The following is a 66,534-nucleotide window of genomic DNA, read 5'->3' on the forward strand; positions in this document are numbered from 1 at the left end:
GATTACATCAGTACTTAGACACAGGATTGGGAAACAGTGGTTTGTTGCTTTAATTTTGGACACCATTGCAGTTGAAATTGGAAATTTGTGGTAAGGTCTTATGGGACCAAACTGCAGAGGTCATCGATCCCTAAGCTTACACACTACTTAATCTAACTTGAACTAACTTACGCTAATGACAAAATACACACCCATGCCCGAGGGAGGACCATGACAAGGCGCCGGAGACTGAGCGGCTACCCCACGTGGCATGCAGTTGAAGTTGTATTCCAAGAAGACCTGTCACTCAGGTAAACTATATAAAGTATGGTGTACCACATGGCTCCATTCTGGGACAAGTTTCGTTTTTGCTCTATGTTAAAGCTCAGGAACCTATCAGCCCACATCACAAATACAATAAATTTTCTGATGGCATAAATCTGTTAGTCAAAGGATTGACGAAACAAGAGCTGCAGAATTAAATCAAAATAAGCACCTATCTAATAATATATATTAAAGTTATTATGAAACTACGCACAGTACAGAATAAGCATCCATTAGTGGGTTAGGTTGTTTGCAGGAGGAGACCAAACAGCAAAGTCATCAGTCTCATCTGAGTAGGGAAGGATGGGAAAGGAAGTCGGCCATGCCCTTTCAAAGGAACCATCCCGGCATTTGCCTGTAGGGATTTAGGAAAATCACGAAACACCCAAATCAGGATGGCCGGACGCAGGATTGAACCGTCGTCCTCCCAAATGCGCATCCATTAGTGCCACCTGTAGAGTTAATCATCATAAACTTGGAAAATAAAAATGCTACAAAACTTTTTGAGTATGGATCCAGGAGGATTGAAGACGGGTCAACATATAAAATATGTAACCAATAAACTGAACATCTGTTAATGTATAAAGATTCTTTCCAGCTACTAATTAAAAGAAACAAAAAATGGAGGATTTCCATTATGTTACACACTGGTACAGCAACCAGTAAGCAGAAAATGGTGAATACAACAGTCTTGGCTGCAGAATTCCTATGCTATTGCCTACATACAAAATGAATGTTATCTAAAACAGCTTGAAAACAAGAACTGGAAAAGTATGAAATTTAACTAATGGTGTACCAACACCACTTACCATGTGAAATGGACACTAAGTTGGCAGCACAATGTCCGCAGCACTCCGTATAGTGTATCAGGCCAGAGAGCAAAGAATGGGGCCTACAGTGTGTTTACACCAAATGACAGGGTACACTCTTTCGTTTTCTTACCTATAAGGACCATAGCTATCGTATAGCCAACTCCAATAATTTTTTCCATATTTTTAACTAACATAATTCATCCATAGGTTATCTAGTGTTATGCTTTAACATATGGTGTGAGCACACACTTGTTTAATTTTATTTTACTATATTTGACAAGGGCAGTCTATTTTTGCCAATGCCCTAATGGCGGCACCCAAAATCCACTAGTAAAAAATATATATTTTTTAAATTTGTAATTTTTTCAGTTACAAGTTAGGATAAAGTCTTTCTCATAAAATTGTAACCAATGTAGATCAATCTGCAGATGCCTTGTATCAGGTGGAACCCACTTCATGAATAAGTAAAGCAACTAAATCAGTTTTGCAACAGAGACTTGTTTTCACCACAATAAAAAAATTTCTACTGCAATATGACGTCTTCTGAGGAAACTAGTGCTAGCAAAAGTTGTTTCACAGCTCAAGAGAGTTGTATGAGCCATGGAAAGGGCAGTTCTTAGAATCTCATACAAGCTTGTAGTTACGAACCAGCATATTCAATCATATATTATAAGATGGAACCAGGATATACATGTCCAATATATTACAACACAAACAAAAGGAACCACTCCGAGCAGGAAAGGAGCTGTACAACACTACCTTGCAACGTCGAAATGATCACAGATATTTGAGCATTTAAAACGGCTGTTCATGCCTACCTATTGCCTAAGTGTTACTACGGCATAGCTGGATATTTTAATACAGGTATAGGAGAAAATCTGTGTACATCTGGTTAAGTTTGAAGCAGTAAAACAGATTGCAAAATTCAAGTCAGCTATGCACACGTACCTCCTCAGTAAATGTTCTTAAGTATAAATATACAGCACATTTTCATCATATCATATAAATTGTATACACCTTTTCGTTTTCAAATTTATGTCTTATACAAATAAGCTCCAGACAAACTATGGTCACAAAGATATTGTAAAAACTGAACTTTTTTGTTTTAAACCAAATTGATAGTAAATTCTTAAGCAGACTACGATCATGTAAATTTTTTTGTCTCGTTTGTGCAAGAAATATGATGTAAACTATGAACAAGTGATGCTGTACGAATGGTGAACATCCTACTGCTTTTTTGCATTCTTATGAAGAGTAACCATGCAAAGTTTATAATCACGTGAACTCATTTTTTCTCATAACTGACTTGCCTATATAAATTTGTATCTCTGTCCAAAAATAATGACTTATCAATAAAACAATAGGTACCTACAATAAAATGCATAACCTGTAATTAATTACAAAGGAAAAATAAAGTTCTCATTTCAAGAATTTATTTATATCAAATCAAACCAATTAGCCACAAATATATTTACATGTGTGTATACAGTTTATATGCAAGCCTTCTGAAGAAATTCAATATACACAACCCTCTTACACATTTCAGAATTAATTAATATAATCTGCAACATCAAGCTAAATGTCAATAGTAAACACGGAGGTAACAAAAATCCATTTAACATGCATACATTTAATATTAAGATTTACTCTTTAGGTTATGTGTCTCTTCTGAATAGGCAGGGTGTGCAATTTACAGCTGTTGGTGTGACAGGTAGAAAAATGTCTAAGTGTGAATAGCATGTTTGGGTAGTGTATCACTGACAAATCAATATGCTGCTTTCAAAGACATAAAATTTGGACTGGAATACTTTGCCACTATTACAGATCAGGTGTTCTTGAAAGACAATGACTTTTAAACTTCAGAACTTACATTGTTAACTGTAAATTTTACAGAAAACCTTCAGTTTCCTCCTTCCATTTGGCCACACTAAGCAGTACTGAAGACAGTTGCATTATCTGTTAATCTGCACTAGATACATGTGTTGCTCTTTGATTTGTTTCTCAAGTGTGTGTCAAAATGGTAGGGATCTTCAAAATTTCTGAGTCACTTTTGGAACATGTAAAATATAAAAATGTAAAGATAGTGTACAGGTCCACTACAGTACAGCACATATAAATTATTCCCCCTGAACAAGTTAACATTTCAACTGGAGCTCTACTGAAACACATTGCATACCTGAACATATCTGACTTGTTTATACAACATTAAATAAAAATGTTGTTACAGCAGGAAATACACAGCACCCACTCTCCATCAGCTAAACTGCAAATGACATTTACACCTCAAAATCGACCTACAGAACAACGAAAATTCTAAAACTGATGTTTACTCCACAAGTTCTGCTGTTCTTACCCTTCAACACATGAATGTACTTTAATGCCATGTGTCACATTTTACTGCCTAATTTTCATTTATGTTGATTCATCTACTTTGGACTGATGGAAAGAAAGTAATTCTAAGTGGTCATTTCACTGCTGTAAAATCTGCCTCACTGTGGAGCTTCCAGTGCTAGACCAAGACTCCAACCTGGGACTTTTGCCCCCTGCAACCAACTGCTCTACCAACAGTTATTCGAGCACGACTCGTGAACTGCTCTCTCAGCTTCACTTCCACCAGTACCTCTTCTTTTCCTACCTTCCAAACTCCTGAATTCTCCTGTATACTTTGCAGGACTTATGCTCCTGGGAGGAAAGTTCAAGTTCCAGTATGTCAATCAATTGTAATACGTCAAGATGTTTCTAATCAGTGTACACACTGCTTCAGAGTCACATTTCATTCTGTCTCATTGTCTTTGTCACTAGCAGTAAGTCTGAATCATGAGTGCACACTGCACTCAACTGTTACAGCTATTACTGAGAAGGGACAAAGGTTCTGTTTTTTTTTCTTTTTTTTTTTAAAAAAAAGATGAAGTAAATGATTAAATAAGATTTATTTTAGTGCACCCAATACAGTAAATCATGCAGGACAATCAGATGCACAATTCTGTCTACATGTGAAACACACAGTTCAAAAAGGTAGTACAGATACCATTTTACCCAATTCTAAGGACACATTACACATACTTCTTTGATATACAAAGCCAGGACTGACAACAAAAATGCATCCCCATTAAAAACAAAATTTATGTGAGCATAAACATTACATTCAATATTCCTATGCTGTTCTCATAGAGCACTAAACAATTTGCTCACAGAACACACTACCATGTCAAATAAAAAAAATATGGACACAGCACAGATATTCAACAAGACTGATAAAAAATAAAAAACAATATTAATACAAAATGCACACAGAAAGAGATGCTTTAAAACTTCTAAAACAGTGTTGCAGTGATACAAAAACTGTATGCAACAGCTGCACATTTTGAAAATGCACATATATTAGGAATGGCATCATCACAGGCAGTTGAATATGTGCACTATCAATAAGCCCAGCGAACCGTCAGTCTCCCACATATGCCAAAAAATTTTAGTTTTTGACCCTTTCTCACATAGGTAATTTAGCACTATGTGATGCTTCCAGAGTGAATGTTTCATTCTGTAATCAAACTTCATTAAGTTTCAGTGCTATTATAATTAAAAAAGAAAAAATGAATTTCATGAAAATATATTTTTCCTAACACTGTGCCTAAATAAAAATCCCAGCCAGAAAGTACTGCACAATATGCAAAATTGCATTTAAAATATGTTCTGTTATTGACAAAAATGATGCTCTTCACAAGTCAGCAGTTATTCAAGTATAGCCTTTAGAAATTTCACAATTTATACATTTCTGTATGAAAATAATATGCATCACCACATCTAAATATTCAACACATTATGTAAAATGTTATCTCAAAGTTTCCCTATATTACCAATCATCTGATTTCAACTGAACTGATCATTTGCTTGATCCAATGAATCTATTTATTCAGTATCTAAGCTTATATACCAAGGTTCTCATTACATACAGTGCTGAAGATTTTCAAGAATTTTCATTCCAATGTAGGCATTAAACTGAAGGCCATGAAACAGCTGGACTCTACACAGAAAATATCTGCATACGTCATTTGCAAAGCACTTGGTATCTTTCAATCATTAACAAAATAGAGGCAGTATTTTACAACTGCACACCAGTGTGGAGTGTAAGAAACTATATTACATGAGAACTTTTGTATTTTTTTTATCACTTCTGAAGAGTATGTTGATGTACACACATTAGCAAGCTTCAAAAATGCATTAGTGAAAAATTGTGCCATTCAACTTTGTAGTTTCACAAGTACTAAGATATCAAATGTTTTGTTAAAAATGAGCATTTTAAATACAGCACTGAGTACAGTATCCTAGGAATGAGAAACACTGCAAGACTTGACTAGCTATTTAAATCTTTAGATAAATAAAATTGCTCCAGCAACAATACCACATAATACTGCAGTTGTGGGTGGTCAACAATGTATACAAGTGGTAATGTATCTTTCAGAACTGTTTCAGACTTTCACATTTGTACTACACTTCAGAATTTGAAGTATTTAAAAATATGTGATAATCTTAACAGAAAAATAAATATGAATAGGATGTCTTAAGATATGAGCACCACAATTTTGAAGTGAAGCATGTAGAGATCAAAAGCCTTCCAACAAATTACAACCAAAATGTATAAGCTAAGCATTATTTCCACTGAAGACGGTAAAACAAATCTAAACGTTAAACCAAAATTAATATTTCAGCATTGCAGTTACATAGGCCTAGTCTAGGAAGACAATATCACAAAATATTAAATACTGATGCACAATATACAATAAAGGGCTAATCCCTTAACCTTGCAGGATATAAGTAGCAAGTTTTGCATGAAATTTAATTAAACATTAAAAATATCACCACATAATTAAACATAGCAAGAAACTACAAAACATAAAAAAGTAAGTACTTCACTTCCATAATATTTTGTCCTTTGGACTTATAAAACTGGATGTTTATCTTAAAATTTCAATACTGAGATCAAGACTAGAAACTGTTCTGATAAAAGATATGGTGGCAATAAATTAAAAATTCTAAAACACACACACACACACACACACACACACACACACACACACACACACACACAGTCACTCACTCACCGTATTAACAAAAACCTACAGACATTGCCAAGAAACACAAAGATGACATAAAATTTCATAAGGATTAACAACGAAACTGTTCCCCTTATGGGAAACCCCCCTGAACAATAACTGCATGAACTTCAGAGCACAATAAGCATATAAAATTAGAGGAGGGCTTAAAATTTTAATACTGTAAAGCATGACACTGAATTAATGCCGTCATGGGAGAGTGTACCGAACATATGGTACCTCAATGTCATTACCCTCATCATCATTGCAGCACAACTCGAAAACCAAAGCCCTAACATGGGGTTCCAACTTCTTCTTCGACACCTTTTTAACAATTTCTGACATAGGAAGAGACATTCGCTCTAAAGCTTTTGCTTTTGGCATAAAGAATGAATACAACATACAGACTCCTTGAGATAGCATTGTAATTTCCAACTTATGGTTCTCTTTAAAGTAATTAAGAAATTCTTGAAGGGTTAGTTCACCGGAAACTTCAAAACGATCCCACAGACTCCATTCATTATCATAATATTTCATTGTTGGTGCAGCAATAGGCTCTGAAAATGCAAAGAGGGGCAAAGCCAAATTAATAAATCCATTTTTGTAGCGATTTAATACTTTGAAACCCTGGGTCAGTTTGTATAGTTCAAGACAAATAAAACCAGCCACAACTGAAGTAGTAGTGGCAATGGCAGGAATTATTTTGCCTGCTATGAGCTTGCTTTTATGGCGATCAGCAAGCGGAATTCTGTAGTTTAGAGCCCTAAGATTTGAAGCTGCCACAATAAAGTCCATGTGGAAATTGGTGTCATCATCCTTTTCAAACTCTAGTGGCTTTATAGTAAGTTCTTCAAGATTCTCCCAAGTTGGCAGTGCCTTCATCAAAGAGTTAACTCGATCATGATCAACAGCCCCATTACCAGAAGCCTCTGCTAACAGAACCTGAGAATCATTTACAGCTATTTTAACCCCAGACTTTGGAACAAATTCAGGTACCTCTACAGTCTCCACAATACTTGCTATAGCTCCACGATCTCTGTTTTGAGGTATACCATACACTTCAGCTTTCAGATTAGCGGCAGCAATAATATAATCCAAATGTAATGGATCATCAACAGAAAATTCTAAAGGTTCTGGCCGACGTTTAGGTCCAGACCAGAATGGTTGTCCAGTGGAGGTCAACTGATCTGGTGGAAAATTGAAGAGTAGCTGGCGTATTTGATTGTTGTACTGCTCCTGCCAATGGCATCTGGCCCACTTTACACAGTCTTCAAAACTAAAAGGGCGCTGATCAACAAGAGCTTGTTTTACCGACTCCAATACCTCTACTGGCTGAACACCTGGTAATTTCAGCATCTTTTCAGCAAATGATGGATCTTCCAAATACTTAGCAGCATTCTGAGCACTGTGGCAAAAGAGACCTTCAAATACATCACGAGCCCACTGTAATGTATGCTCAATTGCATTTGGAAAATTTTTTAGCGTACAAATTGGAATGCTCTTTTCTGGCGGATCTTGAGATGAACTGTATGATTCTGTCAGAAATGGCACAACCACTTGTGTATTACCCTTAGTACCTAATGTGCCCGATTCGAGCAGAGGCTTTCTGTAGTAAACACAACGGCGATCTACATAAATACGAGCATCAATATTATCCAGAGCATTTGCAACACCGTCCAATTCTTCAAAAAATTTGTCGTCGTATATTTTTTCAGTTTCAAGACCAACCCTTGTTTCATAAGCAATTATATTTAAAGCTGGATTCATGATCTTAACAGCACGTGCGGCTACCGCCGATTTTGGTTTTTGCACATCTGTAGATCTGAACAAGAATTGTCTATTCAGATTGGACTTTTCAATCAAATCCATATCTGTAACTATAAGTTTCCCATCATCCTTGGTGCCAACACCCATCATCGCGAAGTTTTTCAGCAGTTCGCACCCTATCGCTCCGGCACCGACTATGAAGTACTTCAATTTACCTAAACGATCTTGGAAATCTTTCCCGAACACCGCTATCTGTCTATCATGTCGACTGCCCAATGGAGCACAGCAGTCTTCAGTCATGTCAGACAAATCAAGAGGTAAACATTCCACAGCATCAAAATATAACCACTGAAAAATTGGGTTAAATTTTCCACTGCATGCTTTCATGACTTCCTGTGCAACAATGCCACCTATAGCAGCATCAAGTGGGGCTACATCTCCCCTGCAAATTTTTGAAAATAAGGAAAGGATGTCAACTTGCAATTCAGTGTCAATTGCATTATCTTCCCTTATTTTCTCTGCCAATGTTAAAAATTCTTCAGAATCCTCCGAGTTCCACGCTCGGGGAAACTTTTTGTGTTGTTTAACAAATTCATGGAGTGCCAAGAACGCCAAATGAATCTGCATTGCTCGATCAAATTTTGCCCAGTCTGTCACAACGAATTCTGGACTCTTCAGAGACTCATTCAACGGTTTAAAGTTCACAGTTTTTGGCATCTTTACTTGGGTAACAATTCCACCATGGATATAATCGCTGAAATTACTTGTATCACCAATTGAGAAAGTGTATGGTCCAAGGACACGTATTTTTCGTGGTTCACAAGTATTCAGTTCTGTCATACCTTCGATCTCCGAGAACTTCACGAAGTCGCCGTCTTCGAAGCCATGACGTGCGTCGTCCACGCAAGCCACCAATCCTTCTGCATCCTTGGAAATACTCGCAATCATAGCCGACACAGGGCTTTCACCATTCACGTCAACGACTGTAAAGTTTTCACCAAAATCACAAAACACTTGTGTAAATAAACCACGCACATCTGCCACGATTAGAGCAATATCATTGGAGTGAGTGACTTCTGAAACTCGCAGCTGCTCTTCTAGCGTGCTTTCTGTCAAAACAACCACTTTAAATTGCTTAATGAAACTCTCTGTCAAGCTATCTGTGTGGACACTGGTAGGAACATAGTTATTAAGGGCTGCCAGCTGACTGTGACACGCTTCAGCCCTATTTTTGCCAATATCTTCTTCAGTAAGGTAAAACTGTGAATTCAAATCTGCTATTTCACAAGCAACAGTGTCATGCAACGTCACAGATTTAACGCCGCCTAAAATTACATTCTTCGCAATTTCAACGCCCAAACCACCAAGTCCTGAAATGAGAACGTCTGATGTAGCCATACGACGCATTGCTTCGTGTCCCAAGACATAGAGCTGTCTGGAATATAGCCCCTCATCTATTTCTGCAACACCGTTAACTCCGTTCACCGCCATGTTCGTATCACTTGAAACAGTTTTTACAACAGCTGTATATTTAGAGTCAATTTTGCGCCTCTTAGTAGGGGGATCCACCTCAGTAGAAACCACTGACAGTCTAGACATCGGACACACAAACTTCACAGTCACTTTCGTTTACGCTCCACAGTAATGTTCACAAAGCCATTCGAACTACATGAAAACGAACAACTCAACGCTATGTCAAAGGTAACATGCCAACAATCCCACAGCCTTTGTTATGTACCGATAATCCTCGTTACTGTAGGCAATGTAAACTTGAAGATATATAGAAGCTCAACCACGGCCTCGCGGCCGTGGCCTAGCTCTCCACCACCATCTTTACACGATAAAAACCTCCAGGATCACGTAAGGGCCACTTGTACGATTGCGGGATAAAGCAAGGAAGAAGCTAAATATGGTGAAACTGTGAGTAGATGTTGTACAACGACAATTTCAATTTCTCGAGTTGCCTATATATAGACTTTTCAACTATTTCATGTGATGGACTTAGACTATTCCATGTACAAACAGACTAGACTAGTAAGGATGGAGAACTGTTTTAAAAATTAACGACAGAAAAACTGTTTTTTTGAAAGAACAGAAAGGAAACTCTGACACTAAATAATTCTCTTGGACCTTTGTCAGATTTGCACGAAGGAACAGAAACTTATAGCGTAGAGCCGTTATTTAACAGCCAATTCAGGCCGGATTCACGCAAAACCTAAGCAGTGTGCATATGCATGTATGCGAATAGACAAGGAAAAAACATTGCATGAGTGACGAGAGAAAAGCAGCTCCAATTAAGCTATATGTTTCTTTCCAGGATGTGGCAGCAATAAACCCTAAGACGGATAATCTGTGTCCCGGTTGTGTTACCATGTTCTAGGCCAGCGCAAACGATGAGGCTAGAAATGAAACGAGAAAACTTCAGCACTCTGTTAGCGACATATTGCGTTGTTTATGAACCACTAATGTCTTAGATTTTTCAGTTCCAAACCGACATAATTCGTCTATATGATTCTGTGTCAATGTAGACGTTAGAAATGCAAAGAAGAAGAAGAAGTTATAAATGCAAAGATATGTTTAATACGTATAAGAAACAGACAAACATACTATTTGTGGACATAGGTAGATTAGGGGGATATTCCACACAGCATATAGACTTCATCTGAACAGCTTCTGTAAACAATATATGACTGAAAGAATTCTGGGATATTCTAAAAAAAGTATAATTAAACTTAAACACTAAATTAAATTCATTAACTTTTGCTCTTTCATCATTAGCCCAAGTACTGAGCCCTCCACGATCACCGGCAGATCAAGACCTCTGATCACATGATGTGCCTCCACCACCATCAACAGCATCAGAGGGAAGCAGAAAAAGTACAAGAACCAGGAAATGTTCAACTCTACAGAATTTTTGATACCTAGCCTCAGTTCCAGGACTAACCAATGAATATGGAAACTGCAAAATTTAAATTAAATGTGAGTGACACAGTCAATATGACTTCACACCTCTCTCATAAGCTCAATTATAAATCTGAAAATTTACTATCACAATGTTCAATTTTTACCCAACAAAACTGAAAAATTAAATATTCTACTAACCAGTAAGCGTAGTGATATTTCAGTAGTTTGCCTTACAGAGCACTAGCTCTGCACCAGTTTAATGAAGTTCATTTCACTGTAAATTTCAGGTTGTGTGATTACTATTCCAAGGGCCATAGATAAACAGGTGGGTAGCCACCTTAACAAGCAACATGCTGAATCTAATCAATTACCTACACTAATATGAATAGAGGAGACAAAATCTTATAAAGTGCACACATAGAATTTACAAACTAAATCTCATTGTAGATACAATTTATCATCTCCCCCCTCCCCTCCTCCTCGAGTAATCGTAATGGTTTCCTGCACAGATTGGAATTGTTTTTAAGCAAATTAACCCTGTGGATACATGATTTAATTATATATGAAGCGTTTAAGACTGACTTTCTACCCAAAATAGAAACAGGATGACAACATTCAATCTTGAAAAATTGCATAATCTACATGGCATTGTAAATGGTACAGCACAACAAAACACACACCCAAGGCAACCTTAGATCAAAGCAAAGCACTGCAAGTATACAATGTAGGATTCAGTGCCCACCAAGTTCTCACACTAAATGTCAATGCAAATAAAGTTAGCTGAAACCTAACCCACCTAAAACTTTATAAAAGGATTACACTGAAGTTAACTTAGGTAATCTAAATGGCCTCCTAAGTAAAGAAAAGTGGACAGAGAAGTATGTCAGTGATGTCAACAAGAAATTTAACATTTTTCTTAATGAAATGGTCCATAATTTTGAAGAGGCATTTCCACAAAAAAGCAATGCTAAATAACGCCAAGAGACATGCAAATTGTATTACCACCAGCTATAAACACATCCTGTAAAATGAAAGAATACTCCATAAGTTATGTATACAAAGCAATGTCTCCTCAACTACTGAAGTACTATAAAAGCTACACATTCATCCTAAGAACAGTGATGAGACCGGATAAAAGGATGCACAATGATGAGTACATTCACAAATCTAACAAAAAAGATGAAAGAAACGTCAAATATTATAAAAAGCACACAAACATAGAAATGAAACACAATAAATGATAATTAATCCAGAAGCTGCTGTAACAACTTTCAGCAAATTATTTATAAATATAGCCAATGATCTGGTCAAAAATAACCAGCTACAAAATATCTAACACTAAATTAGGAAAATCACATGTGTACAGGGTCAATATTCATTATTGTAGTCACTAAACATGGTGTAGTAAAAGCCTTTAGAGGGTTAAAAAATTTCTTATTCAGTTAGCATTGATGGAATCTCAGCAACTGTCATCAAGACATGGGCACTCACTATTCAACTAGTCAATGTGATAAGGCTAGTTGCTTTTATTTATTTATTTATTCCACATTCCACCGATCCTTGTTGTGATGAATCACAAGGATGTGGTAGGAGTCACTTTTACATCATTATACTGATACAATAAACGTCATGAACAATAACGAAAATGCAGCAAATTGGTGAGTAAGATTAGAAGTTGAAGTGAAATTAACATGGTGAAGTGCTTCAATGTCTTACTTTAATCTAACCTGGTGTAGACACCAGCCACTTGAGTAGTACTCAAGAAAACGTCATACTAGCGTCCTATATGTGGTATCCTTTACAGATGAACCGCACTTTTCCGAAATTCTCCCAATAAACTGTAGTCGACCATTCACCTTCCCTGCCACAAACCTCACATGCTCGTCTAGTTCATATCACTTTTCAGCGTTGTGCCCAGGTATTTAATGGATATGACTGTGTCAAGCAGCACACTACTAGTGCCATATTTGAACATTATGGGTTTGTTTCCCTACTCATCTCCATTAGCTGACATTTTTCTACATTTAGAGCTAGGTGGTTCTATCTGTTCTCTTCTGTACAGCAAAGATTTTAATGGCTAGTTTGATTACCCCCAAAAATTTTACCATTTCACAGGATAGAGTGAAAATAGCCAAAATAAGCAACTTTGATAGCATTCATATAGCCAACAGGGATAATTACAGCCAGGGAATAAGTTGCCACACTGAGTCTTTTTTTAAGGTCTGGACTATACCCAGACCAATTTGACTTGCCATCAATTAGAGTGCCCAGGAACTTTGAAACGTCATAATGTAATATATTTTGGTTATCACAGTTCAACTGGATTACTTCATTTTCTTGTTGCACTGCATGAAATTTCATATATCAAGTTTTTTTCAATAATTAATGTCAATCCATTAGATTGAAACCAATGTAAAATGTGTACAAGCACAGCATTAAATTTATTTTCTAGTTCGCTCCAGACAGAATAGTAGTGTAATCAGCAAAATTGTAAATTTACTCTCAGTTTTTGCACAAAGTGGGAGATCATTGATGAAGATAAGAATCAGTAAAGTTCTCAAAATGGATACTTGTTGCACTTCATATTTTAATGTGCCCTGGTCAGTTGAAACAGAACAGCCATCAGTACCATTAAGTATCATATTTTGCTTTCTATTGTGTAGATATGATTTAGTCTACCTACCTGTGCTACCACTCAAATCATACTAATCAGCCTTCTTTAAAAAATTTTGTGGGTTGTCCAGCTTAAGGCTCCTGACAAGTCACAAAAAATCCCAATAGGTGACATTTTGTCATTTATTGATTCAAAAACCTTAGTTGTGAAGGAGAAAATAGTCTGCTCTGTTGATATATTTTGGAAACCAAATTGGTTTTTGTTGACGATGTTGTGAATCTTGAGGTTGGCTACAGTTCTTTTATACATCAGTTTCGCTAATGTTTTCCTTGTTTTACAATACGAAATTTTAATATCTCTTGCACAACACCTTGCTGCAAAGATTCTTTGAAAACGTGGAATAGAAACTACAAGCAGACTGTCTTTTTTGAGGTCAAAAGCGTATTACATGTTACTGCTTTGAGAATTTGTACAGTGTAATTAGGGATTTAGTTTCTATATGGTAAAATAAGTAACTGCTATGAGATAGTATTGATAAATATGTAATTTGGTGGCAAGCAGGATGTTTACAGTTGAGACAGCTCCTAACAATAGTAGAACTTTGAGTTGTCTAATGTGTAAAAAGGTTAATAAAATATGAGAAACGGAATTCTATGGATTAGTGTGATTGTTGGATACATTTTCGATGTGAAAAATTGGAAATCTGAGACTTGATGATACTAGGATTCTAATTACATACCAGATTGACAGTCCATGGTTTCCACCACCTTATTTGCAACAACACGTCATATCATGAACCAAACGAAATGTGTGAGTGTAAACTGTGTCACCAAATTTGCAAACGATACCAAATAGAGCTCTGTACCAAAAGGACACGAACAATAAGTGACTATGCAAATCACAATATGTGAAATTTCTAATTTATCTTATTAATTATCACTGTACATTGAATTTGTCTGACTATTTGGCTGCAATAAACTTATTATTAAAAAAGTAGTACACCCCACACCTCAATCAAATTAGACTTCTTTTACTCATGCTGAAGAACAAAATTAAAGACACTCAACAAAACAAGAACATATACATAAACTTAAGAAAAATATACAAATCTGAAATTAAACAGCAAAAATTAAAGCAAATGAAGAATATATTTTAAATTCTAAAAAGAATGTAATGCTGCCTGGAACATAGTTAAAAGTATAGATAAACATGGCAAAGGGAAAAATCGGTAACTCAATTAGTTGTAACACTCTCAACGAGCACTGCATAAATTCGGTAAATGCCTATGCACCAAAAGGTGGTGATTTAACTGATGCAGAAGCTTTTCTTTTGTAATCACAGAATAAAATGGATAAAATATTTAACTGGAGTAGAAAAACTGCTACAGAGATAAATAACTTTGCAAACAAGCTGAACAACTCTAGAACAGAAGACTACTATGGATTCAGAAACTTTGTAATAAAGGCTATAATTAAGGAAATTAGAACTACTGTAATCTACCTTGGAAATAAAACCCTTGATGATGGCGTTTTGCCTGATTACCTAAAAATTACAGATACATTCTCCATATACAAAAAGGGCGACAGAAAAATACCAGATAACTATAGACCAATATCAGTTGTCCCTATACTGGCCAAAAACATAGAGAGCTGTTCCCACACACACAGATTTACACGCATTTTGAGAGCAATAAATTACTTAATGACAGCCAGTTTGGATTTAGAACTAATCAGTCAACCATAAAAGTTATTGAAAGCCTAATAATTGAAATCCACAATGTTTTTGAAAGGAAACTGACCACCTGTGCAACACTTATAGACTTAAGCAAAGCATTTGATTCAGTATTGCATGAGATAATAGTTAAAAAATTATAATATTATGGTATTGTAGACAAACCACTTATATTGATTAAATAATACCTAAATAATAGGCAACAGTTAGTGTATGTGAACATTGAAAAGTCAGAACCAATGAAGATTAAGAGAGAAATTCCACAGGATTCTGTTCTTGGATCCTTCCTCTTTATTGGCTATGTTAATGACTTCTCAAACTATATAGCCTGCAAAAATGTCATATATGGTGATGATATGATCATGATCTCCACAAGTGTGAGTATGCAAGAGATGGTAAACAAAAATAATGAACTTTTTGAAAAATGTAGGTTGTGGTGCGTTGCTAACCAGTTATGTATAAACAACACAAAAACAATGGAAATTTATTATAATCTGAAGGCACAGAAAGAAGATAATCACAGTGTTATACTACTGGGACTAAAAATAGACCAAAGGCTCTCATGGGATAACCATATAAGCTATCTGACAGTCGAACTTACAAGTATGATATTGCTGCTGTATAATGTGAGATATTCTGTCAGTAAAAGTTTACTGATGCTTTGCTACTATGCATTCTTTCAGTCACAGCAACAATATGGGATTCTGTTATGGGGCAATTCAACAGGCACAAACTGTGTATTCAAATGACAAAAAAAGCAATTATATGTAAACGAGGATTGGGTCCATGAGAATCCTCTAAGGAGCGCTTCAGCTTATTAAACAAAATGACCCTCCCAAGTCTCTACATGTATAACTGCTTAATATAAGCACAATATACAACAATATACACAGAGAATGAATTTACATTTGCACACCACTACTAATAAATGCATACTTGATATACCGCACTCTAGGCTATCAGAGACACACAACAGTCACAAACATGTAAGTAGAAAGTTATATAATAAACTGCCACAATCAGTCAAAACGCTCACCCTCTTTGAATTTAAGGAGGTATTAGACACATGGCTTAAAAATAAATCCTGCTTTTCAATTGGAGAATATCTTGGAAGTAATTTGGAAGGAATGTATAAACAATGAAATACTGAAACTATAATTAACTAAATGTGTAAAACTGTGTAATTAATTCTTGAATGTAAACTATATAATGATTATTACTGAAATCTTCTGGTTAGTATGAAGTTTATGTATTTATGTGTAAATGATGATGTGTGTAAAATGTTAAAATTACTAAGATGTCAGATAATTACATAACATTAAGTGAATTAGAAGTACAGGCTGCACTGAATAACTATGAAGAAGAGAAAAAGTAAAAAAAATTCAGAATGAAGAGTATGGAGAGAGTGATGTTAAAAAAATAAATAAGAGTGAAAGAATGTAAATGTGTATTAACCATAGCAAAGATAAAGTTTTTGGATTAAAACCTGTTGGTACATTTAAATTTGTTAGTTCTTTGCCAATTAATTCAACAGTGATAAATTAACAATTGGCAAAAAGAAATATGAAGTTACAAATGGATGATGAATCTTTTAAGTAAAATGTAAATATCTGTGAATGATATGGGTTCCAAGTTTGATGCTGTTGATTTATCGACTTATGTGGATATATTGTACCATTCAGGAGCATCCTATTCTGATTTTAATCCAAAGAAAATAAAATCAGATAGAAACAAAAAACATAAAGTTTTGATAAAAGAGTTTGTTGGTGTCTACATCCCCAGCTTAAGACAATCACTGACAAGTCAAGCTCCGATGCAGAACATGCCAGATCGCATTTCGTCCATTAGGTATCCAATATTGCTTCCTGACAGATGTATGCAACAGTTGACATCCAGCATGGGAAAGATGACGATTTTCACTTTCCACTATTAGTCTTGTGAGATGACGATGAGGTTGTGCTATTAGTTGATTCTTTGCCTCATATGACAGATCAGTATTTCGTAGCCTGCCACAAACCCGTAGTAATCTTGTGTCATCGAGGATAGGATGCAATGATTCGAGCTGCCTGTTCTGTTCTACTAGCTTATTAATCTCCAATTGGTAGATTCCTGTTGCATCTCTAGCTTTTTGTGCTATTCTGACTTCCATAGCAAGGCATCGTGCAGTTCATTGCAAATCAAGTCAGCAGTTACTCTTGTTTCCCTTGTAGTTGTGCTGTAATTAATAAATCTGATACGCTATGACATTATCTGCTGTAATCGTGACAAGTTCGAGAATCGACAAATGAGATCACCGTGGATTACTTTGTCGATGTGACAGAGGGCTTTGGCTTTTCTTTCTGGCAACTTCTGAGGTGCTAGAGGCATCTAATAATGGTCTTGAAGTGGCATCTTCCTTAATCCAGACTTGTCGTTCCTACCATAGGCTGTTTTCTTGCAGCAGGCCAGAGTGCCCGAACGATTCTAGGCGCTACAGTCTGGAACTGCGCGACCGCTACAGTCGCAGGTTCGAATCCTGCCTCAGGCATGGATGTGTGGGATGGCCTTAGGTTAGTTAGGTTTAAGTAGTTCTAAGTTCTAGGGAACTGATGACCTCAGAAGTTAAGTCCCATAGTGCTCAGAGCCATTTTTTGTTTTCTTGCAGGTCTGCAGGAGACACTCCTCGCAAAGTCAGATCAGCTGGGTTTTCCATTACAGATACATGGCTCCATACCGCAGCTTCTGTGGTGACCTGTATCTCATAAACACAGTTCCCCACAGACGTCTTTGACTGCGTGGGTGGAGCTGCGAGCGATGAATGAATCCACAGGTAAGTTCGCTTAATGTTTATACCCAGAGCGCGAATAACAGGAGCTCACTTTGTTTTATCGTGCAATAGAGGCGAGAGTGTCACTGATATAATATGCGAGTTGGGGTGGCAGTCACTGAAACAAAGGTGGTTTTCCTTGTGATGAGATCTATTTACGAAATTTCAATCACCAACTTTCTCTTCAGAATTCTTAAATATTTTGTTGACACCCACGTATGTAGGGAGAAATGATCATCATAATAAAATAAGAGAAATCTGAGCTTGAATGGAAAGATTTAGGTGTCCCTTTTTCCCACGCTCCATTCGGTATGTATGTATGTATGTATGTATGTATGCACGTAGTATGAAAATGGTTCGATGAACCCTCTGCCAGGCCCTTAAGTGTGAATTACAGAGTAACCATGTAGATGTAGATGTAACATGCTGCAGTAGTCGTGAAAGGAAGAGAGCCCCACAGAGCTCCAAGCGAGACAACAACAGCCTTTTCGGTGAAGTCACTTGTGTTTTGGAGCTCAATAGTTTGACACATGTGACTCCATGCTGATTAGTTGATCATACATATAGATACTCTGGTACAGCGCGCCGTGGAATTAGAATCCGCGCCAGACGTCACGGACGTCGAAGACCCATAGAGGTCTCTGCACCATCACGCTGTAAGCTGTGGCGGCGCGCGACTCCTGGCCCGCTTTTAATGTGAGGGCGCCACAGTGGAAACGTGGTCCCAGCGGCCAAAAGCGGCGCCTCAAATAGCGCCTCGCGTTCACCCAGCCAGTCTAATCTCGTGTACGTCGGTTTACACATCGCTTCGCGCTGGACAGCTTACTTCCTTGTTCTGTGTACGAGTGGACGCGTTTGTTTCCTGGTGACTCTGTTGTTCGATCTTGTTGTATTCGTTCTGCCCTTCGTTGTTCGTGTCCGTCCTCTCCCGTTGTGTTGTTGTTCGCGGGCCCCTCCGCGGGTCCCGCCGCGCTTTCCGTCATCGCTACCCCGCGACGATCATGGTCGCAGTTACAACAGATACAACAGGCATAGACCTTTTTCGGAGCATCGCAGAATCCATGCAGTTGTATGCTGATGGGAGTGCCTCCTCCAATGACTCTACAATCAACACAAATGCTGTTTGTCATGCAAATTTCGCTGTATAGTGTCTGCAATTCCGGAGGCAAGGGCTCGTCCCACGTTAACGTATGCTGCCTTAGATGTTGCAAAAATATTCACAGTAGGGCTAATTAATCCCAGCAGGTCAAAAATGGATGATGTAACAGACAGTACAGTGCGTTTTGTGAAGCTGTAGACACTATGCGCTGGTTTGACACTGTCCATAATTTGAAACTGATCAGCTGCTGGATGCCAAAGTAAACCTAAAGTTTTGACATCCTTGTCGGTAACAAGCGATAAAGGTAATTGTTTCTGGCAACTCTGAGGAAATATGGTCGAGTAGTTCCACATTGTTGATGCACCATTCCGTAATGATAACCTACTTTTCTTCAATAGCTTCGTGAGATCTTGCTGGACCTTGACTGCAGTCTATACCGTATCACAGCCTGAGATACAATTGTCCAGATAGAAATCATTAACAAGAATGTTTGCTGCCTCGCTCTACTCATCCTCTTCACGAGATTATTCTGACAGACACCGTACTACATGACTGTATGCACAAGCCATTCCATACGTGACTGTCTTTAATTGGTATTCTTGCAGTGGCGCAGATCTATCACTCCTCCACAATATTCGTTGGCAAGCACGATCTTCATCCGCTACCAGGAATGGTCCATACATCTTTTCTATTTGTGCTGTGAAGGCAATGCAAAGCATGAGGAAGCGTAATATTGTTGTTGTTGTTGTGGTCTTCAGTCCTGAGACTGGTTTGATGCAGCTCTCCATGCTACTCTATCCTGTGCAAGCTTCTTCATCTCCCAGTACATACTGCAACTTACATCCTTCTGAATCTGCTTAGTGTATTCATCTCTTGGTCTCCCTCTACGATTTTTACCCTCCACGCTGCCCTCCAATACTAAATTGGTGATCCCTTGATGCCTCAGAGCATGTCCTACCAACCGATCCCTTCTTCTAGTCAAGTTGTGCCACAAACTTCTCTTCTCCCCAATCCTATTCAATACTTCCTCATTAGTTATGTGATCTACCCATCTAATCTTCAGCATTCTTTTGTAGCACCACATTTCAAAAGCTTCTATTCTCTTCTTGTCCAAACTATTTATCATCCATGTTTCACTTCCATACATGGCTACACTCCATACAAATACTTTCAGAAATGACTTCCTGACACTTAAACGTATACTCGATGTTAACAAATTTCTCTTCTTCAGAAACGCTTTCCTTGCCATTGCCAGTATACATTTTATATCCTCTCTACTTCGACCATCATCAGTTATTTTGCTCCCCAAATAGCAAAACTCCTTTACTACTTTAAGTGTCTCATTTCCTAATCTAATTCCCTCAGCATCACCTGACTTAATTCGACTACATTCCATTATCCTCGTTTTGCTTTTGTTGATGTTCGTCTTATATCCTCCTTTCAAGACACTATCCATTCCGTTCAACTAGTCTTCCAAGTCCTTTGCTGTCTCTGACAGAATTGCAATGTCATCGGCGAACCTCAAAGTTTTTATTTCTTCTCCATGGACTTTAATACCTACTCCGAATTTTTCTTTTGTTTCCTTCACTGCTTGCTCAATATACATATTGAATAACATCGGGGAGAGGCTACAGCCCTGTCTCACTTCCTTCCCAACCACTGCTTCCCTTTCATGTCCCTCCACTCTTATAACTGCCATCTGGTTTCTGTACAAATTGTAAATAGCCTTTCGCCCCCTGTATTTTATCCTGCCACCTTCAGAATTTGAAACAGAGTATTCCAGTCAACATTGTCAAAAGCTTTCTCTAAGTCTACAAATGATAGAAACGTAGGTTTGCCCTTCCTTAATCTAGCTTCTAAGATAAGTCGTAGGGTCAGTATTGCCTCACGTGATCCAACATTTCTACGGATCCAAAGTGATCTTCCCCGAGGTCGGCTTCTACTAGTTTTTCCATTCGTCTGTAAATAATCCGCGTTAGTGTTTTGCAGCTGTGACTTATTAAACTGATAGTTCGGTAATTTTCACTTCTGTCAACACCTGCTTTCTTTGGGATTGGAATTATTATATTCTTCTTGAGGTCTGAGGGTATTTCGCCTGTCTCATACATCTTGCTCACCAGATGGTAGAGTTTTGTCAGGACTGGCTCTCCCAAGGCCGTCATTAGTTTCAGTGGAATGTTGTCTACTCCGGGGGCCTTGTTTCGACTCAGGTCTTTCAGTGCTCTGTCAAACTCTTAATGCAGTATCGTATCTCTCAATTCATCTTCATCTACACCCTCTTCCATTTCCATAATATTGTCCTGAAGTACATCGCCCTTGTATAGATCCTCTATATACTCCTTCCACCTTTCTGCTTTCCCTTCTTTGCTTAGAACTGGGTTTCCATCTGAGCTCTTGATGTTCATACAAGTGGTTCTCTTTTCTCCAAAGGACTTTTTAACTTTCCTGTAGGCAGTATCTATCTTACCCCTAGTGGGATAAGCCTCTACATCCTTACATTTGTCCTTTAGCCATCCCTGCTTAGCCATTTTGCACTTCATGTCGATCTCATTTTTGAGACGTTTGTATTCCTTTTTGCCTGCTTCATTTACTGCATTATTATATTTTCTCCTTTCATCAATTAAATTCAAAATTTCTTCTGTTACCCAAGGATTTCTACTAGCCCTCGTCTTTTTACCTACTTGATCCTCTGCTGCCTTCACTACTTCATCCCTCAAAGCTACCCATTCTTCTTCTACTGTATTTCTTTCCCCCATTCTTGTCAATTGCTCCCTTATGCTCTCCCTGAAACTCTGTACAACCTCTGGTTTAGTCAGTTTATCCAGGTCCCATCTCCTTAAATTCCCACCTTCTTGCAGTTTCTTCAGTTTTAATCTACAGGTCATAACCAATAGATTGCGGTCAGAGTCCACATCTGCCCCTGGAAATGTCTTACAATTTAAAACCAGGTTCCTAAATCTCTGTCTTACCATTATATAATCTATCTGATACCTTTTAGTATCTCCAGGCTTCTTCCTTGTATACAGCTTTCTTTTATGATTCTTGAACCAAGTGTTAGCTATGATTAAATTGTGCTCTGTGCAAAATTCAACCAGACGGCTTCCTCTTTCATTTCTTAGCCCCAATCCATATTCACCTACTACGTTTCCTTCTCTCCCTTTTCCTACTACCGAATTCCAGTCAACCATAACTATTAAATTTTCGTTACCCTTCACTATCTGAATAATTTCTTTTATTCCATCATACATTTCTTCAATTTCATCATCATCTGCAGAGCTAGTTGGCATATAAACTTGTACTACTGTAGTAGGCATGGGCTTCGAATCTATCTCGGCCACAATAATGCGTTCACTATGCTGTTTGTAGTAGCTTACTCGCATTCCTATTTTCCTATTCATTATTAAACCTACTCCTGCATTACCCCTATTTGATTTTGTGCTTATAACCCTGTAGTCACCTGACCAGAAGTCTTGTTCCTCCTGCCACCAAACTTCACTATTTCCCACTATATCTAACTTTAACCTATCCATTTCCCTTTTTAAATTTTCTAACCTACCTGCCCGATTAAGGGATCTGACATTCCACCGTCCGATCCGTAGAACGCCATTTTTCTTTCTCCTGATAACGACATCCTCTTGAGTAGTCCCCGCCCGGAGATCCGAATGGGGGACTATTTTACCTCCAGAATATTTTACCCAAGAGGATGCCATCATTATTTAATCATACAGTAAAGCTGCATGCCCTCGGGAAAAATTAAGGCCGTAGTTTCCCCTTGCTTTCAGCCATTCGCAGTACCAGCACAGCAAGGCTGTTTTGGTTAGTGTTAGAAGGCCAGATCACTCAATCATCCAGACTGTTGCCCTTGCAACTACTGAAAAGGCTGCTGCCCCTCTTCAGGAACCACACGTTTGTCTGGCCTCTCAACAGATACCCCTCCTTGTGGTTGCACCTATGGTACGGTTATCTGTATCGCTGAGGCACGCAAGCCTCCCCACCAACGGCAAGGTCCGTGGTTCATGGGAGGGAGCTCAAATCCTGTTGAATGCTTGGACCTATCATTAGCAAACCGTTTAGTGACAAATTCGTATTTATTTCGGCGGAACAAACACTACTCATATTTTAGTAATCGAGCTGGCTTCCTCAAGGACAGAAAGATGTTATATAAAATGTCAGCTGTTGTGGCTGCTGGTTCCATATGTCCTAAGTCTTCATACTCCCTGATAAACTCTGTGTAGCTTTCCTTAAGCTTCGGTTGTCTCGCTAGTTCCTATTCAATCTGAGAGAAGGGTTCTGCTGCAGTGTGGAAAGAATTGCCTAATTGACTCAGCTCTTCGTGAAGTGGGAGACAAACAATGAATCTCCTTGTGGAATCTTTAGTTGTGTGTTCCACAAAGTGTGTTTCGCCTTGCTCCTCTTCTTTCGTCATTACTACACGATTTTATTTTCTATCTCCCAGAATTTCTTCAAGAATATTCGAACATTAGTGTCGATTTTTACAAAGTACGACCACCTTGACGAGATGTTGTGCTCTACCATTTGATACTGCCATGACATAATCCAACCTGTTCTGTCTCTTGAACACAGGATGATCAGTTTCTATGAAGGTAGTCCTTGCCTTCTGAATGTATGGGCAAACTTCTGCTTCCATCAACATGTCTATCTTTCCAAGTGACCAAAGTAGTAGCCCAACAGGGTTGCCACCCCGCTCTCCATAGTTGCCAAATTTATTCAAGATGGCGGATCCAAGATGGCGGCCGTAGATGTGGCAACATTCGGTGACATCAGGGCGGTAAGTTCAAATTTTTGTGGGAAAACAGGTGAACTGGGCTACCTAACCCTGCCCCCCTTCCTCATCAAAAAACTGGTGGGAAAAGGACTCAGTCTGTGCTGAGTTGCTGAATAGGATGGATCTAAGCCTTTACTTTTTATGCATTGTTTATTTAAATAATTTGAGTTGTCATAGACAGTAGCTCCATCCAGTGTGTTTACCTTGAGGTCTGGAGTCCAACTGGTACTTAAAGTACCCTCCGCCACACACCGTCAGGTGGCTTTTGGAGTATGGATGTAGATGTAGTTCACAGTAGCACTACCAGAGGGCGCTCCCACCTCCCTTCCCATGACATAATCCAAGATGGTGGTCTGGGGAAAATGGTGGGAAATTCGCTCTGTCTGTGCCTAGCTGCTGCACTGGGAGGACGGACATAATTGTTTACTCTGTATACTGTGTGTTCAATGGATGAGATGTCTGTGCTGGAGAAGGAGGAGTTTAACAGGTATATCAGATGTAATCATGCAGTTGTGGGCTGTGTCAATAGCCACCCTGCACAGAGTTTGGAAAGCAATGATATTTGATTAATGTATGAAGAAGACGAATATGCTTCATCAAATAATGAAGATACAGCAGGATGGGGCTAAGTTACACATCGCAACTCATGCTGATAAATACATGTGCTCTAACTGTAGATCATTTGATAACAGTCCAGTCAGTCTTCTGAAGTGCAAGAAGCAAGATGTTCACCCACTCCAGCACAAGCATCAGTATGTACAATGGAGGAAATGCTGGTGATGAGCAGGGACGAATTTAATAAGTGTGCTACATGCAAGTATACAGCTGAGGACTGTATCCATAGCCTTCTACACAGTCAGTGGAAAGAAAAGATAATGGATGAGTGTGTGGTGAATACTTTCCAACAAATAATGGCAGTGCAGTGGGATGGCGTGAAGATGCATTTCAGTACCCACACAGATAGATGCGTGTGCTGGAACTGCCTACCTTTTTTGAAATGGCCTAACACCCCACACCAACTTTCCCTATTCCACAATGAACCATAGGTGTTTACCTTGAAGTTTAGAGACCAACTGGCCTAGTCTGCAACACTGCTACAAGAGTGCACTATCGGCCCTCACCCACTCCCCTCCTGTGATGTAATCCAAGACTGCCATCCAGAAAAAAGGGCAGGATCCAATAGGTACCCTGAATCCAGTTACATGATGGGCTTCGTCCAATAGGATGGCAGTATCTGGTGACATCGTCAGAGGGGATATAGGGCAGGTTCAGCAGCTCTGCAGCATCAGTCTCATTCAGTCAGTCATGCAGCAGCAGCAGCAGCAGAAGAAGAAGATCTATGAAGAATCAGCAGAAGCAGTCGAAATCTAGCACAGCACTGCAGAGGGGGAGAAACGGAAAAGTAAGTAGTCCATATCACATCTTTGTCTGTAGTTAGCATTATTATTATTATTATTACTTGTTGTTTCCGTGTCTTGGACTGTATGTAACACTTCCTCCTCCTCTTTGTTCAGCAGTAGTCTTCGACATGTCAAGGCCTGCAGGGGCGAACGCAAACACGTCGGCCTCTGCTGTGTCTGGACCTGTAGCAACCTCAGCCGCCATCCTGTCAAGACCTGCACCAACCTTTGGACCTGAGGCAGCAACAACCTCCAGCATGTCTGAACCTGTAGCGGCCATGTGGGATCCTGTAGTGCACATAGCCCACTTACTGGAGCAGGACGAAAAGCTGTTATTGTCTGTCCCACCCATCGATTTGGGCGATGAGGACACCCAGTCTGTTCCTAACGTTCCAAATGCTGCTGGCGGTGCTAAACAACAGTAAGATGGAGGCCAGTACTGGTCACTGACATGTGAGCCATCCCATCAGAACATCTCTGTGTTAGTGCAGCGACAGAGTGTATGTGCTGTGGCTAAGAAGGTATCAAGTGTGCCCATGCTTTTTAGTTCTACATACAATTTAGCTCCTAGCGGAATGAAACATGTAAATGTGGGTATAGAAGCACATCATGACTGGGGCTTGCATGTGAGGATAGAAATTGAAAATGTATCAAATGGTGTTCAAGTGCCCATTTCTGAGTGAGACTAGGACTAAACACGTCGTTCAGAGCGCTACATCAATCAACAGATGACCACAGAGTATTATCCAACTTGCACCCCCTCCCCCTGTAAATTTGCCTTACTGGTGTGACACTATCTATTACAACAGTATATGATGACTCTGCACTTTGTGTGAAATCGGTTGACAAGAGTGTTTAGCTATGGCATGCCTCAGCCATGAACTTATGCAATTTGGATACTGTGGTATGCCTTGCATTGGAGAGACTGAGCCGTTGGCTGCCAAGTATAGACTCCACATACAATGTTGATGTAAACTTTCTATATATGCATAGTGCACACATTGTTCATTTGGAGCAGTACCTTTGTTTGCACATGGACTGAGAGCCAAAAGAGAAACAAGTTAAATGTGTGTGTGAAAAACCAGAGTACTGTGGGGTGCCCATCAGTCTGAAGGAGATACGCACAAAATTTATTGCATATCAGAAAACTTTATTTGGGAAATACTGTACAGGTGCAAAGAAGGTAATTCTCTGTGTAGCCAATATAGTTCAGTTGGTGAATTCATGGAGGTTTATTGGCCACACATACTATTACTATCCCTACAAGTGTGTCTTTCTATATATTCCCATTACTTTTTGGTACCTGATGTAGTTGGTATCCTTGTCATCAGGACTTTGTTGTTGGTGATTGGTCCTGTGAGGATGGAAGAAGATAAAGAATGGAATATTCCTTCCTGATAATATACAGGCAATTATTGTAGGTCCATCCAACTGCAGCAAGACTAATGTCCTCATGGAGTCCGATTTGAATATGTTTGTGTGTTTTCAAAAACACTGTTTCAACCCAAGTATCAGCTATTACAGTAGATATTGTACTGTTTGAAAGGCTTTATATACACGATGGTTACTAAAAGTGGTGATATACCCCCAACTGAAAAATTAACGCCAAACACTGTGTTCATATTTGACGATGTTGCTGTGGGAATCCAAGACCAAATTCGAAAGTATTTATGTTTCGGTCGTCATATGTTTGCTGATGTATTTTATTTAATCCAAACATACTCCAGAATCCCGAAACAGTTGATTATGGATAATGCTAAGATCATTACAGCATTCAAACAAGACACTCTGAATTTAAAACATTTACCAAGCACATGTACAGGGTGTTTCAAAAATGACCGGTATATTTGAAACGGCAATAAAAACTAAACGAGCTGCAATAGAAATACACCGTTTGTTGCAATATGCTTGGGACAACAGTACATTTTCAGGCGGACAAACTTTCGAAATTACAGTAGTTACAATTTTCAACAACAGATGGCGCTGCAAGTGATGTGAAAGATATAGAAGACAACGCAGTATGTGGGTGCGCCATTCTGTACGTCGTCCTTCTGCTGTAAGCGTGTGCTGTTCACAACGTGCAAGTGTGCTGTAGACAACATGGTTTATTCCTTAGAACAGAGGATTTTTCTGGTGTTGGAATTCCACCGCCTAGAACACAGTGTTGTTGCAACAAGACGAAGTTTTCAACGGAGGTTTAATGTAACCAAAGGACCGAAAAGCGATACAATAAAGGATCTGTTTGAAAAATTTCAACGGACTGGGAACGTGACGGATGAACGTGCTGGAAAGGTAGGGCGACCGCGTACGGCAACCACAGAGGGCAACGCGCAGCTAGTGCAGCAGGTGATCCAACAGCGGCCTCGGGTTTTCGTTCGCCGTGTTGCAGCTACGGTCCAAATGACGCCAACGTCCACGTATCGTCTCATGCGCCAGAGTTTACACCTCTATCCATACAAAATTCAAACGCGGCAACCCCTCATCGCCACTACCGTTGCTGCACGAGAGACATTCGCTAACGATAAAGTGCACAGGATTGATGACGGCGATATGCATGTGGGCAGCATTTGGTTTACTGACGAAGCTTATTTTTACCTGGACGGCTTCGTCAATAAACAGAACTGGCGCATATGGGGAACCGAAAAGCCCCATGTTGCAGTCCCATCGTCCCTACATCCTCAAAAAGTACTGGTCTGGGCCGCCATTTCTTCCAAAGGAATCATTGGCCCATTTTTCAGATCCGAAACGATTACTGCATCACGCTATCTGGACATTCTTCGTGAATTTGTGGCGGTACAAACTGCCTTAGACGACACTGCGAACACCTCGTGGTTTATGCAAGATGGTGCCCGGCCACATCGCACGGCCGACGTCTTTAATTTCCTGAATGAATATTTCGATGATCGTGTGATTGCCTTGGGCTATCCGAAACATACAGGACGCGGCGTGGATTGGCCTCCCTATTCGCCAGACATGAACCCCGGTGACTTCTTTCTGCGGGGACACTTGAAAGACCAGGTGTACCGCCAGAATCCAGAAACAATTGAACAGCTGAAGCAGTACATCTCATCTGCATGTGAAGCCATTCCGCCAGACACGTTGTCAAAGGTTTCGGGTAATTTCATTCAGAGACTACGCCATATTATTGCTACGCATGGTGGATATGTGGAAAATATCGTACTATACAGTTTCCCAGACCGCAGCGCCATCTGTTGTTGAAAATTGTAACTACTATAATTTCGAAAGTTTGTCTGCCTGAAAATGTACTGTTGTCCCAAGCATATTGCAACAAACGGTGTATTTCTATCGCTGCTCGTTAAGTTTTTATTGCCGTTTCAAATATACCTGTCATTTTTGAAACACCCTGTATGAACTGACACGTAATTCAATGATTTTGTAAGGATATGTGCCGATTGATTTAATCATTCAAAGTATGAGTTTCTTGTTACTGATAAACAAGAAAACTGAATGATGGTAGGTACAGGCCAAACTTCCAAGCGTTTCTGTGTATACAGGTTGGTCCATTGATCGTGACCGGTCCAAATATCTCACGAAATAAGCGTCAAACGAAAAAACTACAAAGAACGAAACTTGTCTAGCTCGATTGGGGAAACCAGATGGCGCTATGGTTGGCCCGCTAGATGACGCTGCCATACGTCAAACGGATATCAACTGCGCTTTTTTAAATAGGAGCCCCCATTTTTTATTACATATTCGTGTAGTACGTAAAGAAATATGAATGTTTTAGCTGGACCACTGTTTTCGTTTTGTGATAGATGGCGCTGTAATAGCCACAAAAGTATAGCTCACAATTTTATACGAACAGTTGTAAACAGGTAGGTTTTTTAAACTAAAATACAGAATGTAGGTATGTTTGAACATTTTATTTCGGTTGTTCCAATGTGATACGTGTACCTTTGTGAACTTATCATTTCTGAGAACGCATGCTGTTACAGCATGATTACCTGTAAATACCACATTAATGCAATAAATGCTCAAAATAATGTCTGTCAACCTCAATGCATTTGGCAATACGTGTAACGACATTCTTCTCAACAGCGAGTAGTTCCCTCCCGTAATGTTCGCACATGCACTGACAATACGCTGACGCATGTTGTTAGGCGTTGTCGATGGATCACGATAACAAATATCCTTCAACTTTCCTCACAGAAACAAATCCGGGGACATCAGATCTGGTGAACGTGCGGGGCATGTTATAGTGCTTTGACGTCCAATCCACCTGTCATGAAGTATGCTATTCAATACCGCTTCAACCACACGCGAGCTATGTGCTGGACATCCATCATGTTGGAAGTACATCGCCATTCTGTCATGCAGTGAAACATCTTGTAGTAACATCGGTAGAACTTTATGTAGGAAATCAGCATACATTGCACCATTTAAATTGCCATCGATAAAATGGGGGCCAATTATCCTTCCTCCCATAATGCCCTACCATACATTAACCCGCCAAAGTCGCTGATGTTCCATTTGTCGCAGCCATCGTGGATTTTCCGTTGCTCAATAGTGCATATTATGAAGGTTTACCTTACCGCTGTTGGTGAATGACGCTTCGTTAGTAAATAGAAGGCGTGCAAAAAATCTGTCATCGTTCCGTAATTTCTCTTGTGCCAAGTGGAAGAACTGTACACGACGTTCAAAGTCGGCGCCGTGCAATACCTGGAGCATAGAAATATGGTACGGGTGCAATCAATGTTGATGTAACATTCTCAACACCGACGTTTTTGAGATTCCCGATTCTCGCGCAGTTTGTCTGCTACTGATGTGCGGATTAGCCGCGACAGCAGCCAAACACCTACTTGGGCATCATCATTTGTTGCAGGTCGTGGTTGACGTTTCACATGTGGCTGAACACTTCCTGCTTCCTTAAATAATGTAATTATCCGGCGAACGGTCCGGACACTTGGATGATGTCGTCCAGGATACCGAGCAGCATACATAGCACACGCCCGTTGGGCATTTCGATCACAATAGCCATACATCAACACGATATCGACCTTTTCCGCAATTGGTAAACGGTCCATTTTAACATGGGTAATGTATCACGAAGCAAATACCGTCCGCACTGGCGGAATGTTACGTGATACCACGTACTTATACGTTTGTGAGTGTTACAGCGCCATCTATCACAAAGCGAAAAAAGTGGTCCAACTGAAATATTCATATTTCTTTATGTAATACACGAAGAGAAAACGCAGTTGATATCCGTTTGACCTATGGCAGCGCCATCTAGCGGGCCAACCATAGCGCTATCTGGTTTCCCCCTTAAAGCTAGACGATTTTCGCTTTTTGTAGTTTTTTCGTTTGATGCTTATTTCGTGAGATGTTTGGCCCGGTCACGATCAATGGACCACCCTGTATATATAGCCCAGTAAGAGAGGTGTATACATCAGTATACACCGCACCATGGACAAATTTGAGGTCATGTCTACCTCTCAACCCGAGAGAACATTCACTTGCATATGGATGCAAAATTTCAGGCTATCGTCATAAAGTTGAGGGTATGTGCAGGGAGCTGTAGACGTATTACCAGACTCTTCTGAGAATGATCAACGCATTAAGTGTGTTAGTTAATGAAATCGGTAAGAAAGAAACCGACTTAACTGAAAAATTGAGGCTATTGAGGAGAAAATAGATGTAGAGGCCCCTGTTGTTGAGAAGGGGGATCAAGTACATAATAAGAGGAAGAAGAGCAGATATATAAAGCCTTACGCTGCAGAGACGTCTGATTAGTATGCACCAAAATGTCAATGAAGCAGAAAGCCATTCAGGTGCAGAAAGCCGTTGGAGAGAAATTACGGTTGCTAAGGTTAGGGCAAACACTAAGAGAGACCTCTAAGCCAGTTACTAAAACTTTCAAGCAGCTCTCAGAAAAATCAAAACCACACGATAACGATGGTGTTGCCATTGACGAATTCAATATCCGTCACGTCCCTGGTCAGACAGACAGGACATTCGCCGTCAACAGGGAAAGGGCGTACATGCAGGGTACACAGCCTATAATTGTAACAGATGACACAATACAGATTGGTGATAGGCGGTTTGAGAGAACACCTGGCTTAATGAAACTTATTTTCCTAAGACCCACGAAAAAACCGATAAATTATTCAATTAACGACGGAGAAATGTACCGTGAAATACTGCGTTTGACTGTTGTATATAAGATCTCAAAAAACCAGAGCAACAACAAATATAAAATCATTACAAAATCAATACGTAAAGATGAAAACAACAATAGCAGCAGCGGTGATGGTATTGACATTCAGCATAACGCAGTGAACAATCAAATCCCGCAGTATATACACTGATGCGCCGCAGAAACTGGTACAGGCACGCATATTCACATACAGAGATATGCAAACAGGCAGAATACGGCACTGCAGTCAGCAATGCGTATATAAAACAACATGTGTCTGGCACAGTTGTTAGATCGGTTACTGCTGCTACAATGGTAGGTTATCAAAATATGTGAGTTTGAACGTGGTGTTGTAGACAGCTCACGAGCGATGGGACATAGCATCTTCGAGCTAGCGATAGAGTGGAGATTTTCCCGCACGACCATTTCACAAGTGTACTGCGAATATCAGGAATGCGGAAAAACATCAAATCTCAGACATTGCTGCGCCCTGAAAAAAATCCTGCAAGAATGGGACCAACGACGATTGGAGAAAATCGGTTTAACGTGACAGAAGGGCACCCCATCCGTAAATTGCTGCAGTTTTCAGTGCTGGGCCATCAGCAGTGTCAGCGTGCGAACCATTCAACGAAACATCGTCGATATGGGCTTTCGGAGCCGAAGGCTCACTCGTGTACCCTTGATGACAGCATGACACAAAGCTTTACGTCTCGCCTGCGTCCATCAATACCGACATTGGACTCTTGATGACTAGAAACATGTTGCCTGGTCGGACGAGTCTCGTTTCAAATTGTATCGAGCGGATGGACGGGTAAGGGTATGGAGACAACCTTTTGAGTCCACGGACCCTACATGTCAGTAGGGGGCTGTTCAAGCTGATGGAGGATCTGTAATGGTGTGAGGCGTGTGAAGTTGGAGTGATATGGGACCCCTGATACGTTTAGAAACGACTCTAATGTTGTGTGTGAATTCCTAAGGGACCAAACTGCCTAGATCATCGGTCCCTAGACTTACACACTACTTAAACTAACTTATGCTAAGAACAACATACACACCCATGCTTGAGGGACGACTCGAACCTTCAGCGGGAGGGGCCTCGCAGTCCGTGACATGACGGCTCAAACCGCGCGGCCACTCCGTGCGGCTGGAGATACGACTCTGACAGGTGACACGTACGTAAGCATCTTGTCTGATCACCTACATCCATTCATGTCCATTGTGCATTGCGACGGACTTGGGCAATTCCAGCAGGACAATGTGATACCCCACACATCCAGAATAGCTACAGAGTGGCCCCAGGAACACTCTTCTGAGTTTGAACACTTCCGCTGACCAGACGTGAACATTATTGAGCATATGTGGGATGCCTTGCAACGTGCTGTTCAGAAGAGATCTCTACCCCCTCGTACTCTACGAATTTATAATTACCTGTTAAAATAAAAAATGGCGAGAAATGTTGCTGATGGGTTTGATCGTTTTCTGCAGACAGGGACGAATCGATACCCGGACAACCTTTAAACTGATCATGGTGGAGAGGTATTTCAAGACCGAGATGCAGTGGTATGGAATACTAATAAACATTCACCCACCTGAAGGCGAGTATCGTGGAACGTCTGATCAGAACAATAAAAGGTCAAATGTGGATGCATTTTAATCTTCGCAGCTCTTACAAATGGACAGATATCCTCTCAGAAATAATTGTTCAGTATAATCGAACCAAACATAGCTGAATAAAAACGAGCCAATCGATGTTCGTGATAATGGACTCATGGATACCATGTACTATCGCATTAAAATGCTGGATCCACGCAAACAGAAATTTAATATAGGTGAGTGGGCACATATCTCAAAACACAAGACAGCGTTCGAGAAATCGTACCGACGAAACTGGTCAACAGAGATATTTACGGTTTCAAAGGTGCAATGAACGAATCGTAGAACTTATATTTGAAGGATAGTAAAAGTGAGGAAATTGAGAGTTGCTTCAACATCGAGGAGTTTGAGAAAAGCTCAGAACCGGATGTGTTTCTCGTGGAGTGAGTCATAAGACGTCGGGGAAATATAGCGATAGTCAAACGATTTGGTTTCTTGCAGCACAAAACAGTTCTGTTGATGCTAACGATTTGCTATATAATGGGGTTCGCAGTCCACAACCACCGCAGTAGCATAACATGCTTGCTAGGAGACGCATTAGAGGAGATAGTGGTATTCTAGACAAACTGCCAGTAGAATTACACATTCTGGGATACAGCTATGTGGACCCAGAACAAAACTTAAAAAACGCTTGGCCCAAGGTGATATGGGGATTAATCTGCTCGACGAAGCGTGTATGGAACACGACATTGCATACGCTGCGAAGAAAGATCTCCGAAGTCGCCACATTGCAGACAGGACTTTGGCTTATAAGGCTAAGGCGATACGCAGAAGAAAGGATATTGGTATAAGTCAACGCACTGCAGCATTTGCAGTTGATAAAACCATGGGCGGAAGAATTATGTTGGGTTTAGGAGTGATGAATTTCAAGCGACTTATAAATGCTAACGTTGAGCACCAAAGAAGTAGAAGAAGAAGAAGGGTGGGAAGCAAAGGTGTATGATGAACGGTAGCTTGACAGCGATGTATGCAGCTAAAAACGATCTGAAGCCAAAGGGTGCGGGAGGAAGAGAAAGAGGATCGGTTGAAGCACCTCGAGTTCTACCAGTACTCAAGACGTCTGGTGGTTTTCTTCCATTACTCATCCCATCACTCTCCGTTCTCTCGGCGGTAGGGTCCCTCGCTGGTGGTGCTGCAAGTACTGCTCGAACAGTAAAGAACGAGCAAAACTCCCAATCACAGTTAGAAGAAGCAACAAGACATAACCGTATGACGGAAGCTGCAGCCATCGGAAAAGGACTATACTTGAAACCGTACAGTAAAGGGCTTGGTTTATTTATATATAAAAAAAAAGCCCATTGGAGTCCTGCCAGATCGGACACTCACAAATACTGATCTTAAGTTTATTAGGAACAATTCAACGTTCCAAGATTCTGTGGCGTGTTTACGCAGGATACATTAACGAAGACTATGTGGAAATCTGTCAATGTGGTATTATGAATTTAGATGTTGCTGGATGTCCCGGCACCCACTGGATGTCATATTTTATGGAAAAAGCAAATATCTTCTACTATTTCGACTCATTTGGTGACCTGCAACCGCCAGAAGAATTGCAACGATACTTCACTCTCAGAAGACGTGTGTTCTACAATTTTCTGCACTACCAGGACTTTAATACACATCTCTGCCGACATCTGTGCATCGTGTTTCTCTTGACGTTTACAAAGAACAATGGAATGTTACTGTAGCATGCAGTTACTGTGACATGTTTCGCACTGGATGCAGCATCTTGAATAACGGTAATTGCGTAACCAAATGACACGATGACAGAATGCTCTTTTGGCTGTGATAGGAGCTAAACACAGTTGAACTTGGAGCCATTTTTGTTAGGTAAACGAATTGTATGATCTTCCACCAAAATTCAAACTCCCCACCAAAATCGGACATCTTGAATGACACCCTCTGCTGGTGGCGATGTGGACTACCCCAGTTGGACTCCAGACCTCGTGGCGAACACACGCGCACGATATAAATAATAATAAATAATAAATGATAATAAATAATAATAAATAACTGGAGCAGCTGTCCGAATGCAGAGACCTGTTGGAGTGTAGCTATCTGTAAGAGTTAACTTTGCGTTCCTCTAGACGACCGAATAACGAAGTAATAGTATGTATGGAGATGGCATGACTTTGGTGATCAAGTCAGAATTTGAAAAGATGATCGATTTGGGTTGGAGTGTTATTCAATGGGATGTAGATTGTTCGGTTGACTCCTTCTGCACATTTGCTGCCTTTATTTAGTTGAGTGAAGATCGACTGTGGTGTGTTGGAGACACGCTTGTCTGTTCTCTAGACCTGGGAAGGACGTTAGTTGACCTGTAAATTTAGCGAAGATCTGGAATATGTCACATGACTGACAACGGTATTGGAGAGTGGAAATATCATTTTTCGTATGTTTGTTTATAGTTAGTGAGTGGTTTACAGCATGCTGCACATGGAAAAAGTTCGGTGTTTGTAGAGAAATAATTTGACGTATATGTCTTGGGAATTTTGATGAACATGCGATCGGTGGGGTGTAGTGTAATGGCTGATATTGAGAAGTACAGCTAAAATGATGTAATATTATGGAGAAAGTACGTGTGTTCTTGTAGTCTATGAGTGTGGGGATGTTTGTAGAAAAGCGAACACACGAGGAAGGAGACACAGTAACGCGTTTGTGCTGAGGAGGAAGCGATCCCCAATTTTGTGGAACACTTCTGAGAGTGTGTTCGGTCCGCTGATGTAAAAGGGGATATTAGCGCTGAGTGTCGAGTCTGTAGAGAATAAGAGCAGGTTGACAGTGCTTCCCTAGGAATGAAGAGCATTGGGGCATATAAAGAGTGAAGGAATAGGGCAATTTTTTTTGGGTGCTGTAGAGATATACACGATAAGTGCAATTATTTCTGTCAAATGTGTATATATTGTATTGTAAAGTTAATGCTGGTTACAATGTGTTGCTTTTGTATATATTGCATTGTAAAGTTAATACTGCTTATGTTATGGGATGAGTAGAGATGATAACTGTGTGTGTTGTATCGTGAGGCAGTTATAGATTGAGAGGCCTGTGGGTGCAATTTAGTGATCTCTGTAAAATAACAACAGAGAGCGCCAGAAAGAAAAGAACAATCTGGATAGTACTTCAATATGGGAGTGATCACTAATTCAGCGGTTAAATTAGATAAGACAAAAGAAGAATACTTGATTGACTGTATTGTAATAGGATGGCGCATTTGGGTAAAGCCGTCTTTCTATTGTGAAATTTGTCCTGTCTCTCTAACGCTTTAGTGTTAATTTTTTTCACCTGCCGCCAGATTGTTTTCAACTTTGTGGATAAATCCTTAACAGCCGAAATATCGGGTCCTGGTGGGGTCTTGAGCAATTCAAACGGAGATGGCATCTTCCGACCGAACAGTACTTCATATGGATACAATCATGTACTTTCATGCACTTATGAGTTATACGCCGTGGTGACAAACGCCAATAGGGTATCCCAATTGTTGTGTTGTGAATTTACATAATTACTTAACATCTTAGCTATTGTACGATTAACTCTCTCGGTCCGACCATTAGCCTATGGGTGTAAGGCTCCCGTTCTCAATTTCTTTACATGCACAACTTGCATAACTGTTTCATCAGATCGGACATAAAGTTTGTCCCTTGATCTGTAATTATAGTTTCGGGTGTTCCGAATTTCAATATCCATTGATGTCCATGGCATGAGCCACTGTTTCAGCTTGCTCGTCTGAGTAGCTGTCATAGACACATAGCACGAAAAATCATCTATTATTGTTAAAACATAGCGATTACCCACTGGTGCTTGCACAAACGGTCCCAAGACGTCTAAGCCAAGTAATTCGAGAGGTCTATCCACTTCCGGTAGTCATTGCAACACAATTTTCTGATGACTCAATTCCGCCTGTTGAGCACACAGAATGCAATTCTTTGCGTACTGATCGACATCTTGCCTACACGTTGACAACCAATAACTCTGTGCTACCCTCCTTTCCATTCCTCTTTGACCTGAATGACCAGAAAACATTGAATCATGTGCTTGCCTTAAAATTTCGCTTCGCAATTTTTCTGGTACGACTATGCGTGGACCGTTCCTAGTTTTACAGTACAATATCCCGTCTTCCACGACGAACTGTCGCTGCGAGGTAAATCGTTGACAATCTGTGTCGGCGGTTTGTGCCTCCTCCCATTCGTTTTCACTTATTCCTGTGCATTCCATGGCGCATGGTTTAGGCCTCAGACCATCCGCGTTTCCGTGCGATTTACCCGGTCGATGAATCACTTCAAAATCGTACTCACTAAGATGCAAAGCCCACTTAGTTAATCTACTCATTGGGTCTTCAAGCCCTAACAACCACTTAAGTGCTGCATGGTCAGTAATCACCTTGAAACGTCGCCCATACAAATAACACCAGAAATAGGTTATTCTGAAAATTAATGCCAATAACTCCTCCTCGGTTGTTGAGTAATTTTTTTCTGCGTTGTTTAGCTGTCTGAAACCATATGCTATCGGGTGTTCCTGCCCATCTATTTCCTGGGATAATACAATACCCAAAGCAAAATTGCTAGAGTCACAAGATAATATAAACTGTTTACTAAAATCTGGAAAAGCCAAAACAAGACTAGATGTTAACAAATTTTTTAACTTTTGAAAAGCCTCTTCGCATTCCGATGACCAGTGAAATTTTGCTCCCTTCTTCAACAACTGCATGAGGGGCCTTGCAATTTCCGCAAATTTTGGAATATACCTCCTGTAAAAATTGGCAAGACCTAAATAAGACAGCAACTCTTTTACTTTTGTAGATATCGGAAAATTCATTACCACCTCTACAAGTTTTGGAGCCTTGTGGACACCCTCTTGTCCTATAATATGACCTAAATAACGGGCTTCTTGCAACAAAGAATGACATTTTTCCATGTGAAGAGTTAACCGCGCTGCTTTCAGACGATCGAAAACTTCGCGCAAACGGCGCACATGTTTTTGCACGTTCTTTGAGAAAACAATTATGTCGTCCAAATATACGATACACTGATAGGTTTCAGCTCTCGTAACACGCTATCTAGTAACCGTTGGAAGGTTGCCAGAGTATTTTTGAGTCCGAAAGGCATTCGCTAATACTGAAAATGACTTGTAGGTGTTGAAAAAGCTGTCTTCGGTCAGTCTTCTGGGGCGACCTCGAACTGGTGGTACCCGCTTCGAAGATCCAAGGTCGTGAAGTACAGACACTGACCCACATTAGCCAGAGTTTCAATGATATTAGGCATTGGGTATCCATCTGATACAGGTTTTTGATTCAGGAAACGATAATCACAACAAAAACGATATGCCTTGCCCCCATCAGGTGAATTTTTACCCACTGTTACGACAGGAGCGGACCAGGGACTACTACTGGTTTCTATTATCCCATCCCTAAGCTGTTGATTAATAAATTCTTCCATGACAGGCTTTGGAACACGATATGGACGTTTATATACCAGTGCTTCATTCCCAGTGGGGATGTAATGCTGAACTAATGGTGTGGCGGGCAGTGGACCATGAGAATTAAATAACTCTTTATATCCCGTCAAAAGGTTATCCATGACTACTCTGTCTTGCCCTTCTAAATGTGCTACTTTACCCCTCAGTGTGGACCAGCTGACAGACTCTCCCGGCATTGTGTAATCTGCTGCAAAATCCTTATCCACTTCATCTTACCCCATTATCTCCAGATTCGCTATTAAAGTACCCTGTGCTAACTGCACCTCTTCAAGGCCAAAATTATCAATACTGACAGGCACAACCTTTTTTCCTTCTATCTCCCGCACATAGGACATGCTACGGCGCGTAAAGCACTTCATTTTATTCAGCGGCTCATTCTCAGACAAAGGTTCAATGACACACAACGAATTTACCGGCACACTAGCTCCAACATCTGCCCAGATTATTTTCCCTGTACCCTTCGGTATAGCATCCCACGAATTAATCCTAAGGGACCTTGTACGCAGTTTAGGTGGCCCACCCGACGTCTGGGCGGTTCCTTGCGACAGTAATGGTTTTTCGGCCACGGAACCTAGGCGAAATTGTATTCCGTCCAGTTCTACTGTACGCTGTTCCAGGTTAACTTTTGCGTGTTGCACAACCAGGAAATCCAATCCGAGTATGACATCATAGCTGCTGTCAACAACTGGAAGAACTTCTGTCTTCACCTGGAAGTTCCTTGTTTCCACTCCGAAGTTTAACACCGCTGATCCGATTGACTTCACCTGTTCCCTACCCACGCCACTTAACGTTAAGCGTGGTGGTTTTAATTCTACTTTACCGAGTACATTTCTACTCGCCACGGATACCTGAGACCCGGTATCCAATAAAAATTTGCACAGTCTGCCCCTCACCAAACCAGTCAGAAAAAAGTCTGCCACTGATTTTGCACTAGCATGAATCCTTACCAGGGCTGTTGCACAGTGGACACACCACCCCCTGCCACCTTGCGGTTTCCTATTGTAATAGGATGACCGGAGCGGGTGATGTGGTCGCGGTTGTAGGGCGTGGCTGGATAGAAGAAGGTGGCTGTTTTTAGCAATCTTCCTCTTTATTGAAGTTAACTTATTTTTTAGCACGTCATTTATCTGGCAAACTGAGACATCTCGTTGGTAAAACAAATACTTTTATAAAAGATTCGAAACATTTTTTAGAAATTATACGCCCACTGAGGATACATGCGGGTGACATTCTTGTTAGCTTCGATGTGACATCGTCATTTACTAATGTCCCAGTATCAGATACAATGGAGAACACAAGAGAGAGTGTTGCTCCAGGTGTTTGTGACTTAATTGAATTATGTCTTCGCTCGAGCTATTTTAAGTACAATGGTGAATTCTATGAACAGGCTGACGGCCTTGTTATGGGTGCACCCATTTCGCCAGTTGCAGCTGACGTTTTTATGGAACATTTTGAGCAAAAAGCGTTAAGTAGTGCTCCTTTGAAGCCTTCTTGTTGGCTCCGCTACGTGGACGATACATTTGTTACATGGCCACACGGTGAAGAAGAACTTCATGCGTTCCACAATTTCTTAAATGGTATTCACCCCAAAATAAAATTCACCTTGGAGGTTGAGAGTGAGGTCGGTCTCCCGTCCCTAGATGTGTTGGTTTACAGAAGATCTGATAACACTCTAGGTCACAGAGTGTACAGAAAGCCGACTAATACAAACAGGTATTTAGATGCCACTTTGCACCACCACCCCGCCCAGAAGCAAGCAGTACTCAACACTCTGTCTTCACTTGCCATCCGTATCAGCATTGAAAGAAAATGGGTATGATAATTATTCAATCGACAGGGCTTTTAGCGGAATATTTATATCGCTAATAAGAATGACGAGGAACCGCCTTCTCACTCCATCAGGTTACCGTTCGTTTCTGGGGTCACTGACCGCATAAGCAGAATTTTAAAGAAAAATGGTATTCAGACATCTTTCTTTAGTCAAAACAAAATAAAAGACTTTTCCCGACGGAAAACGGATGCACCTGATTACCTCCACAATGCAGGCATCTATCAAGTGTCATGTGGCTGCGGCAAAGTGTTTATAGGCGAAATGGGAAGAACTGTTGAAGAACACATTAAGGAACACGAATGGCACATGCGGCTAAATCAAAGTGCAAAATCGGCAGTAGCGGAACATCACGAGAACTGTGGCTCTGACATAGATTTTAATAACATACGTGTACTGGCTAAAGAAACAAACATTTATAGAAGAAAGGTCCGAGAAGCGGTTGAAATTTCTAAGAATTCGTCTAATTTCAATAGAGAGGACGGCTATAGGCTTCCGGCATCGTGGCTCCCCACCATCAAGGAAGTAAATACGCGGCCGCGGTGTGTGAGCGGCATAAACAACGCGCTGCAAGTCACCTCAGTGGACAACAATATTTTGGGTAAAAATGCCCCCTCTCTTGCTCTGTCTGTTTCGAATCTAGCCACTGATGACGACCAACCAATAGCGGTAGCAGGCATTTCAACCAATAACCCTTCTCCAGTATAAATGTGGAACAGTACCATTCTATCCAATGACGATGACCGCCAATAGTATCCACAGGAGATGAGCTACCAACGCCCCTTCTTCTGTACTAGCCTATGAATATGGCTCACCAATGGTAGCCACATGTATTTTAACCAATACTATCCCTTCTCCAGCACGAACACCAGAAAATTCCCCCTTTATAAGTGGACGCGGCACTCGTCTCTGACAGTGTTCTAGCAGTAGTGGACACCAAAAGATCCTGAGGAAGATCCCAGCAGAGGGGTCGAAGCGTCGAACATTTTACAAGAAACATGATGCGCCCTAATAACCCAGAAGATTTTAACTTCAGTGACAACGGTCACAAAAACCTGCAGACTTACATAATTCCTCTTTATTGTTGGTTCTCCCAACACATTTTCCGGTAGCTCAGCCCCACAGCACGTGTCGTGGTGGAGATGTGCTGATGCACGCAGTCTGGGGAACGTGACACTGGGCTCGGTCAGCAGCTGCGCAGGCGGTAGGAGGTTAGCGGCACGAGGCCCGGCCCAGCTCGCCCCCCTGCAGATGCGGCGGCTCGTGACGACGCCGGGAGTCGCCAGTGGAGCAGCGCACAACGCCCTCTGCCAGCCGGTCCTCGGGGACAGCGTCACTGATGACGGCGATGGGACAGCGACCGAACGCCCAATCGGTCGAACCAAATGCCGGCGCCCACCTCTGATGCCCTTAAATAGTGCAGACCGCTGCTGAATCCGCTGGTCACGCGGCGGCGTGTTTATTAGAAGGTTCTCGATGAGTTGGCTAACGCAACCGCGCGATACGCGGCCCGCGCCTGCGTAATTCTGCTAATGCTGCATTCTGATGCCTACCGCGCACGTACACACATACCGACGCTCGTTGCAAAACTGTGTCACCTGCATAACGCGCCGGCCAGCCTTCGTCCACCGTCTGCTGTGAGGCTGGCGCATCACACACTGAAACACACTAACTCACGATTTCGCACCATATTTCCTGAGAATAATCCCTTGTGTTCTACACTATCATATTTCTGCCAGAACCCATTGCAATTACGCTCCCAATGACCCCAACGTCTGCATTTCCTGCACTGCACTTCCTTGCAATCGCGTCTAATGTGTCCCATCCGACCACATCTGAAACATTTTATTTCTGCCTTAAACACCGCTTTCCTGTCCTGCATCTTTGTTGCTGCTTCAACTTCCTCTAACGCCAAAGTGATTCCAACTGCCTCATTGAGAGTCTTAGGGAACTCCATTCTAATCTTGCGTGAGGTTTCGGGTTGTATTCCCTGCAAAAATGCGTCTAGTGCCCTCATGCTCAGCTTCCTGCAGAATGGCTTCAGTAACGCTATTGGAATCCGTTAGCTCATAGGTATTAACATAAATTTTTTGAATTCGATCTACAAAAGCTTCTATTGATTCCCCACTCCTTTGATACATTCTATTCAATTGTTCCCGATAATATCCAGATGTATTTTTCCTCCGATACCTTTCCAGCAACCCTTTTTTGAATACATCAAATGTCCGAGCATCCCTTATTTCTTCATGGCATGTAATGTACGCTCTGGCATTTCGAGTTACTTTCAACTTAACCACATGCAGAAGTGTTTCTGCACCCCAATTTCCCAATTTAGCGGCCGTGTTAAGGTTCTCAAAAAAATCATAACTTTTCCTCAGCTTTTCCCGAGAAAGGGGTGACCAAAGACCCAGCGTTAGTGTCAAGAATTACTGCATTAACAGGAAACTGTTCCTTGCTCGCTTCTTTAGACCGAGCAAGCTCTATCTCTAATTCCAACTCTCACTCAAATAGCTGTTGAATAAGCACCTCGGCTGACACAGACTGCTCCATCACTACCAGCTATCGAATCAAGACTACAGTAAGCCCAGAAAGAAGAACAGGAAGGGAAGACGGACTATGCTACAGGTTCAGACAAACCAACAAACGAAAAATTGGCACTTACTTGTCATGTTGCATGAGTTGCTGATCCATTGTTGCCCTTCTCAGGTGCTACATACCCTCGTCGATTACCAGCCACAATTTCCTCCAAATCAAGAGAGAAAACCACTACTGTCACCAATTGTAACAGGAGTGTGTGATGCGCAGGTTGCCCGACTGACACTACTTGTAATAGGATGACCGGAACGGGTGATGTGGTCGGGGTTGTAGGGTGAGGCTGGGTAGAATAAGGTGGCTGTTTTTAGCAATCTTCATCTTTATTGTTGGTTCTTCCAATACATTTTCTGGTAGCTCAGCCCCACCGCTCTTGTTGTGGTGGAGGCGTGCTGAGGCTTGCAGCCCGGGGAATGCAACGCCGTGCTCGCTCAGCGGCTATGCAGGCGGTAGGAGGTTAGCAGCACGAGACCTGGCCTAGCCTGCCTCCTGCAGACGCTGCGGCTCATGGTGACGCCGGGAGTCGCCGGTGCAGCAGCGGGCAATGCCCTCCACCGGGACAGCATCACTGATGACGACAACGTAACAGCAACCAGACGCTGAGTCGGTCTAACCGATACCGACACCCACCTCTGATACCCTTAAATAGTGCAGACCGTTGCTGAATCCGTCAGTTACATGGCCCCGTTTTTATTTGAATGTTCTCGATGAGTTGGCTAATGCAACCTTGCCTCACGTAGACCGCGCCTTCGTAATTCTGCTAATGCTGCGTTCTGGCTGTTGATGGCTGCCACGCACGTACACACATACCGACGCCCATTGCAAAACTGTGTCACCTGCATAACGCGCCGGCCAGCCTTCATCCGCCGTCTGCCGTGAGGCTGGCGTATCGCGCACTGAAACACACTAAATCACAATTTCGCACCATATTTCCTAAAAATAACCCCTTGTCCTCTACAGTGTGGTGGGATATAGGAGGGATCATCTGCATATGTGGAGAGCATGAAAGCTGAAACGTTAGGGGGGGTTGGGACGAGGTGTTATGTTGGTAAAGAGGTTATGTTATGGGGTGAATTTCCATACACGCTGAAGATGAGACATGTAGAAAGGGAGCGTCACCTATTTGTGGTGGACTACAAAATTTCCAAGAGGCTGACTTGGCTGTTTTTTTAGTGAGCTGGCGAGTAATCGTGTGTGTCAACGAGCTATGGGCTATTCTGACAATAGACATGAAGGCAAGTCCAGAACTGAGACGCCGGCGGTATACATGAGAAGAACAATGCAGCTTTCACATGTGTAAGAGGAGAGTGCCCTTTCTGGTCGGCTGTCACGAGCGCGCAGAAGCTGAACTTGGCTGGAGTCTCTGGCGCCCCCCTCCCGCCGACCGCACGCACGCGCAGCCTGCCTTGGAGCGTAATCTTCGGCGCATAGGTGATATGAATATCTCCGGAGTTAGGCGCGAATGCGACTGTGACGAGGTCATGTTTGGGGGAGGCCGAGCAGCGACTTTTGGTCGGTTTGGTAGCTGGGGGCAGGGTATTGGGTGAGGGTGTTTGGGTGCGTCTGTTGAACTATTTTGCGAGCAGGTCTGTGGAATGTGATGTGTGTTATTTGGAGAGTTTAAGAGTACAGAGTTCGTCTGCGAATATTGTGTACTGCATCATTTAAAAGTAGTTTGCTATTGTGTGGTGAAATTAGAAGTTGTTTACGTGTTTGTGGGCTGTGTCATACGACCACAGGCAGATCCGTGCGGGTGTTTTGTGACTGTGTGACAAATATACTCCATGCCTAAATAAAAGGGCTCAAAATAAATAGAGTGCAGTCCTATCTTACTTCCCCGTGCAGCACAGCGCAGTCTGAGTGGTTTTTGCGCAATTTTAAAGCAGAGGATCTTGGTTTACGCTAAGAAAGGATGAGAGAGTAGTCTGGTGGTGGGACTCAGCTCTAGACCTATTGGAGAACACGCTGTTTGCCGACATCATGTATAACTGTACTTGTGTAAAGATCTAATGTCAGGGGGGTGTCCTGTGTCGATGGTTCTGTGCACTAAGTCAGTTGGACCGTGGAGTGAGTGGCGGATACAGAGGGTGGTGGTGCTATCTATCTCTAATTGTTTAAATAAAGATAGGTGTATGATTTTGAAAAGTTGATGATTAGCGAGCAGGATATTTTAGATGGATTATTATTTAGACAAGTTAAGAGTTGTTCGGTTCTATGGGCGTAAATGTTTTCGATTATTTAGGTGTGCTTCACATGTCTGTAGGCTGCGCAGTGACTTTTTTGTCGGTTTGCAATTAGCAAGTGTGTGTATAGAGCCTTATACATGAGTTATGTAGGAGTAGTTTGCAGGTCTGTAAGTTGTGGGGCATTTCAGAGCGTGTATTCTGTGATAAATATAATTAATCGGCAAATAAAGTGCTGGCAAATAAACTAAAGTCCTTCTCTCGATCAGTCTAGTGCAGGCTGAATCCTTTTACCACCAGTCCCTAGGAGGAGGTGGCGGTCGGGTGACAGGTAATTGGAGGTGACCTGTGTTTGCCACAATTTTCTTATGCTGGTAGCAAAACACAAAGTGACCACCAAAATTCAAAGTTCACTTATTTCTATAGAGAAAATGTCATATAAGTTAATGTACATTAGTAAATGTTAATATAGCTCAGTGCATGAACATGGGTTGGAAAGGGGATGTGGCGGTCGGTTGAGGATCGTGGTAGAGACTTTAACTATTTGATTCAAAGTCCAGGTGGGTGTTGCAGTCGCGAAAATTCATTCCAAGTCCTGGTGGACGCGGCGCGTTCCGCTGCAGCGAGGTTAATTAATTGATCAATTTAATTAAGCAGTGATGTGAACTTCGTGTTAGGTTAAATTGTGGATGTGTGTAGATTGGGGCGAGCGATGGTTCATGCATATGTGCATGTGATTTTGGGACGAATTTGGATTAGGTAATAGCACCATGTCGACTGAATAATGAGACTCGCATGATCTGTTAACTTAGAGACGGACTTCGGGGCGAACACACGTGATGGACCACCTGTTGTGACGTAGGCATCGACTGGTTCCAGTGTGTCCAGCGAAAATATGTTTACAGGGTCCAGCGGGTAGTGCGGGCTGGCGCCTGCGGGCCAGGGAGCTGTGACGCGGACCAGGGGAGGGCGTGCCGGCCAACACACAAACAAGTCGCCCTAGCCGGCCAGGGGCAGCCTCCTCTGCTGGCAACGATTTGAAGTAAGTCATTTGGAGTCTGGACCTAGCGGCGAGCGCACTGGGCGTTGCTGCGATCTCGAGGATGTGTACTAAGTCTGTTGGAGAATACGTGATGACTGTACTGCTTGAAATAAAGATTTCAGTCCTCTTTCCTTGCAAAATCAGAGGATGTGACTTATGTTAGTAAAGAGCAGTTTATTATTTTACACGATTTTGATAGGTTAGCAGTGAAAAAAGAAAAGTGACAGTCATAGTCCGTAGGATGTGGACTATTTCGTATGTGTGATCGATTATTGTGTTCGAATTTGAACTTGTGTCAGATTTTTGTAATGGATGTAAAGGAAATGGCTTTCTTCGCGCCAAAATTGGACATCTTGAATAAATAATAAATGATAATAATAATAATAATAAATAGAAGTACAGTTTTCGAGAGATTATCATGTTGGAATTTGAACTTCGTGCAATTTTCTAGTGGAGGTAGGCCAATAATAATAATAAATAATAATAATATAAATAATAAATGGTAATAAATGATAATGAATAATAATAAAGGCAAATATGGTTTTTGCAGCCATTATTGTGTTGGAATTTGAATTTGGAGCAATTTTCTAGTGGAGGTAGGCGAATAATAATAAATAATAATAATGAATGATAATAAATGATAATGAATAATAACGAATAATAGTAAAGACAAGTATGGTTTTTGCAGCCATTATCGTGGTGGGACTTGAATTTGGGGTTAATTTTTTCTGGAGAGTTAGGTTAGTGGACATAGCATAATTGACCTATTTTCGCGCCAAAATTCAAATTTGGCGCCAATTTTCTTGAGGGTTAGGTTAGTGGAGGTAGCCCAATTGGCTTTCTTCCCACCAAAATGCGCCATCTTGAATGACGTCACAGCGGCGCTCTCTGGTGGCAGGGCTATGAACTAACACACAGTTGGACTGCGGACCTCGTAGTGAATATTCGTGCGTCATATAAATAATAATAATAATAAATAATAGTAAATGATAAATATTGACAATGAATGATAATAAATTATAATGAATAATAATGAATAACAATAAGTACAAGTACAGTTTTGCATGCATTATCCTGCTGGAATTTGAATTTCGCGCCATTTTTCTGGATGGTTAGGTTAGTGGACATAGCCCAATTGACCTATTTTCCCGCCAAAATTCAAATTTCCCGTCTTTTTTCTGGAAGGTTAGGGTAGTGGACATTGATCAATTGACCTATTTTCCCACCAACAGCCGTCACCTTGGATGACGTCATGCGCTGTTGCCATGTCTACATGCAACCATCTTAAATGATGTCAGTGCCGCCAGCTTTAATAAAGTTGGCAATAATGGAGAGTGGGGCAGAATGAAGGTTGCTCTACTACTAACATGTGTGTACTACAAGTTTCTTAAATCAGTTGGTTTGAAACCTCACAATGACATCCTCACTCAGTATAACCAGTCCAGTAGAGTATGATGAGCGAACTGTGCATCAGGAATACTTCTCGCAAAAAACTTATGTTTCAAACATAGTTAACAAGAATGATGAAACTGGGATTGTCATCCAGCAACAGGACGTGCTAACTCTTCCATGCAAGAGTTTTATATAATTGGAAGGATCATTCAAGAAAACCGACTGCAGCTCTACAGTGGGATCTAAGCTTACAAATAACCTTAAACACTTCTGTTTCAAGAGATATGCTGTGAACACGATGGGTCTGAGATCGAATGTACACGCGATGCCAGCATAACATCAACCCTTACAACATACCTCTCTGGATCATCCATGGGTTTGAATGGTTTATAAAATGCAGGATGTTTCATAGACGATCCGGCGGACAGAGCACTTGCAGAGTAAAACGATCTGCTGCACGCATACCTCTAAAAATGCTTATGTGCTACTTTGAGGACATGAAGCAGATTATTATGAATGCTAACCAGGAACTCATTCTGGTACAGAGCATGACAGATAATAGCTCATACATTCAAGGAGCTCAAGAGGTAAATACGATCACAATTAGTAGTATAGTACGGAAAATGTCTCACATCAGCGTATCAGACAAGGCGCGTTCTGAATTCCACTACATATCTATCACTAACATTCCGCTCTTGGGAGGTTTTCGAGTACTCAGTACCACCAACTGCAGGCTGTCAAACATGGGCTATTAAAACCTCTTTGCAGCTAGAGATGGCAAGATTCATCATACTTGCTTTTCAGACTGATAGAAGAGGGAATATAGCGAATAATTCTACTGTATTCGACAACTGCAAATTAACTAATGCCAGAGTTTCCAGGAACACACTGCAGCGTATGCTCTAGTTCTACATGACCATGTGATTAATTACTGCCCACTCACTGGTGTTGTGCAACGAGCTGTATGAATGAACAGATGCTGTGCCATACCCAGAGCATTCCACAATGGCATCTCAAGGTGTAAACACCATTGAAGGTGCTCAGGGATTCTATGATGATGAGCATAGACAGTACATATTTAAAGAAATTGCATTCGTAACGTACACAGATGATGCAGCAATGCATGAGAATGTTTACAATTTTTTGAGAGGTATAAATCCACCCTAAAATCTAATGCGGAGATGCTTTTTTTACTACTACAACTTTATTCCACAGGCCCAATACCATAGTTTTTTCAGTAATTGTGATGGACTGTGTGCACATAGAAACTAATTTCCACAGCCTCAGAACCAAAGGTTTTTACAGTAATAATTCTGATGGACTGTGAGCTATACAGATATATATACATAAAAATAATCTGATTTAGATGGCTAGCGACAGGTGCACAACATCAACGTATAAGCAATATAACTGTACCGTAACGTGATTTTCTTGAAAACAATGCTACAGGGAAGTACAGTTACGTTACAAATTTTTACATAATGTTTATTACTTTGCATTTAGTTCATAATGCATTAAAACATGCACATTACATCTATTCAGTTGAAAAAGACGTACCACGTTGTATAGTTCACAGAACAGTTTCGAATATTCCACCATGAACGTCAATGCACTTTTGCGCTCTAGCGATAACATGTTGTGTTGCTTGCTCAGTTGCCTGTGGTTCGTTCCTAATCACTGTAGCAGCGTCCGTATTGCGATGAAGCAGTTCATCTCGTGTATTTACCCTCACTTTGTGCACCTCTGATTTCCTCCAACCCCATAAACAGAAAACTAAAGGTGTAAGGTCAGGTGGTCTTGGAGGCCAGTTAATAACACCGCCATAGCCAATCCATAGATTATGGTAGGTGCGGTTGAGATGGTCCCTCAGACGTAAGGTAACATGTGGAGGGGCACCGTCATGTTGAAAGTACATTCCAGTTTGCTTGGCTACAGGAACGTCTTCCAATAGTTCCACAAATGAATTTTCCAAAAAAACTTTAGGTTACAATATCTCCGGATGTAATTAACATTTTACAATGCAACAAACGGCACTGATTACGTATTTGTTTATATGTTCAGATGTGCTAACAAAACTAATGGGGTTCCATTTAAAAAAACGTAGGTTTGTGTTAAAAAACATACTTCTGTGCATTTTTTTTATGGTTTGTATTAGCCAATTACACTAGCCCCTCTCCTCACATTCGGTCTGTGGAATCGATTCGTCAGTATTTGATGTGGTTTACGAAATATATCCAGCGGTAATGTTAGGCGACTCACCCTGTATATATATATAAAATGTTAGGTGACTCACCCTGTATATATATATATATATATATATATATATATATATATATATATATATATATATATATATATATATACACATTATGTATGAATAAATAAGTATACAAACATTTTTTTTCTGTTAATGATATTTATTAAATATAAATATATTTTTTGTTTGTTTACACCTTTTTAACTTTCTAACTTTTTTGCATACATATTACATTTTTCTCATTTTAATCTTTTTTCCACACACATGGTGTGTGTGTGTGTGTGTGTGTGTGTGTGTGTGTGTGTGTGTGTGTGTGTAAACCTGTATATAGTACATATAAACAGCCACGAGGGATTAGCCGAGCGGTCTAAGGTGCTGCAGTCATGGACTGTGCGGCTGGTCCCGGCGGAGGTTCGAGTCCCCCCTCGGGCATGTGTGTGTGTGTTTGTCCTTAGGATAATTTAGGTTAAGTAAAAATGGTTCAAATGGCTCTGAGCACTATGGGACTCAACTGCTGAGGTCATCAATCGCCTAGAACTTAGAACTAACTAAACCTAACTAACCTAAGGACATCACACACATCCATGCCCGAGGCAGGATTCGAACCTGCGACCATAGCGGTCGCTAGGCTCCAGACTGTAGCGCCCAGAACCACACGGTCACTCCGGCCGGCCTTAGGTTAAGTAGTGTGTAAGCTTAGGGACTAATGACTTTAGCAGTTAAGTCCCATAACATTTCACACACATTTGAACATTTTTTTGAACATATAAATAAACGAATAAATATTTACGCCACATACACAATTACTTACACTACAATGAAAGGGTCATACTACCATTCTGCTAACGCTCTCTCTCTCTTTCTCACTCTCTCTCACTCATTCTCTCCGTGTCACTCAATCAGAGTCCCCATCCCTTACCTAGCTACGAGTGAGTAGTATGAGTACTGGAGAGTTCACTTCCTTCATTATAAATGACACGTTTATCGTCAGGCGACAGGCCGATTTTAGAATGCAGAACAGTGTACACCTCGTGTACTCTCGATCGAATACTAGTTAGCTGTACCATATGAGGCGGCTGTGGTGCAGCACCAGGAACACCGTTGTACAGGCACCACAAATAGTCTTTGAACGAGAGGGCTCTGAATACCATATGACGCACATCCTTAGCCCACCTCTGGGTGGCATTTCCTAATGTTTGATACGCATACATTCTTCATCGCAGACCTAAAACCTCCACAATCGGCAAATCATTCGCCTCGTCTTTCATAAAGCGGATAACCTTCTTGTTCTGTGGGACAGTACCATGAGGATTATTGGCCGTTTATGAGGACGTGTCGAATTCATTACTGTGGTACTTCATATGGATCGCAGGTCTTCAACCAGTAGATGAATCTATCTGTATCCATATAAAGTAATTTAGGATCTGTGAAATGAATTTTCGCGAACTAATAATGAAAGCAGTACATGTGGAGTTTGGATAGGTCTAATATGGACATCCTCACATAAATAGGTTTCGTTAACTCTACTGCAATCTTCGCCATCTCCACAGCAACAAAGTTCTTTTTGAATATGCTGATCTGCTTAAAATTTGGTCTGGCAATGCATTTTCTTACGCCATAAGGCCCCATCCCATTCGTTTCTAATCAGAATTTCACGTCGTTCCTCAAATTCTCCATTTTTTCCCGAAAACTAAATTATTCATTGATTTATAAAAATCTTTCTCAAAGTCACATAATGCGGAAGTTCTCTGTCTCATATTCAAATCAATATACTCCTTCAACCAGTGGGACTGTTTGTTATTTGATTTTCGAACAGCTGAGCAAAACTGAACGTACTCAGACATTTCACACTTTACCTATTCTGATTAACACTAAACTGACACACAGTACTTTTAGCGCAACTCAATCTGACTTTCAAAAATCCCTACAAAAGAATGGCCTTGACTAACAATAACCTATACCTTTCATGAATCACTTACCTCACAAAAATCTTCATTACTCGAACTACTGCAATACAGCGAGCGCCACTACTGCCAGCTAAATAAAAGATTCTAACGACTGAAGGCACTAACTACTGATAGGCATAGTCAGCAAATGAAAGATTTTGATAGAGAACAAACAATGTATTTGTTGTGTCTAGACAAGACAGCCTAGACACAATGAGAGGAAGCCGAAAGGCACGCGCTAAGCCAAAGCAGGGTGCGTGAGGTCTGAAACAGGATACGTAATGAATGCTATAAAGAAAAGTACGTAGCTGCTGGAATACTTAACTTTAATCCATCCTTGTGGTACATCTAGAGATTGTGGCGATACAAGTGAGACTCTTTAGATACATGCAATGTTACTAACGGCGCCTTGCTAGGTCGTAGCCGTTGACTTAGCTGAAGGCTATTCTAACTATCTGCTCTGCAAATGAGCGAGGATTCGTCAGTGTGCATCGCTAGCTACGTCGTCCGTACAACTGGGGCGAGTCCTAGTCCGTATCTCGAGACCTGCCTTCAGGTGGCGCTCGGTCTGCGATCACACAGTGGCGACACGCGGGTCCGACATGTACTAATGGACCGCGGCCAATTTAAAGCTACCACCTAGCAAGTGTGGTGTCTGGCGGTGACACCACATTCCTCCCCCGCAAATTGGCGAACGGTCGTGTTATAAGGCTTCCGCCCGCCGTGGGGAGGACCCCATGTTGACGTATGCGATGAGGTGGGGAGCCTAACAACAGGCGAGGCTCTGCCACCCGCACCCGGCCATTCGGTCCGAGGGGATCAAGGAAACGCCTGAAAACCTAGTCCAGGGTGCACGTCAACATGCGATGTATGCGCCCGTAAAGAGACAGGAGGGGCCGAAGGGTCGACCTCCATTGCGTCGGGGTATCCGACGCGCGATGACGTCATGTGGTCCTGAGCGGGCAAGAGTTCCATGGCGGAGGACAGCTGGTCACGGGAAGCGATCGGCGGCGCGTGACCCAGGGAGGCGCTTGGCGGCTGCAGCGACGCGTCCACTGCGGGCGGCGCCGGCTGGAGGACAGGCGGCGGCGGCGGAGGCGGCAGCGGCGCGTCGCCATGGGGCAAAATGGAAGGCATCGTCGGTAACACCTGGGGATGAGGCGAGCCAGTAGATGGGTCCCCAGGGCGCTGACCGGACGGCACCGTCGCTGAAAGCAGACGGGGAGCGGCAGAACCCGTGCGACGACAGAGGCGCAGCTGATTGAGATGCCGACGCACCTCACCAGAGGCCCCCAAAACCAAATACATCGCGCGGCCGAGGCAGCGAAGAATGCGCCCTGCGAGCCAACGCCGTGAACAGCGAAAGTTGCGATAGAATACAACGTCGCCTGGCGCAAAAGCAGAAGTCTGCCGCTGCACAGGAACCTGATGCGGCGGGTGCAGCAAAGACATCAAGGTTCGATGAGGACGACCGTGGAGCAACTCAGCCGGCGAGCGACCATCTCGGGGCTGAGAGCGATACGATGACAAAAAGAGCAACAATGCGTCCTCCCGAGAATGCGACTTTTTCAACTTCAACATCTGTGACTTGAATGTCCGGACCAATCGTTCAGCGGCACCGTTTGACTGAGGCGAAAACGGCGCGGATGTCAGATGTTGAATACCATTGGCCTGGCAGAATGACTGAAATTCTGCGGACATGAATTGTGGGCCATTGTCGGAAACAATAGTCTGCGGAAGACCTTCAATGCAAAAGATAGCAGACAACGCTTGGATGGTGGCAGTTGACATAGTGGAAGACATCCGGACAACAAAAGGAAAATTACTGAAGGCATCTACCAGAACCAACCATCGAGCATTCCAGAATGGACCAGCAAAATCGATGTGCAAGCGTTGCCAAGGGCAAGTGGCTTTTGGCCATGCAAAGACTTTCCGCGGCGGTACGGCTTGTTGTTTGGCACACGCCATGCGAGAAGAACACATATTCGTAATCGCAGCATCGATTCCGAACCAAGTACAGTGCTGACGAGCAAGTTGTTTCGTTCGCACTATACCCCAATGTCCTTGGTGAAGAAGTCGTAAAACAGAGGACTGTAACGAACGTGGGACCACGACTCTGGACTGATCATTATCAGAACGCAACAACAAAACACCGCGTCGAACAAAAAGTCTTTCCTTGTAAGCAAAAAATCGGCGAACCAACGGATCCTCGATCCGAGACTTTGACAAAGGCCATTGCGTAGCAACAGAACGCAAAACGGTAGCAAGGACAGGGTCAGCAGCTGTGGCTGTAGCTACACGACGAAAATCAATCGGAAACGATTCGACCACTTCATCGGTTTCCGAATCAATGAACATGCAAGCAAGTTCGGAAGACTCGAATGCTCTATCCTCAGCAACAGGCAAACGGGACAACGCATCGGCGTTTCCGTGCTTAGCAGTGGACCGATACAAGATAACGTAGCGGTACTGCGAGAGGAAAATAGACCAGCGAATGAATTTCTGCGCTGTACGCGGAGGTACAGGCTTGTTCGGATGAAAAAGCGACGTCAAAGGTTTGTGGTCTGTGATGATGGTAAAGTGACGACCATACAAGAAATCATGGAACTTAGTAACACCAAACACGAGAGCCAAAGCTTCTTTCTCTATCTGTGAATAATTTCTTTGCGCAGACGAGAGCAATTTGGACGCAAAGGCAATAGGGCGATCATGCGACCCATCTTTGTGCGCAAGCACAGCACCGATCCCGAAATCCGATGCATCTACCATCAACAAAAGGGGTTTCTGGGGATCGAAGGGCGTAAGGCAAGTATTAGAAAGCAACGCCGATTTCAACTGGCGAAAGGCGCGTTCGCATTCCGTCGTCCAGACGAACGGAACACCCTTACGGCGTAAGCTATGAAGCGGAGCTGAAATGGAAGAGGCATTGCGCAGAAAGAGATGATAATAGTTAATTTTACCCAACACACTCTGTAGCTGCTTCAAATTCTGCGGCGAAGGCAAGTCTTGTATGGCACGGAGGTGCTCTGGACTCGGATGTATGCCTTGGTCATTGATTACATGTCCCAGGTATGGTAAGTCACGAGCAAAAAACACACATTTGTCCTTCCGCAAGCGAAGACCATTTTGTCGCAATACCTGAAATAATGTTCGTAGGTGTGCTAAATGCTCGTCTGCTGTCTTTCCGGAGATCACAATATCGTCCAGATAGTTCGCAGCAGTAGGGACCGACGCACAAACAGTTTGTAAATATTGCTGGAACAATGCAGGGGCGGATGCACACCCGAATGGCAGTCTTTCGAATCGGTACAAATCAAGATGCGTGTTAACCACCAACACGCGCTGGGATTCGGCGTCCACTGGGATTTGCAAGTACGCATCTGCTTCGAAAAGTATGTACCCGGGCACAGTTTATCAAAAAGATCTTCCGGGCGGGGTAAGGGAAGAGTAGCAATCACGAGTTGTGGATTCACTGTTGCCTTGAAGTCCACACAAAGTCTCAGTTTTCCGGAAGGTTTTGGCCAAATTACTAAGGGTGAGGCCCAGAGAGAAGCTTGCACACGTTCAATTACACCTTGTGATTCTAAATCGTGTAATGTTCTTGCGACCTCATCATGCAATGAGTGAGGAACATTGCGCGCTCTGAAAAATTTCGGTTGCGCGTTGACTTTCAGTTCCAAATGTGCTGCATAGTTCTGAGCGCAACCTAAGCCCGGTGCAAAAATGTCTGCAAATTCTTCACACAGACGAGAAACACTGTCTGAAGGCACAGTCTGATTCACTGATAGGACCTGATTTACTATAGACATGTTAAACAATTGAAATAAATCTAAACCAAACAAGTTCACTGCAGTAGACGAACGAAGAACGTAAAATGACACAAGTTTTGTTTGTCCCTTGTATGTTGCACGAAGAGTGCACTGTCCTAACACAGGGATATTCTGACCTGAATAACTATTTAACTTAACATTTGCGGCACGCAACGGAGGTTTGCCCAGTTGTTTGTACGTGTCGTGATTGAGCAATGAAACTGCAGCTCCGGTATCGAGCTGGAATGGTATGACCTTGCCATTAAAGTCCAAATCTACAAAACGTTTATTGTCCTGCTGACAACAAGAGCGACTGTCTCGTGCAATTTGAACTGATACAGGTACAGCATCACTTGCTAATTGACGTGATTTCCGGCGACGTCGACGCAAACTTTTTGTGGGACGAACACAGTCACTGTTAGAGACAGTGGCACTGGACGAAGTGGAATTAACTACATGAATGTCCATGGGCGAAGGTTCACGAGCCTGAGTATTCGTGGTTCGATTCTGGCGCGAAGCAAAGGGCCTGGAATCGTTGTTTTTAGTATCCGATCTGAGCTTTTTCTGGCAAACACTTTGAGCATGTCCTTTCTTATTACAGAAAAAGCAAATAGCTTGGCGTGACGGGCAATTTTTATGCGAATGTCTAGTTGCACACCGCGGGCATGATTTCACTGCATTGGTATGCTGGCACGGCACACCTGGTTTAGAGCGTGGCGGCAGCTGCGTGGACGTGTGCGAGGGCAGTTTATCGGGCCGTGCAGCGCGCCCGGCGGGCCGATTAATGTGACACACGGCCGGCGAAGTTTCAAATGATTCCTGAGCAAAGTCAAGCGTGTCTTGTCTATCCAATATGTCTATCACTTGTTGAAGGGAGGGATTGACGAGTTTCAAAATCTGTTCCCGTATGCGAACATCAGAAACGTTCTGTGCTATTGCATCACGTACCATAGTATCTGAATAAGAGAGTCCACATTCACACTCAAAAGCACAATCCCTTGTAAGGCCTTGCAATGTTGCAACCCACTCCCTATTAGTTTGACCGGCCGTACGTATTGTACGAAAGAAAGTATACCTTTTTGCAACTACATTAACTGTTTCCTTGAAATAGGCATCTAAAGCAGACAAAATTTCGTCGTAGGACAGAGTTGCTACGTCGCGGCGGGGAAATAATTTCACTATCACAGGGTACGTTTGCACCCCTACACACGACAATAAATGAGGCTGCCGCTCGTTACCTTGAATTCTGTAGGCGGCGAGATGAAATCCAAACTGGTGTGACCACTCCGTCCATGTTGCCTTAGCTGGGTCAAATTGCCGGAACGTGGGTGCAACAGCATGTTGTGGCTGCGGTAGCAGTGAAGCGGCGGCTGCTGCTTCGTTTTGCAGTGCACGTTGACCCTGGACGAGCTGTCCAAGGGCATCCAATAACGCCTGCATCTGCTGATTCTGCAAGCGATAAAATTCGGACAGTACGTCTGGCGAAGCCATGACACAAGTAAATGTAAGCAATTAGAAAGAACAAGACCCTTTCCGTTGACTCGTCGCCAAATATGTTGTGTCTAGACAAGACAGCCTAGACACAATGAGAGGAAGCCGAAAGGAACGCTCTAAGCCAAAGCAGGGTGAGTGAGGTCTGAAACAGGATACGTAATGAATGCTATAAAGAAAAGTACGTAGCAGTCACCTGTTGTGACTGTGCAGGTGCACAATCACCACTGAAGAGTCTTGTGGACAATATAGCAAGTCGATAAACCACCACTTGTGCACTCACAAAGTTTTTGGAATTGTCCTTAGAACCAGCAATGCTTTTAACCAGTCCCTTGCTGAATTATTAACACACGTGCAAACACTAACAGTCCCTACTTCTCACATATTGTGCATATGCTATGACCAACAGAAATCTGTGCAGTGAAATGAATGCTTACAAGTTACTTAATTTGATGAACTGGTGTCCATTACAATTTTATAACACGAGAAACAATTACAAAGATACAGAAAACATCATTAAAACTTAATAATATAGATAACATTTGTAGTAATACAGGCTTTACAAAAGAATAGAAATAGACATATACATCAGTGTTACAGGAATTATGACATAAGTAAATAAATAAAATAATGAGAATAATTTTTGAAACATTAATTTCACACATGAGCATTAAAACAGAACAGAATAAATAATGTCTAAACATCTTTACAAAGTAAATAACATGTTATTAATGCAAATTATATTTGAGGATAACAGTATTCTTCATCATACTGAATGTAGCTTAGTTTTAGAAAAATTCTACAACATAAATCTTATTAGGTAAACACATAAAGACAGGAAAAACACAAATACACAAGAGTACACAAACACATAGCGGAATAACACAAAAGGAAAGGACAGGGTTTGTTTTCAGTGCAACATTTGGTACTGCAGACCAACCCAAAACTTCATTCCATAGATCTTTCCTTTTATTTCAACATTTGTTTCCACTAAAAAAATCCTATCCAAGCATGCTTTCTGTATTCTATTCATATCCTCTGTCAAAATAGTTATTCTCCACTGTACACTACTTTTTTGGCCAAACCATTTTCTTATAGCTTCTCAATGCATTTCTTCCAATTCATCACAACTCATTCTCTTATATAGCCTACCCCATCTTAAGGTAACTTAAATCTGCTGAGCTCAGATGCATAAACTAAGGGACAAGGCAATGCAGCAGCACATAACAAATTAACACAAACAGCAATGACAAAAAATGGAAATTGGCAAATCAAGCAGCAGTATATCTAAATTAGCAAAGCAAATGCAATATTACAACTAATATAAGGCAATGTGCAGAAAACAGGAAATATAAATCCGTGGTAAAACTGCCTTAACAGAGTAATACAAAGTGAAATTCAGTAGCACTATGCCTGGCAAACAGTAGCAGCAAATGCTATAACTTATACCTAAACATGAAAAAGCTCAAGCAGAAAAAATAGTACACTAAAGATAAGAGAAATGCAGATAAGGGAAATGTCTATTCACATCCTAACGTCTATGTCCTTAAAGTGGTGCACCACAACAACTTATTCTACCAAAAAAATTACCAAGTAGTTGAAAAGAAAATTATGTATTCAGTTACTGTTATTAGTCCCTTCTTAATGTTCTTTCCTTTTCAAGTGCTCCTTTTTCGAAGAGTGTGGATCATAAAATTATTATTTAATAGATCTGTTGACAGAAAGTGTTCACATTAGCAAATGCATTTAGTTTTATTTTATGAAACCAATGCTGCAACACTGCTGGAAACCAGATATCAAACAAAATAGGCAAATACATACACAAAGCAAGGCATGAAACATCATTCACTAGCCATATGGCATTTCGTAAGGCAGTAAAAAAATCTCTCAACTAGAAAGACAATAGTCATAATCAGGTATATAGACATAAAATATTCCTCATTATTTCATTAGGCATTTCAGTAAATATCAGAAAGTATGAGCTCCACAGTATCATCACATGTTTCCAAGTAATAGCGTGTCATATTTGCGATGCTTTCTACAAAGGAATGTCAATAATGAGGTTAATGACCTGTTTTTTCTCCAACTAATGGCTTTTTCTCCAGGCAGGTGGCACAGCTGGGCATCCACAATGCATTATGTCAAGGTTACTTAGCTTTCTTACCGAAATATTTACGAAGCAGTTTGCACTACAGTGACAGTCTCATATAAAAAAATTTCACAGGTCGAGAATTTGCGTTACAAATGTGTAGAAACAAAATCCAATAAATATAACAGTGTTCAAAAAATTTTCGCCAGCATTGTGATACATTCATGCATGTACACACATTTCATAACTCTTAAAGTACGATTCTTGGTTTCCAACATCCTTTTTCACAAATCAGAGTCGCTAACCTTACTTTATTAGACATATACATATTCGTCGACACTGCTTCAATATTTCATCATAATAAATACATAGCATAATCAAATTCCTCATATAGCATCAGCTTATTGATCATAAACATACCTCAACAGCATAATACACATTGTCGTTGTAATAATAATATCATAACACCTCAGTCAAATCTCAAAAACGTCGTAGCTTTCTGCTATAATTTCAAAACCTAAAAAAAATTCTCTGCTCATTTCAATAGTGTCATCTACCTCAATCGTACTTTAAAAATCGTGATCCCATACCAAATACATCATTCAAAGCTCTCATAGTATGACAATGGTTCCAAAAAAAATATGAACAGTTCACAAAGTACAGACAAAATACAATTTCATAAGTGTGAAGTTAGCCAACTGTGTAATTGTGTAAACATGTGTCACTGACGTGGTAAAAAAATGTTTGTCTCTCTCAGTTAAATGACCAGATAGCTGTGTAATTCTGTGTTAGAGAAATATGGTACCGATGTGTAAAGTTGTATAAGCAAATACCATATTAGCTAGGGCTCCTAGTGCTCGCTAAACGCTTAGTACACAAAGTAGGCGTGTACCCCCTGAGGATTAATGTAACTGTATCCTCAGGTGTTACAGATTACAGCAATGGAATCAAATGTATCACAGAAAACCCTTGTATCTTTGTAATTCAAAAATCTTTAAAAATAAATGTTTTAAGTACAAAATTAATCACTCAAATATGTGTCCTTTAGCGCTAAATGTGCGTCTTGCTGTAAGATAATTCTTTGGAAGTGTCGTAGTTATCGTCCTCCATAAGCTAAGTTCTGCAGAAGTCAATGTACTTACCTCATCACAAACAAAAGTGAAATGGTATGCATATAAATATCGTAGTTATTATACTTATTGCCGTGATGAAGTAAGTACTGTTCTGTAACGTATTGTTGTGCTATGGAAAACGCTGTCTCATTGTAGGTATACCACAAAAGTTACTACTAAAACATGTTTTCTTTCCAGAAGAATTCAGAAAAACTGTGCTGTCACAAAAGCAACAATGCGAATTGTGTCACACATTAGTAGCATCGTGATATAATCGTGTAGCTGTCAAAGAAACCAAATACTAAGTCAACTTTAATCTAACAGAAAGTACTTCAAATAAAGAATGTCTTTCCAAGTAAACTAAAATGTTGCATTAAAATCTCATTAGCAGTATATGTTCAGAGTATGTAAGCCTTATAGTCGTTACATAATCGTACAAGTAACAAGCAAGAATGTACACACACAATAACACTGTGTCCTCTGTTCACTATAACAATGCATTTGTAATTACTTGTCTAAATAAGTTCCCTAAGTTCTTCACTGGATGGTTAACTTTAAAACATAGTTGCATGTTAACAATTTCTAAGTGTGACAAAGCATACTAGTAACGTGAAGTGAAAAGTTTTATGGCAAGCCAAAGTTAGAAAACAGATTATCTCTCAATAAACGGTTTTACATGTGAAATGTGGTGCAATCCTTTACTCTTCCTAGTACGCAGAGTTTCAGCTTCAACGCAATTATCATGTGGTATACGTTGGTAAGGAATGCTAAAATTTTTCTCAAGGTTAGCGTCTATGTTAGTTTTCTCTGAGCCAGCCGGCGCACGTGGCTGCCTGCGGTGCGAGTCATTGTCTGTCTCTTTGTTGGCGTGCATCGTTATTGGGATTTGGAGATCTAACTTCTACAAATTCATATTGTCGAGAGGGCCCAGCCCTGTTTGAATCTCGCCAGTTCTGATGAAATTCAGATCTGTAGTTACGATTATATCGTCTGTCGTCATTTCGGTAGATTCCATAGTTACTTTCTTGTCGGTCATGTGGTGGAGAATTTCTCCCCGAATCGTAACTGCGCGCTGAACTGTTGCGTCTGAAGTAATTCTGTCTCCCTTGATAATAATTATTTTGGTTCCCATATTGTCTGTTTCTCTGGTTGTCTCTGTCATATTCATTAGTATGGAAATGTGATCTTTCTCTGTAACTATTATTCTGCCAACGGTTGTCATATGGGTGGTGTCTGTTTTGGTCACGATTTGCGTTGTAAGAATAGCCTTGTCGTGTCCAGTTATTATTTCTTTCATAGCGGAATTGTGACGGATGTGACCTGTAACTGTTGTGTTCCTGTTTTCGCGTCCCGCGATTGTCAGTGTCAATTTTCAATTCTTGTAACAGTTCCTGAAAAGCTTCGATGTCGTCTTTGCAACGTCCTGCCAAAATAATATGTCGTAAATGTTCAGGCAATTTGAGTAAGCAAATGTGGATGAGTTCTGAGGGGCTGTATGGGTTTGAAAGATACTGATTCTTATTTAACATGTCTTAGAAATATTTGAAAAGACCGGAAAATTCAGATTGTTCGAAATATTTCATCATTATGATACTATGCTTTACTTGGTCTTGAGTAGCTTGAGACCAATAAGCTCACAGGAAGGCATGATATAATTCTCCTTCACTGTGACAATCGTGAATGACCGATCACATTCTTACAGCTGGTTCATTCTCTAAGTAGCCACACATAAATTCTAACCTGTGCTCCAATGACCAGTTGGGAGGAAAACAATGAGAGAATTGATGAAGCCATGCTTGTGGATGGATGTCGTTGCCAGAATTCTTAAATGTCTTGAATTTACATGTAGTCATAAACAGCTTATAGTCAAAATCATCATGTCGAGAAGTCGCATATCGGTCATTGTTACTTCGTTTCGGCAGTTCCATCTCAAAATTCAGTGCGCTTTGCCAATTTCTTTCATAATTTCCGAAATGCCCTGTCTTATTATTTTGTGACTTTTCCGTATTTCTATGTCTCTCATACTGTACTGGAGCGCGAGTGTCCTGTGAAATATGTAATTCTTGTATTACCTGTGTCAACTGATCTTGTACTTCCTGGATTTCTCTTTTGTACTGTGTATTGATTTGATTTTGACTTTGTTTGAATTTTCTAATTTGTTCATACTCTTCTGTGTCAGTGGAAGGCTACGGGTCTTGTGTCATTCAGATCATCATCTACCTTTGTAGATAAGTTAGTGAACTGATCCGAAAGTTTGGCTACTTTCTCCGATAGTGAACTGGTTTCCTCAGTGTGTTTTTCTGAACCAAGTTTCAGAGTGTCCATTGGTGTTGAAATCGTATATACTGCGTCCCTTAAGTATTCCTGAGTTTTTGCAAGTTGCGTAACCAAATCGGTAGATGCAACTAAGTCAATTTTAGCTTGGAAGGTGTAGTGATTTTCATGAACTATAGTTTGCAGTTCTTTTATGGCTTCTTCGTAATTCTGTAAAGCATTTTCATGACGCGAAAAAATAGGTTGAAAATGCTCGCAAATTTCTTTTTTTACGTCATTACTGAATTTTTGACATTTCCATTCGATTTTAAGTAACTCAGCAGTTAAACCTTCACGTGTTTGTTCAAGCGTTTGTTCCATTAAGTCTAACTTTTAAAGCTGTTGCTGTGTTTGTCTCTGATTTTGTTCCATTGTGTCTAACTTTTGAAGCTTTTGTCCCATTTGTTGCATTAATTGTAATAACAATGCACTGGTGTCTGAAACATGTTCCTCAGTGCTATTCGGTAGTGCATTTGAACCGGCAATATTCGCATTTTGAAAAGCAGTAAATGTGTCTTGACTTATTTGAGAAAACGGCGAGGACGCAAAACCTGAATCTACAGTATTTTCAAGATTGTGTGCTGTCATTTCGGATTCCTGAGGAGAGCTGTTTCTGACCGATCGATCGATAATGCTTCCCTGTTCACTAACTGTTTCACTGTCTACGCCATTATTTGCCGCCCGCTCCATTTCCCTATTCACAATTACCAAATAACTACTTTGAATGTCTGTTAATTCGTTACACGGTGGTGCTGATAAGCTACACTCGTCATCACTATTATTTCTCAGTTTACTTTGGAGCCTAGTGTTACGTTTTCACACGCCATGATTATCACGTATTTCACACGATAACAAGAAAAGCACAATTTGAAGAGCAAAAATAAGAAAACACTTTAACATAGCACTGAAAATAATATCTAGTTAATTGCAAGCGCAGCTGCGAAATACTTGGTGCAAATCTACAAGCTTGCCACAACTGTTTTACTGTACAACAATGAAAAACTACTACTACAAAGGAAATTCTCTCTATAATTACGCACTAGCAATAAACAATAGCTACACTAATTGCACAAACTACAAGAAAAAATCAGAAGATTCCAGTGAGGTATCCTCAGCTAAGGGTCGACATATGAAACGTCCCCTTAGAAAAATTTATGAATGACTGTGCTGATAAACCTCTTACATTATTTGATTTTCGAACAGCTGAGCAGAATGGAACGTACTCAGACGTTTCGCTCTTTACCTATTCTGATCAACACTAAACTGACACACAATCCCTACAAAAGAATGGCCCTGACTAACAATAACCTATACCTTTCATGAATCACTTACCTCACAAAAATCTTCGTTACTCGAACTACTGCAATACAGCGAGCGCCACTACTGCCAGCTAAATAAAAGATTCTAACGACTGAAGGCACTAACTACTGATAGGCACAGTCAGCAAATGAAAGATTTTGATAGAGAACAAACAATGTGTTTACCTTAATAATGTTCCAAAGTCGTCATATATGTATCAGTTCATGATACCCAATATAACATATTTACTCTTTCTGATGGACACACGTCCAGATCGTCCGCTCTCATGATTCTACCATCTCTCTTCTCACATCCACCACTGCTCGCGGCTCACCTCCAACTGTGCAACGCTACGCGCTGTTCATATCCAACTGCCCACCACTACAATAATAAATATTCTAACAATGCAAACCAACCACAGACTTTACACAGCACAGTCAGTGATTTTCATACAGAGCGCTACGTAGCGTTACCAACATAAAAACCTAAACAGCCTACTTACAGTATCTCCACTTATTCCTCAGCATTGTCATCAGTTTTGGGGTGGAGCTCCTCGTGGAACTAGTTGCTCTGGACACAGTGGCAAATCGGCGTGTGCAACATGCAAACTAATAAGGTATGTGAGTTCTGCCTCCACCACATACCTCACATCAGAGTCAGTTGCCATATCCCCCATGATTTTTCCACCTAATACCATGCATTCGTCTTTGTACACTCATCGAAAGTCACCAACCAGCTGTGATTGTAGCATGGCATGCCCGTATAAGGTGTTTACATCCGAGTAACTCAAATCAAGAGATGGGTTGAACTGGTCACCCATCTGTGGACTATTTGCCTTCAAATGCCTATGGACACATTGGCAAAGTTAGTAGAATAATTATGTATGTTCTGGCTCACTAGCTTACTTTAATAGAAAATAAAAAATTGCTTGTTAACACTCACAATTTTTTGTTATTTTCTATAAAATTGATCTAATTAGCCATTCTACTTTATTTACTAAGTAGAACCTTTACAAAGTACTTCAATAAGTAGAATAACTTTATTAAAGTACTAAAAAAATCACTAATTTCACATACATTTCCCATAAGTGACTGTAATAAATTAAATATATAAAACATACATAAGAAATATGTATGATGTGTAAGATTATTATAATTATATTGTAAGAAGGCTGTTTATGTTTTCTTACTGGCAACGTTACGTAGCGCTCTGTATGAAAATCACTGGCTGTGCTGTGTGCAGTCTGTGGCTAGTTTGCATTGTTGTCTGCCATTGTAGTGTTGGGCAGTGGCTGCTGGATGTAAACATCACGTAGCGTTGCACAGTTGGAGGTGAGCCGCCAGCAGTGGTGGATGTAGGGAGAGAAATGGCGGAGTTTTGAAAGTTGTAAGACTGGATGTCGTGAACTGCTATATATATTACGACTATTAAGGTAAATACATTGTTTGTTCTCTATTAAAATCTTTCATTTGCTAACTATGCCTATCAGTAGTTAGTGCCTTCCGTAGTTCGAATCTTTTATTTAGCTGACAGTAGTGGCGCTCACTAAATTGCAGTAGTTCGAGTAACCAAGATTTTTGTGAGGTAAGTGATTTGTGAAACGTATAGGTTAATGTTAGTCAGGGCCATTCTTTTGTAGGGATTTTTGACAGTCAGATTGCGTTGCGCTAAAAATATCGTGTGTCAGTTTAAGCACAGTCATATATAATTTTTCCAAGGGGATGTTTCATATGTCGACCCTTAGCCGAGGATACCTCACTGGAATCTTCTGATTTTTTCTTGTAGTTTCTCTAATTAGTGTAGATTTTGTTTATTGCTAGTGCATAATTGTAGAGAGAATCTTCTTTGTAGTTGCAGTCTTTCATTCTTGTACAGTAAAACAGTTGTGGCATGCATGTAGATTTGCACCAAGTATTTCGCAGCTGCGCTTGCAATTAACTAGATATTATTTTCAGTGCTATGTTAATGTGTTTTCTTATTTTTGCTCTTCCAATTGTGCTTTTATGTATTCTTGTGACAATAATGGCGTGTGAAAAACGTAATACTAGGATCCAAAGTAAACTGAGAAATGACAGTTAAGACGAAAGCAGTGTGTTAGCGCCACCGAGTAATGAATGAACTAATGTTCAAAGTAGTAATTTGGTAAATGTGCGTAGGGAAATGGAGCGGGCGGCAAATAATGGTGTAGACAGTGAAACAATTAGTGAACAAGGAAGCATAATCGATCGATCGGTCAGCAACAGTTCGCCTCAGGAATCCGAAATGACAGGACACAATCTTGCAAATCTGTAGATTCAGGTTTTGGGTCCTCACCGTTTTCTCAAATAAGTCAAGACACATTTTCTGCTTGTCAAAATGTGGATGTTGCCGGTGCAACTTCACTGCCGAAAAGCACTGAGGAACATGTTTCAGACACCAGCGCATTGTTATTACAGTTAATGCAACAAATGGGACAAAGGCTACAAAAGTTAGACACAACGCTTGAACAAAATCAGAAACAAATGGGACAAAATCCTCAAAAGTTAGACACAATGGAACAACACCAGAGACAAACACAGCAACAGTTAGACACAATGGAACAAAATCA

At 41.0% G+C, this 66,534-nt stretch overlaps 1 protein-coding gene across 1 annotated transcript; it reads right to left on the bottom strand.

The window, feature by feature from the left end:
* Positions 1–4,026: 4,026 nt before the first annotated feature.
* On the bottom strand, positions 4,027–9,657 carry LOC126471287 (ubiquitin-like modifier-activating enzyme 1). Its single transcript, XM_050099405.1, has one exon. It carries the CDS (start codon positions 9,569–9,571, stop codon positions 6,416–6,418), a length of 3,156 nt encoding a protein of 1,051 aa, XP_049955362.1. The 5' UTR covers positions 9,572–9,657; the 3' UTR covers positions 4,027–6,415.
* Positions 9,658–66,534: the final 56,877 nt, after the last annotated feature.

Source organism: Schistocerca serialis, chromosome 3 (assembly GCF_023864345.2).
Source record: "Schistocerca serialis cubense isolate TAMUIC-IGC-003099 chromosome 3, iqSchSeri2.2, whole genome shotgun sequence".
NCBI lineage: Eukaryota > Metazoa > Arthropoda > Insecta > Orthoptera > Acrididae > Schistocerca > Schistocerca serialis.

Coding starts and splice junctions, on each gene's coding strand:
- LOC126471287 (XM_050099405.1), bottom strand. CDS start 9,571: ATGTCTAGACTGTCAGTGGTTTCTACTGAGGTGGATCCCCCTACTAAG.